The following is a 70,266-nucleotide window of genomic DNA, read 5'->3' as shown; positions in this document are numbered from 1 at the left end:
AGGACCCTCATGACTCACTTAAGCTTTTATATTTTTAGACCTTTGTATACTTCAAATTGCTTTCTGAGAGCTGTACAATTTCTAACGTTCATTTTCTTTGACCTGCATATCTTATTTGTCTGTTTCTCATAACCCTCAGAAACTCCAAATTTCTTTTAGTGTGAAGCCCGTCAGCAAGATAAACTGTACACATGAAACAGACTGAACAGGCAGCAGGGTGTCTGCTGTTGTTAAAGCTACAGTTAGCCTTCAGTGTCATCAGAGATCTGAGAAGGGTAAGTTTGATCAGGAAGTATCATTTGAATGGTTTTTGTGTCAATTAAAATGACAGATTTATTTAGACAGCTGTGCGAGCCTTATGTTCCCTGGGGACAGAAGCAGTGGTCTTTGGTTGTCAGACTAGAGCAACCTTTATTCTTCAGTTGACACACAGAGCAGTGGGGCCTTCGACTGTCAGACCCCGGTCTGAACTTTTCCTGGAGAGGAAGAACTTGGGAAAACTGACCTGACTTTGGCCAGGCAGAGTACGGCAGTCAACCCCCAAATGTCCACAGTTTGTGAAGGTTCCTGTGGCAGGGGAAGCATGGGGCAATTCTACCCAGTGGTTGGCATTACCACAGTCCAGACGATGTTGTTGGTGCAGCATCCCATCTGGTTTCTTTAGACACCTTAAAATTTTTTTGTTAGGAGGAGGTCCTTGTGTATTGTGGGAAGTTTTTTTTTTTTTAATTGAACATCTTAAATGCCAAATAAAGCAGATCTCTGAGGAGTTTGAAGACCAAGCATCTCTTAAGAATTCCTGATTTTAAGCTTAACTTTGGAAACATGTACAGGAGGCTAAATGAGGCTTATTCCTGTAAATCATCATAACTGTATATATATAGCTTTGCTCATATTAAAGAATTTGATTGTTCATAAGGTGACTATTAACTTGCATGTCTTAATTTTCTTTAATGGTTCAAAAGCTAGTAGCTTTTATAAGATTGGGATTTTAAGCTTTATTCCTTTAAGTTTGAGCCTTACAATTTAGGTTGAAGATTTAATTGAAGATCCTTTAGCAATAAAATAAGCCATAAATGTAGTAAACAGTTTTTTTCCCCCAGGGAGGGTGTTTCCCTGTGGAGACTCAAGTGTCCTGGAACTCACTCTATAGACCAGGTTGGTCTCTAACTCACAGAGAAACACTTGTCTCTGTCTCCCAAGTGCTGAGATTAAAGGTGTGCACTACCACTGCCTGGCATAGACCATGTTTTAATAGCATACCATTATAGATTATTTTGTATAACTCAGTTTATCGGAATAGCTAAACTTTGACAAAGTGGCAAAGACAAGGAAGCTAGACAAATATTACTGTGAATCTGAGTAGACTTTAAGAATTAAAAACTTTATTTATCAAATATACCTTATTTATCAAACATATGTTGTTATTTATCTAAATTTTCTGTAGAAGCTGGTGTTGAAAAGTTAGTAAAGACATAAGTAGTTAGGTGTAAATCTCTAAGTCAGCTTTTGTTAATCTGAGTAGACTGCTATAACCTTAAAATTTTATCATCATATGGAATATATTTTAAATTAGACTTGAATCATATACATAGAATATTGAAGCAAATGTAATTTTTAATATCACTCAAATCCATGCCAAATCAAAATATTTTAGAGACTTATTGTTTTTTTAGCCTATTTGGGAGATTCAATGATACTAAGGGCTCAGTAGAACTGAGAAGTTTCATAATTGTTCTTTTATACCAAGTGGTCATCTTAAGATGGTGAAGTCACATGGCATGCACCCTTTAACCTTGGTAAAATGACTTCTAGCCATGTGGTTGCTTCCATTTTGATGAGGTCATCAGTCAAGATAGGGGGCAGTTACATGATTGTTATTTAAAACATTAATTCTTTTAAATAAGAGTTGAATCTAAGTTACATATACAGTATGCTATAGTAAATTAAGATTATCTATGTGTGATGGTTTGAAAGAAAATGGACCCCAAATTAAGAGGTATTATTAGGAAGTGTGGCTTTGTTGGAGAAGGTGTAGTCTTGTTGCATGAAGTGTGTCACTGTGGAGGCAGACTTTGAGGTCTCATATATGCTCAAGCCACCCCCAGTGTCTCTGTTCACTTCCTGTTGCCTTCAGATAAAAATGTGAAAACTTTCAGCTCCTTCTCCAACACTGTTATGGTTTTGGTTCCTGTCCCTTTAAGAGACAAGCCACACCCACTCCCTCCCCCTTCCGCTGAGGCAGGCTGATCTTCAGCTTCCGGCCTGAGCTCACTCTTTTCCATCTTCCTCTCGGAGAGGCAGCTTCGCCTCTGCCTCTCTCCCCACATCTCTGCTTTCCCCCTCTCTCTCTCCCTCTCTCTTCCCCCCTTTTCCTTCTTCCTCTTTCCTTCTCCCCCCTTTGGCCCCTTTACCCCACTGTGGAACACCCCCTTCCCTAATAAACAACCTTTCCACGCACGTGGTCAAGTCCTGGGTTCCTCCCTCCGACTCCACTCCGTGGTAAACACAAGCCGCAGGAAGAAACACAACATTGGTGCCCAAACACTAGCCTCCATCTCACCCCCTTCTCTCTCTCTCTCTCTCTCTCTCTCTCTCTCCTTTAATAAAGCTTTATGCCTATTTTTTGTGTCTGTGCCGTTAAGCTGCCGCCGCCATCTGCCACAGCCATTTGCAGCTGCCTGTTCACGTGTGCTCACCTGCCGCCCTGGTCACATGTGTTTCGCGAGTCTCTGCGCAGCTACACCAGCCCACTGGGATGGCAGCTACGCACAGCTGCCCAGCTACTATCTTTTTAAGAACAAAAAACACCATGTCTGCCTACAAGCTGCCTTGCTTCCCACTCTGATGATAATGGACTAAATCTCTGAACTGTAAGCCAACCCAATTATATGTCTTCCTTTATGAGCGTTTCCAATGTCATGTTGTCTCTTCAGAGCAATAGAAACCCTAACTAAGACAAAAGTTGGTACCAGGGACTGGGCTATTGCTGTGATATTCCTGACCATGTCTTTGTTTAGAGGAATTTGGACTTTGGTACTTTGAGTTAAGAAAGCAGTAGAATGCTTTAAGCACTACTTAATGGACCATACTAGTAGGATCATGGAAGATAATGGTGCTGAGAATGATTTGAACTGTGGGGGGCTAGTTCAAGAGTTTTTAGAGGATAAGGAGTTTAATATGTTGCCTAGAGATCATCCTTGTGATATTTTGGTGAAGAAAGTGGCTACTTTTAGCCCTTGTCTTAAGAGCCTGTCTGAAACTAAAGTGAAAAGAGTTGGATTAACTCCATGGGCAGAAGAACTCTCAAAACAGCCTAGTACAGACTTTGTTGTGTGCTTACTTGTGTTCATGCTCATAAAGATTTATAATGAAAAGGAGTGAGCTGAGCAAGGACAAATAAAAATGTAAAATTTGAGAAGAAAAGGGGCACCAGGAAATGGAATGGAACTAAATCCTCTCCTCAAGGAGATAAACAGGTTAAGGAATGGAATGAAGGTTGTGGTGACCTCAGGGCAAGATCCCACACAGCTAAGTTTTCCACTAATGAAAAGGTATTAATGAAAAGTTTAGAGCTGGGTGTGGTGGTGCACGCCTTTAAACCCAACACGCTGTTGGCAGAAGCTGGTGGATCTCTAAATTTGAGGCCAGCCTGGTTTACAGAGTGAGTTCCAGAACAACCAAACCTAGGCAGTGAAGGAAACCATTGAAAACAGAAAGCTGGTGAAGATGTAGTTGAACAAGGGGGCCATGTTCCAGCCCCAGCAAGCAGCAGAACTTGGCAGCTTCAGCCACATGCCTCTGTCTTTAGAGTTTAGGATAGAAGAAAGGGGTTATGGAATTTGCCTCTGTGACTAAGTCATTGAGGCCAGGCATATGTCAGTGATATCCCCAAATGGAGGCCCAGAGAGGCCATTGTGTGAAACTATGAAGTTGAAGCCTGGATTGCCTTGGAGACCCCAAGATGTTAGAGATGTCAGAGTTGGGGGATACTTGCCGAGGACAGCCTGCTAACAGAATGGAACCAGGTCAAGAGAAAGAAGTGTATTGCAGTCAACAAGGCTGAATGGAGTTGGCGATCTGAAGAGTGTATTGACATCAGACATGGAGACACAGAGTTTGGAGTTTGACCAGCTAGTTTTTAGTCTTTCTTTGGTCCAGTATTTCCTCACTATGCTCCCTTCTCTACATTTAAGAGACAGGCCATGCCCACTTCCCCTACCCTCCTGAGGCAAACAGATCTTCCTTCCTGCTTGCAACCTGAGTCTCTTTGTTTTCCATTCCCCCTCCAAGAGGCAGCTTCTGCCTCCCTCCATTCTCCCCTTCCCCCTTCTGTTTCTCTCTCTCTGCCTCTCTTTTTTCTCCCCTTCTCCCTTCCCCCTCCATAACCCACTAAATAAATATCCAACCTCACTCTGCATGTCATGCCTGTCTGTCTGTCTCTCTCCCACCGCCCAGGACCAGCCGCCTTTGGAGACCTGTGGTGTGGTCTCATGTACCATCCCTGCCTGGCTGCTCTGGGGCCCTCTGCCTGTCCCCACTCGGGGACCTGTGGCATTGTCTCATGGCCCACTGCCCACTGCAGCCACTTGGGATCCACAGCATTTTTAAATTTTTCCATTACACTGTGCCATTATATGTTGGAAGTATGTGATCTGCTTTTTGATTTTTACAGGGGATTACAGTTAAGAGGCTGCATGACTCTCAGAAGAAACTTTTAACTTTAGACTTTTAAATAAGTTTGAGACTGTTATAGACTATTGAGACTTTCAAAGTTGGACTGAATACATTTTTTTTTTTTTGCATTATGATATGGCTACAAGACTTTGAGGCCAGGGAGTGGAATGTAGTGGTTTGAAAGAAAATGGCCCACAAAGGGAATGGCACTATTAGGAGGTGTGACTTTGGTGGAGTAGGTACGGCCTTGTTGGAGGAAGTGTGTCACTATGGAGGTGGGCTTTGAGGTCTCATTTATGCTCAAGCCACACCCAATATCTCAGTTCACTTTCTGTTGCTTGCCAATCAAGATGTAGGATTCAGCCCTGGCACCATGTCTAAAGGATGCCACCATGTCCCACCATGGTGAAAATGGACTAAATGTCTGAAAGTGTTAGGTCACCCCATTAAATGGTTTCCTTTCTTGGGTGTCTCTCCACAGCAATAGAAATTCTAACTAAGATTTTTAACCACCATCCCTCATGCTATTAAGTTTTAAATTAACTTTTTGTTATAGATTTTACAGATCTTTAACTATACCCAATAAACTTACAAATCTTGAGGCACAAATAACAGTCTTATAAATCTTTTTTTTTTTTTTCGAGACAGGGTTTCTCTGTAGCTTTGAAGCCTATCCTGGAACTAGCTCTTGTAGACCAGGCTGGTCTTGAACTCACAGAGATCCGCCTGCCTCTGCCTCCCGAGTGCTGGGATTAAAGGTGTGCGCCACCACCGCCAGGCTCAGTCTTATAAATCTTGAGATAAGATTTATACTTTAACAAAAGTTTTAGAGAGTTAAACCCAAACCAAAGAGTATGCGATGAGTGGTGATAATCCCCTCCAGGAGTGGACGAGCCTTTTGTTTTGTTTTGTTTTACTTTATCTGTTATGTAGTCAGGTAGCCTGCATGACATGGGACAGAGATTTTGGAGGAAACCTTTAAACAAGCATACTTGGGTCTAGAGGAGGGAGAACCATAATTCAACTCCAGAGCCAGTTTTTTATTGAAGTAGAACAGCATAAAACAATATTTTAATGTTAGCCACGCCTCAAAAACACCTGAATTCCTGTAAAACTCAATCCAGTGGCCACAGGGTGGGAACATAGTAAACTGAGCACAAAGAAGGCAGAGATGATCAACTTTTGGATGTTTAGATATAAGATACTTGGAATCATTTCTTTGTGCAGTTGTTACACTTTGTGAGAATTTGGAAGTCAAGTATGTCAACATTTGGCTTTTGATATGTACTGAGGCCAAGCTGTAGTAATGAAATCTGAGTCTGAGGAGGAAGAGAGGAAGGGTCGCACAACAAGATTCCCCTGGAGGCGGAGGGATATCATAAGCCGTGAGAGTGAGTAGAAGCAGCAGGACTTCCAGGGGGAAGCTGAGGGACCGGAGGGACATCATAGAGACCTAGAGACCCTAAGAGAGCTTTGGGACTTAACAGGTAGCTCCTGGGGGTGGGGAGAGTGAGGAAGGGGTCACAGTAGCCCAGATATGGGCCTCAGGCAGCTGCACAATGGGACTGTAGGAAGGATTGTACTTTCAGGATAGGAAAGGGTTAACTAGAGAAAGTTGCTGACAAGGAGGGAGAAGGGAGATGACAGGGCCATAAAGTTATTGCAGTTCCTGGAATAGCAGCGGTGAGGAGGAGGTGGGGCTTTGGTGAGTTTCTGGAACTCAGGTCACAGGCTGAAAAGGAAGGCTTGAGGACAATCTATTGGCCAGTCTTTCTGGCCTTGGTGAAACCTAAGTGGATGGAGGAGCTGGGGGAATGGTAGACTTGGGCGATTGTTGGGAAGGCTGTAGTGATGGGATGCGGGCCACTTCCCGCCGCCCCTGCTCCAGACCACTGGCTAGCTTATGCCCCAAAATAACAACACACAAATTGTATTCTTTTAAACACTGCCTGGCCCATTAATTTCAGCCTCTTACTCACACCTTGACTAACCCATATCGAATAATCTGAATAACACCACGAGTGGTATCTTACCGGGAAAGACATTTAGCATGTCTGACCTGGCGGCTGGCTTCATCGCATCTCTCTCACTTAGGAGAGGCGGGGCATCTGACTGAGCCATCTACCTCACTTCCTTCTTCCTGTTCTGTCTACTCCACCCACCTAAGGGCTGGCCAAGGCAGTTTCTTTATTAAAACAGAAGACCCTCCCACATCAGAAGGCAACTAACAATGAGGAGGAGTAGGATGGGGATATCAGCCATATCAAAGATGGAGTTTCAGTTTCAGAAGCAGAAGAATGGGGAGAAGCTGGAGACTTAAGAGCAAAGAGGACATGGGATGGCGAGCAGAAGGCATTCAGGGAGGACTTGGAGCAGAGAAAGGGAGAAGCAAAGACATAAAGGGATCTCTTTTCATTTTCTTGTGTGCTCACAAAAGTTGTAAAGATTCTGATGTGAGATTCCCCTCTGTATCCTGTGAATATGTTTTATTACCATTGGTTAATAAAGAGGTTGCTTTGGCCTATGGTAGGGCAGAATAGAGCGAGGCAAGAAAACTAAACTGAATGCAGGGAGAAAGAAGGCAGAGTCTGAGAGATGCCATGTAGCTGCCTAAGGAGAAGGATGCCAGAACCTTACCAGTCTGGGTGACTGGGAAATAAGCATACAGTCTCCACTTGCAAGATCCTGAATAATGTTAGGATCTAGAGAGCCATGGGGCAACCAACTAGATTGACTGTCTAGTGGGTATTGAGGCCAAGCCTGGGTACTATAGTGGATAAGTTCAGAAGACTTCATGTCTGAGAGTTTTGGCCACTTGAGAATCTTGAGGAGATATCCCAAAGGGGAGTCAGTCAGAATAGGGGAGTTGGAACCCATCACCAGTGATAGTCAATAGGTCAAGGTTGAGAGACTGGGAATTCCTGTGAATCTCCAAAGGCCAATAACAAGATCTCTGGGTAAGAGGGCTCATCACCAAGAGAAGGAGAGAAGAGACACAGTTGTCCCTTGAAGAAATTCAGGACCTGTTGACAAGATTTTCAGAGGCAGGGGTGGGATGAGGTGGGGTGGGGGAGGGGGCTCTGGATTCTGGCAGTGCAACCCCCAAGAGTGAAAGAGGAAGCTCTCTACCAAACCAGACCAGATGGAATGTCTAGACAGCAGCCAGTCCACAGAAGTTCGCTATAACCATTGAAGGTCATATAGGGGAACAGTCTCTCCAATCCCACAGGTGTAGCTCGAATTCTAGTTGGTCTTAATACAAAACCCCAGAGTCAGATATAGGGATTAATGCTAAAGATCAGAGAAGCAGAGAGGCCAGCCACTGAAGAGTTCTTTTATCTCTACCAATGCTCAGACTGAAGTGGCGATCTTGTCCTCAGACTGCATCTCCAGACTCCATCTGTCTCCACTAAACCTCAGACTACAACTGTCTCCACCGGATCTGAGGCTGCACTGAGCTCCTGTCTCCTTCTGCCTTATATTCATTCCTCTCTCTGCCTAGCCATAACACTTCTGTCTCTACCTCCCCAGTGCTGGGATTAAAGGCTTGTGATTCCAAGTGTTGGGATCACCTTTGTGTGAGCTCTGTTTCTCTTTTAGACAGATTCAATCTTGTGTAGCCCAGGGTGGCTTTTTTTTTTTTTATTTTTTTCCGAGACAGGGTTTCCCTGTAGTTTCTAGAGCCTGTCCTGGATCTAGCTCTTGTAGACCAGGCTGGCCTCGAACTCAGAGATCCGCCTGCCTCTGCCTCCCGAGTGCTGGGATTAAAGGCGCCCAGGGTGGCTTTGAACTAATGGAGATTCCTCTGCCTCTGTCTTCCGAGTCCTGGGATTAAAGGTTTGTGCTACTACTCCCTGTCTTTTAGTGGCTTAACTCTGCACCCTGATCTTCAGGCAAGCTTTATTTTTTTAAAACAAGCAAAATATTACTACATTTCCCTTTTTGTCTAAAATAAAAAAGGCTATAACTAACTTAAAAAATATATACAATAAATGAAATAACTATATACAATATATGCAGGCAATAAATGTCTAGTCCATTTGCACTTGACAAATTTAGAGAAAATACTCCATTATCTATTCTATCTTGGTGAGTTCAAAGTGTAAATAATTCACTTTCTATTCTAAATTGCATTACCAATTTAAAATTATCTTTTTATGTTTCTCAACCTTATATAATTTACATTTCTTTAGTGAATTTCTTTTCTCAGTCTGGTAAACAAGGAAAACTATTAATGTAACTATCTAGTCTTCAACTTCCTCAGAGAACCAAGGAGGAAATAACATTAACTGGGTAAGCAGAAAGTGGGAGCTAGTGACTTCTAAAAGAATGTGAGAAATGACAAAAACATCTGGAAGCCTAGACAGTCACCCAAAGTTCCTCTGCAGTGTTGGGGCATCCATCTTCAGCCTACAGGCCTAGGATATTAGGTAGACTTTTCTATGAAGCAGGATTTTTGAAGGATTGTCCCGTCTTGTCTCGACAAGGTTTAGTAGTCACTCTCTTTTGTGTCCTGCTTGTCTAGTTTGGACAACTTACCATCAGCAGTAGAGGCAAGAGCACTTTCTTGCCCAGTGACTTACTTTTGCCACAAAGAAAGTAAACTCCATGTGGAGTTTCTTTGATGCCCATCATTTTCTCTGAAGTAGATTGGTGCTCCCAGGAGCAGAAATTTCTCATTGTCATAAAAAAGAATCTATGTTATTAAAACATCCTAAATGTCATATTCTGCATATCTCTGAAGTGTTTGAAGATGACCTGTTTGTTTAAAATATGTATCTGTTTCACCTCGAAAACATACCTAATATGACTGACTACAAGTTCAAGTTCAATTGTAATAGGTGACTAACCACTAATCTGCATTTCCTTATTATCCTAAACAGTTGGTAATGATAACTTTCAAGGGCTAAAATTTTGCATTACATTGTTTATTGAGCTGTATAGGTATAATACTTTGAAAAAGAATAGAAATGCATGTATAGTATGTTCTAACAAAATTAACATTGAATTTGTATCAATATACAAAATTTGTATACAATATACAAAAGTCCAGCCCAGCATAAAATATTTAAAAGTTGTAAATATTTATTTACTTATTGTATATACAGTGTTCTGCCTACATGTATGCCTGCAGGCCAGAAGAGGGCACCAGATTTCATTGCAGAGGGTTGTGAGCCACCATGTGGTTGCTGGGAATTGAATTCAGGACCTGTAGAAGAGCAACCAGTGCTCTTAACCACTGAGCCATCTCTCCAGCTCCATTAGTTGTTTTTTTAAAGTAGGTTTAATAATCTACCCTTTTATCCTATCATATCTAGATCCCCCTTTTTTCTTTTCAAAACAAGACCCCTGAATCTAATCTCCGTTGTTTAGCCTTTTTACTGATCATTACCAATAACAACTTATAACCAATCTCCTTAAACAATGACAAATATCCATAACCTAATGAAAGACCAAAAACCACCCACCCCAACTCTTGGTAATGTGGACATCATGTTCTTAAATTTACTTCCTGATGTCTGGCATCTTTAGGGGATCCTGATAGGAAAAATTTGGGTTAATTGTCAAATCCTGGGAGAGGTAGCTTTATCATTTGTTGTGGAATCTCTGCATAATGGGAAAGTGCAGGGCTTGTCTCAAGTCCTGGGGAGAGTAGTCTGTGAGGTTGGATCATCTCAGCTAACCACCTAGAAATTGTTCTGAGCAGTTTGTAGTCCAAAGAAATTTGTAGATGGTGTTTTTCATCTTGGTGGTGTTATTATAGTCCTGGTGGAATCACTGTTGTGGGCCCATCCTCCTTTTGGAGATTTCAAAGGTCACTGTTAGGCATGGTCATGGTTCATTGCAGAAAACTGATAGAAACTCAAACCTGAAATCATGTACAGGAAGGTTTATGAAGCCTTTTTCTAGAATTAGTTAGTACTCTATATGACCATTAATATTATGATAAAAAGTTTAACATATATATATTTAATATATATATATATATATAGATCTTAAATTTTTGAGTAAATATTATACCTTAAGAAAAGCTGTTAAAGAGTCATATAAACCCAAAGGATTATGAGATTAGTGCCGATAAAATACTCATTAAATCTTTTTTCTTCTGTCCCTCATTAGGTGGCTCTTCTGACATAAGACAGAGATCTTGGATTTTACTTTAACAAGCATGCTTGGGTTTAGAGAAGGATAGAGCCACACTCCAACTCCAATGCCATCTTTAATCTTTAATTGGACTGGGACTACAAAAAGACTATTTGCATTATTTGTCTGTAGAGAACAGCAAAAATAAGCATTTGAGAAGATTTATGAATTTTTTCCTGTTGGAAATGTGATATACCAATGGGCCAATTTACTCTTTTTCTTGGGACATTTTTTTTCTGGATGACTTTTCTTTTTTCTTCAGATGTCTCATTTGTCAGTGGTCTTTGGATTCCTTAGCAGAATGCCTTTTTTCTCCTGAAAAGACAAAAATAAAACCCTTCCCCAACCCTGATTTTGGGGAGGTTCTTTTTTGGCAAGTTATATCTGATAAAATGAAAAGCATTTGTTAGTTTTATAGGTTAGTTTAGATTAAATGGCCATGCTGCTTGATGAACTATCATCTCTTCTAATTAAGAGATCTCTCTCTTGTTCAAATCTTTATCAATTTTGATGGTATCCATAGCTTTCCTTTTCCTGTGGAAACAAAAACAAAGCCCCGTCCCCAACATAAAACATGTCCTTGTTTCCATTCTGAGGTCTACACATCTTTAAAGTATACAGGCTCATTTAATTCTGTAGTTTTTTCTACTATCCAATGTATCTCTACAGCTGTTGTTCCTTTCTCATTAGCTTTCAGAAAATTATAGTTAATAAAGCATTATGCAATCTATTTCTGTGGATCTTTATTTTTTATTTTTATTTAACATATCCTTTACAGTTCAATTTGATCTTTCTATAATTGTGTGCCCTGTAGGATTGTATGATATACCTGTAATATGCTTTATAGTATAATAAGCAAAAAATACTGTTTCATTTTCTTAGAGACATATGTTTGAGCATTGTCTGTCTTTATTTGTACAGGTATACCCATGATGGTCATAACTTCTAGCAAATGTGTGATTATACAATCAGCTTTTTCCAAACTCAAAGCAGTTTCCCATTGAAAACCTGAATAGGTATCAATGGTGTGGCGTACATATTTTAGTTTTCCAATTCTACAAATAGAACACATCCATCAATTCTTTCCTCTAGTGTCAGTTGGGCTACTTCCTGCAGGTAATGGTGCTTGGTTGTATAAAGAACAAGTAGAACATTTCCTTTTATTTTCCTTGGCTTGTTGCCATGTAATGGAAAAGTCTTTTTTTTTCTTAACCTTTGTTATCGGCATGATGTTTGTTTTTAATGAAATGATGAGGTCTCTCAGACAATAATTGATCAATCAATAAATGATCAATTTCTGCATTACCTTGTGCTAAAGGGCCTGGCAGACCCATATGGGTTCAGATGTGTGTTATGTATATGGGATGATTCCTATTCCTGATTATTTCTTGTAACTGAAAAAAAAATAAAGTCAATTTTGTATCATCTGGTATAAATTCAGTGGTTTCAATATGCAAAACAACTCTTTCTGCATATTGTGGATCAGTGACTATGTTGAGAGATTCCATAAAACCCATTAGTACTATGAGAATAGCATGGACTTTTGGACAGAATCATAATGGCTTAGATTCATCCAGTTTATTTAAATTTCTTGATTTTTAACCTGCCTTTTCTGATTTATTTGCATCAGTATAGAATGTAGGGGCTCCAGATATTGGTGTTTCCCATACACTGTGAGGAAGGATCTAGCTAGCCCTCTTTATAAGTTGAATTCTCTTGCTTTTGGGCTATTTGCTGTTAATCTCTCATTAATTCACTTTCTGCTCATGGTTTGTCAGTTTCATCTTTAGTGAATGGTACTACAGTTTCTCTTGGGTCTATTTCTGCTAACTGATGAAGTCTCAATTTTCCTTTTAGAATTAACTCAGAGACATTTTCCACATAAGTTTTTAATTCTTTACTCGGTTTATATGGTAAAAAGATCAGTTCTAAGATAATATGTTCCCTCTGCATTAAAATTCCTTTAGGAGAATGTTTGGAGGGTAATATGACCAGAATGTGTCTTCTGAAATTTCTCTTCCACCAAAGCCAATTCTCTCTCAGTTTCAGCTGATACTTTCCTGGGACTATTTAAGTCCTTGTCACTATCTAAGGTTTTGACAAAATTACTCACTTCTTCAGGGCCTATTCCAATCTTGGACCATAGACAGGAAATGTCTCCTAGTAATATTTGAATGTAATTAAGAGTGTGTAATTTATCTCTCCTAATTCCCACCTTTTAGGGTCTTATTTTTGTAAACTTATTTTATAGCCCAAATAATTAATAGAATCTCATCTTTGAATTTTTCAGGAGAAATTTTTAAAACCCAACAAGGCAAAATTTTCTTTACTTCTTCAAATATTCTTTCTAAAGTATCCACATTTGAATCCGATAGTAAAATGCCATCCATATAATGGTAAACTATAGATTCAGGAAAATTGCTTATGTATCATTACCAACAGCCTTCAAACAAACTATTGGCACAGAGTGGAGCTATTTAACATTCCCTGTGGGAGAATCTTTCATTAATATCTTGTCAGGCTAAGAATTATTATAAGTAGGCACTGTGAAGGCAAATTTTTCTCTGTCTTTTTCTTATAAAGGTGTAGTGAAGAAACAATCTTTTAAATCAATAACTATAAGAGGTCATTCTTTAGACAATAGAGAAGGCAAAGGAACCCAGACTGTGGAGAGCCTGTTGACAAATCATGTAATTAGCAGCCCTTTTCTTTCTTTCTTTCTTTCTTTCTTTCTTTCTTTCTTTCTTTCTTTCTTTCTTTCTTCCTTCCTTCCTTCCTTCCTTCCTTCCTTCTTTCTTTCTTTCTTTCTTTCTTTCTTTCCCCCCCCCCTCTCTCTCTCTCTTTTTCTTTTTGGCAGGGTTTCTCTGTAGCTTTGGGTCTCGTCCTAGAACTAGCTCTTGTAGACCAGGCTGACCTCAAACTCACAGAGCTCCACCTGTCTCTGCCTCCCAAATACTGGAATTAAAGGCATGTGCCACCTCCGCCCAGCTGATAACAACTCTTTAATCTGTTAGCATTCTCCTTTTTCCAGGTTTCTTTTTAAATAACAAATACAGGAAAATTCCAAGGGCTGGCTGATTCCTTAATATGCTGAGCATTTAGTTGTTCCTATACCAGCTGTTCTAAATTCTGCAGTTTCTCTGTTGCTAAAGGCCATTGTGCAACCCATACAGTTTTTTTTGTCAACCATTTTAAAAGTATGGCTGCTGGTGCCTTTAAAATATAAGCATCTGTTGTGTCCTGTTCTTGAACAACCTGAATGACTGGTTTTTGTAATACCTTCTAATAGTTTTTCCAGAAACATGTTAATTTATGGTTTATTCCTAAAATTGAAGGAATGTTAATCTGAGTATTCCATTGCTGTAACAAATCATGTCCCCACAAATTCATTGCAATGTTAGCCACATATGGCTTTAATTTTTCTCTATGTTCTTCTGGCCTGTATATGGGTCTCTGTCATTTGACCCATCTCATGCTCTGTTTTACTGAGATAAAGTTCCAGTCCCTAAAAGTTGAATATTTACCTCCTGAAGAGGCCAATTTGGATGCCAAGATTCTGGTGCAATTTTTTTACATCCGCACCTGTGTCTACCAGACTTCCCATGACAATGCCATTTATTCATATGTTTAATTTTGATCTTTGTTCATTTACAGAAGGGGACTAAATCCTTGCTTTTTATGGTTCTTCCTGATTCTTTGTTCTCTCTTCTATAATTGTTTTATTATCCAGAGCAAGGCCTACCAGCGTCATGTTTGCCATACCTGGTAGAGCCCTTCGGGATTTCCAAGCATTGTCACACAAAACAATTTATCTCACTACTCAGTTTCAACTCCAGTAGCTGGCACCAAAGGATTCTTTTGAGACAGTAGTTAAAACACAGACACAAAAGTATTGCTTATATATGAATGTAGACTTTCAAGAGATCACTGGTGGTTTGATCAAGTTCATGGAAATATACTGAGCATGGACGTGAAGGATTCTAGAGTTGGAAGAAAGAAGTGAAGGAGAAAGTTAACTTATTAGATTTTGCTGAAGAGACTGATTTTTTGTAATTAGATTTTTTTGTAATAGAAGTGTGGAGAAAAATAGGATCATAGAAGTCAGGGAATTTCATAAAATAAATGACAGCTCTTGAAAAGGGAGGGGCTATAGGAACCAATATCATCAGAGACCTACTATCTAGAACACTCTGTTGGCCCACATCTTGACATGTTTGTGGAAACCTGGGCTAACCTGTTGGGACACACTGCAGGACAGATGGGAATGGACTGTTGAAGAAAAAAATCAGTCAATTACCAGAAGCTTAGTGTGTTCCTTGGGAAACAGTGTTTGAGATCTGCTTGGGCCATAGAGGCAAACTGCCACCCAGACTGAACTTCTGGGCCTGCCAACCTCGACTGTCTTCGTACTGATGCTGCCAGCATCCTTGGTCTCTCTTGCGCTGTTGCTGCACTGTTTGGAAAAAAATGCTCACGCTCTTGGATCCTAGATAGACTTGATTAATCGGTTACTCTTGGGTGGCTGTGACCAAAATACCTGGGAGAAATGTTTTCCTCATTGATTCAGAGTTTTCTCCCAGTTGTTTGTGTGTGTTGGGGGGAGGGGTGGCAGAACATCTCACATAACGGTGTCAAATGAAGAGACTAGAGCAGTAACAGGAAGGGGTCAGGGCAGCTAAGGCTCCCAAGGATACATCCTCAGTGACTTACTTTCTCCTACCAAGCCCTATCTCCCAGTAGCCCAGTATCCTGTTCAAAATTTGAATCCATTGTTTGATTAAATCCTTCATTAGGTCAGAGCCCTTGTGATCTAATCGCTTTTGGAAAGATACTGACAGACACAATGAAAGGGAGCTTTGCTAATCAGGGCATTGCCCAACCTAATCGAGTTGAAAATCAAGAGTAATCTATAGACATGGGTTTAATCCCCTCCCTTGCCCAACTAACATTTCCTGAAGTCATTACCTGCAAAATGTATTTGTAGCAGGGTTGTTGCTGTCTCTGCAGATTTACTTTTCCAATCCTGAGCTTGCTGATTGCTAACCACCTGACAGACTCGTGTCCACAGCAGGGTCATTCTTGTCTGATGGCAGCTGCTTGGTCAAGGTGTCCGAGAGAGGATCATTCTGCTTATTCTGTGAATCCAGTTCTCCAAGGAGCCCTGATTCCTATATAATAGAGAATGGATCTAGAAGTCAAGGTCTCAGCACTAAAGTGTATTTCATGCCTATTGGCAAGTAGCTGCTTCTAGGTTTTCACCGGACAGAGGTAGGAAGTACACATATGTATGCCAGCTTACACATTCATACATACACAGCTGTACTTAACCATGTTTGTGTCTGGACCTGTCTTTAGGCAAACTTTAGCAAATACCTTGAGGTTCATTCCTAACCCCATTTAATCCAGTGTCTCTGGGTCCATTCTTGCCTTTCCTCTTTACCCTGCTTATAGCATCTTTTTTTAAGGCATGAGTGTCATTAGCTTCTACACAAGTACTTATTTTTCAACCCTACTATGGGTACAATTTCAAAATTGCTAATCTAACTGCTGAGAAAAATGTATTAACAAGAGTTCAATGTTGGCAGGCAATTTGTTTTGTGTTTAGTCTGCAGCTTTCTGTCAAAACACTGCTCCCAAAGTTACTCATTCTGTTCCTATTTTCCTTGCTCCTTTTAGTGTGGTTATGATTCATCTGTAGCGTGCACCGTCTGTCTTAGTTCGCATTCTATTTGTGAGCACCTCTCAGTGCCTGCTAATAGCCAAAATTTTGCATGTGATAGAATTCATTCCCTGTGGTGGGACCCTGGGGAGGTGACTAGGGTCTAAAAATTCACTCAATTTGTAACAAAACTCCTTTTAGGAGGTTTGCTTGGTTTTTGTTTGTTTGTTTGTTTTTGTTGGGGTTTTTGGTAACTCCTTTAGGTTGTAGTAAGTGCTATAATGTATCCCATCACCACATATCTATATAAAACACTCCTATTATTTCCGAACTATCCTACACTGTTCTATAGTCAGTCCCTATGACCAAACTCAATCCCAGGAGCCACTGATCCACTGCCCATCTCTACATTCTTTTGCAAGAGTGTCATATTAAAGAAAAATTGTCAGTATGGAAATCTTTTGTGCCTTTTAAAAATTTGAAATCATTTAGATCCACCCATGCAGTTTTGTGCATTGGCCCTTTGTTTATCATGGGTTAGTGTTCCTTCCATAGATGTAATACAATTTCTTTAAGTGTTTACATATTGATGGATGTGAGACCTGGTTCTCCATTTTATTCTCATGAATAACGTTTCTTTGTACATTCACAGACGTTGTCATTTCTCTTGACATGAGTGGGGTGCTAGTTCATATGGCATTTCTCTTGGGTACGCATGAGTGGGGTGCTAGTTCATATGGCATTTCTCTTGGGTACGCATGAGTGGGGTGCTAGTTCATATGGCATGTCTCCAGAGATGCAGAGGTGGGTCAGTGGGTGAGGACGTGACCGCTGTTTTAGAGGGCTGGGGATCAGACCCCAGCACCCATGCTGTGTGGCTCACACTCACCTGGAACTCCTAGTTACAGGGACCTGATGTCCTCTTCTGGCCCCACGGGTGCTGTATTCGTATACACACACACACACACACACACACACACTCACACACACACATACATATATTAAAAATAAAATGAGTCTTTTTTAAAAAAAACCTAATTCCCAGTCTTCCAATGAGGCTGTGTTCTTTAGTGTTCTGACCAGTGTTTATGAGAGCTCCATTCTCATCAGCATTTACTCTTGTCCACCTTCCAAATTTTAGCCATTGTAATATGTATATAGTGGTATTTCATTATTTTTTTTTTTTTTTTTGAAGACCAGTGTGTCGTCTTTCTTAGTGACAAAGCTACCGGAGTGATGTTGATTTCTGCTCTCAGTTTGATTATTTCCTGCCATCTAGTTCTCCTGGGTGAGTTTGCTTTTTTTTTTTGTTCTAGAGTTTTCAAATTTTCTATTAATTCACTAGTGTGGGATTTTTCCAATTTCTTTATGTAGGCATTTAGTGCTATGAACTTTCCTCTTAACATTGCTTTCATAAGTTTGGGTATGTTGTGTGGTCATTTTCATTGAGTTTTAGGAAGTCTTTAATTTCTTCCTTGATGATTCAGGTGAGCATTGTTTAATTTCCATGTGTTTGTGGGCTTTCTGGAATTAGTGTTGCTGTTGAATTCTAATTTTAAGCCATGTGATCCAATAAGATACATGGGGTTATACATTTTTTTTTTTAATCTGTTGAGGTTTGCTTTGTTACCTAGTATGTGGTCAGTTTTTGAGAAGGTTCCATGAGGTCCTGAGAAGAAGGTATATTCTTTTATGTTTAGATGGCATGTTCTATAGGTGTCTGTTAAGTCCATTTGACTCATAACTTCTGTTAGTTCCCTTATTTTTCTGCTAATTTTCTGTCTGACAGACCTGTCCAGTGGTGAGAGTGGGGTGTTGAATCTCCCACTATTAGTGTGTGGGGTTTAATGTGTGATTTAAGCTTTAGTAGTGCTTTAGTTTTGGTTTAGTGATTTTAGTTTTTGTTGGTGGTGATGTTATTGTGTGTGTTATTTGCTGCAGTGAGATCATCTATTGTCTGTGTTTTGTGGATGTAGCTAACTTTCTTGGATTGAAGTTTTCCTTCTACTACTTTGTATAGTTCTGGATTTGTGGCTAGGTATTAGTTAAATCTGGTTCTGTCATGGAATAAGTAGTTTTCTCTGTCTATGGTGACTGAAAGTTTTGCTGGGTATAGTAGTCTTGGCTGGCATTCGTGGTCTCTTAAAATCTGCATAACCCTTGATCAGGACCTTCTGGCTTTCATTGTCTCCATTGAGAAGTCAGGTGTAATTCTAATAGATCTACCTTTATATGTTACTTGGCCTTTTTTCTTTGCAGCTCTTAATATTCTTTCTCTACTCTGTATGTTTAGTGTTTTGATTATTATGTGGTGAGGGGAATTTTTTTTTATCATGTCTATCTGGTGTCCTGTAAGCTTCTTGTATCTTTATATGTATATCTTTCTTTAGGTTGGGAAAGTTTTCTTCTATGATTTAGCTGAATATATTTTCTATGCTTTTGAGCTGGACTTCTTCTCCTTCTTCTATCCCTATTATTCTTAGGTTTGGTCTTTTCATGGTGTTCCATATTTCCTAGATGTTTTGTGTTAAGCTTTTGTTATATTTAGTGTTTTCTTTGACTGATGAGTCTGTTTCCTCTATTGTATCTTCAGTGCTTGAGATTCTCTCTTTTATCTCTTGTGTTCTGCTGTTTATGCTTGCATTTGTGGTTCCTGATCATTCTCTCATTTTATCTGTTTCCAGAGTTCCCTCTGTTTGTGTTTTCTTTATTGCCTCTGTTTTGGTTTTCAAGTCTCGAATAGTTTCTTCCATATGTTTGATTGCTTTTTCTTGATTTTCTTTAAGGGATTTGTTGATTTCTTCCATTTTTTGTTTGTCTTTCCCTCCATTTCTTTGAGGTAATTTTTCATTTTCTCTTTAAAGGCCTCAAATATTCTCCCAAAGTCAACTTTTAGGTCATTTTCTTCTGCTTCATCTATATTTGGGTGTTTAAGTCTTGTTGTAGACCGACGAGTTTTTGTTGGTTTTGTGTTGCTCTTTGTGGTGTTGAGTGTGTTCTTACCTTGACTACCCATCTTTTCCTCTGATTGGTGTAGTTAGGACTGTGTCTCTGGTAATGAATCTTCCAGGTTCCAGTAGATCCAAGGCTCAGATGTGTATGCTCCTTATGGTGCAGTCAAGGCCATGGTACCAGTCACCCCAGAGGTCACTTGATGTTTCTGGAGGTTGCTGCCTCAGGCCTGCTCTGGTGGAGGTCACTGGCTCAGACCTGTATCTGCAGATGTCTCTGGCTTGGGCCTGCTCCCACAGAGTCCCTGGCTTGGGCCCAATCCGCAGAGGTCTCTGGTTCAGGCCTGCTCTCTCAGTGGTAATTCCCTTGTACCTGCTCTGGTAGAGGTCACTGCACCAGCAGCAGAGGTTGCTGCCTCAGGCCTGTTCTGTTAGAGGTTTCTGACTCAGGACTGTTCTGTCAGAGGTTTCTGGCTCAGGACTGTTCCCACAGATCCCAATATTTTCTCAAGCATCTAAATAAGTTGTTTAATGAAATGAATTCATTTTAAACAATGTAATACAGAAACAGAGATTCATATAGGCATATACTTAGAAATTACAAAGTGGGCATAAATTTTAACGTAGCCCAAACTGCTGGTATGGCCTGATTCTAAAACATTCACATAATGCCCCCTATTCATGGCCGTGATTCATAGGTGTTCTGAGATATGAACCAGAATTTATGGAATGTCTTATTGTAAGTCTGTAACCTAAGAAACTTAAGCAAGTTGTCTCTGTGTGACAGGACTTTAAACTGATTTAAGGTGACAAAGGAACAGTTCTGGGTATGGTCATGTAAACTTTAACCCCAGCACTTGGGAGACTGAGGAAGGCAGATCTCTGTAAGTTTGAGGTCAGCCTGGTCTACATGGAGAGTTCCAGGCCAGCCAGTGCTACACAGGGAGATGATGTCTCAAAACAAACAAACAAATAACTAAATAAAAAGAAAGGAATAAAAGAAAGGTGCAAATTATGTTCATATGTAAGCACTAAAAGCATTAGATTTTTATATTTAAATTATCCTACAAGTCGTTGGGTGTTTTGACTACAATTACAACTGTTTATAACTGAGATGGGGTCTGGGTTTAAAGTGGCTGAGAAATTCTTCTCATGGTTTTATGCTATCATCTGCAATATGGAAAGTCTTTAGAGTCCAAAGATAGAATCAGGACTGACCTGCTGGTCTGCTAACCACAGCTCAATTATTGCTACAAACCTCTGACAGAGGGTATGCTAGGATGATATCACAAATGACAGTCCTTGTATGTATGGGAAGGAGCCAAGGATGTGAACTTTCACACCAGCCAAAACAATCTATGTCCCCGTCTCTTTCTCTACAGTCAACCTGGCTTTCCCTCAGCTGCCAGCAGCTCTTCCTCTAGCCCTTCACAGGAGGTCTCCTTGAGAGACTTAAATCTGTAATTTTCAAAGATGTAGGCAGAGGCCCTCCAGTCTTATAAGGTGGGGGCATCCTCCAGCTGAAACCCAAGGACAAAAGGCTCCACAGGTCTGCTGCTTCCCTTAGGACACCAACGTCCTTGATGTCCTGCTTTCCACACTCCTCAGCTTCAAGCTAAAGTGACTGAAGCCCCAGTGTTCTACAACAGGACGCAATATCTCCATCTGGTTTGCTTTCCGTGGTGTTTTAGTTCCTTGGGTCTGGAATTTTCCTTGTTTCTTTATTCCACTCAGGAGTCTGATCCCAGAGAACAGGGTAAGAAACTGCCCCTTTGCTGGCCAGGCCTCCTCTGAGTTCACGTAGCCCCTATGTATGTCCTTCTCTGTTGCAGACAGCTGCTCAACCTATAGTGACCCAGTGAAGCCATCCTTTGCCCCAGCACTCTGCATATGCATTTATGCCATTTCCAGATTCTCTCTTACTGTCTTTTTAATATTTAATTTCCTGATGGTTACTGTAGACAGACTTTCTTTCCTGCTGCCAGCTCCAAATAATGACACAGACTTCTTATTAATTAAAAAAGCTTGACCTTAGCTTAGGCTTGTCTCAATGAGATATTATAACTTAAATTAACTCATTTATATTAATCTATGTTCTATCACATGGCATGACCTTTCTTTCATCTTGCACCTCCTGTTTCCTTCCCATCTGGCTGGTAACTCCACCCTTCTTCCCAGAGTCCTCTCTGTCCCTTGAAGCCCCACCTAACCTTTTCCTAGCTATTGGCTGTTCAGTTTTTTATCATACCAATCACAGCAAAATATTTTCACACAGTGTACAAATATCCCACAACATTTCCCCCTTTTGGTCTAAATTAAAAGGAAAGGTTTTAACTCTACTACAGTAAAATTATATAAGAATAATTATCAGTATGAGTTACATTCACAGTGCTCAGTCCATTAGTATTGGTCAAATTTGGAGAAATTACTTTATTATATATCTTATCTTGATGAGCCCAAAGTTTTATACCTAAACCATTTTCTATTATAACTTGTATTACCATCCTAAAATACTTTTTTAGACCTTAAAACATCTTCTTAGATAAACAACTTAGGCTTTTATGTTTCTCAGCCTTAAAAACTTTACATCTCTTATGTATGCCTCTTTTCTGAATTTGGTAACAAGGAAATCTGTAACTATAACTATCTGGTCTTCGACCCCATCAAAGTCCCAAGAAGGCTATAATACCACATAAGTAAACAGAAGTGCAGAACAAGTAACTTCAAAAAACTACAAAAATGACAGAAACAGCAGACTTCCTGAACATTCACCTAAGGTTCCTCTGCAATGTTGGGGCACCCATCTTCAGCCTACAGGCCTAAAATATCCGACAGACCTTTTGAGAAGCAGGAAACTTTCGAAGGACTGTCCAGTCCTGTCTTGTCAAAGTTCAGCATTTGCCTTCCTTTGTGTCCCACTTGTCCAATTTGGATGGCATAGTGTCAGTAGTCAAGGCAAGGCTATTTCTTGTCCAGTGGTTAGCTTTGCCACAATAAAAGCAAACTTTTATATGGAGGTGCTTTGATGCCCATAATCCTTTTTTTAAAAAGTAAATTGGTGCTTACAGGAACAAACATGTCTTACTGTCATGAAAAATCTTAGTTTTTTTTAAAAAAAAAAACAAAATCTTAAATTCCATATTCTGTAGATCTCTGAGGTGTTTGGAGATCATCTGACTATCTGTCTATCTAAAATATATCTCTGTTTGGCCTTGAAAACATATCTAACATGACCACAAATTTGATTGCTGGATGACTAACTACGAACCTGTATTTCTTAATTATCCTAAAGAGTTTGTAATAATAACTTTCAAGGACTAGAAATTTACATTACACTGTTAAATGAGCTACATAGGTACAAAACCTTAAACAAAAGTAGAAAAATATTATACATATATATTTAGTATAACAAAAATAGCCTTAAATTTGAATCCATATACAAAAATATTCTAAACAAGAGTAGAAGCAGATATAGTGTATTTTCTAACAAAGTAACTTTAAATTTGTGTCATTATGCAAAAATTCATGCCAATGTAAGATGTTTGAGATTAATATCTGTTTTTGAGTTTAAAGTAGATCAACAATCTACACTATTATCCTACCATTCCTATGTCTCCCCTTTTTCTTTTCAGAAAGAGATCCCTCATGTCTGCAGCCAAGATCCTCAGAAGGTTTCCTCTGATCAAATCTGATCCTTATTGATTTTGAAGAGAACCGTAACATTTTGTTTCCTGTGAAAACAAAGGCATAACCTCTCCCCCAATGCAACATATTTTCTGACTTCCATTTTGAAGTTAGTTTTCATAATCCAATGTATCTTAACGGCTATTGGTGTTTGAACATTAACATTTAAAAAATTCAAAGTCAACAAAGCACCACACAGAATACAGACACCCCATGCATTTCCATCTTTAAGTGGCTTATTTTTTATATTACTTTACTTCCTCTTTAAAGACTCTATTATTTTTAAAATATTTTTTCTGTGACTGTCTATATCCATTTTCTTTTCTTTATTCGGCATCTAAGCACATTTTTAAACATATCGAACCTTTTTGGAGGTATTCTGTGTCTGGACCTGGCTTTACTAAGCACCTGCAGCATTCTCTGTCCATGTGAGACAAATCTTAAACCACCATGTCAGCTGCCATGTGGCTCTGCTTAGCGCAAAATGCTGGTGCATGCAACTCCATCTTCTGAGCCCTGGCCCGCCTGAGAGACTGCAGGACTAGGAATCCCCATCCAGCTCCTTGCCCAGAACTTTTCTTAGCTTTCTCGGGCCCTGTGTTTGGATATTTTAGCCTCCAAGTTGGCCACCATATGCCTTCCGGCCTCACAGTTCTGGTGAGAATTTAGCTCCAGTTTCACCGAGGGCCCGTCACGCACAAGGATTTGCTTCTCTCTGCTTTTTGGACTCTCTCTTTGTCTTTTGCATTTTGGGTTCTGATGTGCCCACACACATGTTTCCTTTGATGAAACAGACACATATTTCAATTGTTCCTCATAAGAGTGTTGTATCCAAACGCTGCTCTCCCACGGAGCCAAGGTGAGTTCGGGGATCTAAACTGAAACCCAGTCCACGCACAGACATTCTGCAGCTCCGTGGCTCTCTATCTGCTTTCGTGAATTATGCCCTCCGGAGTCAGGTAAACTATAAAGTGGTGACTGACGAGGGAGAAGAGAGGCTTTCCTGGGCCTGTTCTCATGTGACTCATCTCATAATTGGGATTCACGGGGGGCACAGATTAAAGGAGACAGCAATCCAGAGGAGGACAGACTCATAGGTTTGACTCAGAACAACAGTTTTTAAAGTTTTTTTGTTTTTTGTTTTAGAAAAACCAGTTTACTGAGGTGCAATTGAGGTACATTAATCTGCAGTATTTAAAATGTGTGTAGATAGACAACATTAATATATTTCAGTATTGTGCACGCTGGTGAAACCCAGCACCGCAATCAGGATAACAAACCCATCATCCCTCAAAAGTTCCTTTGGAACTTCTCCCTCTTGACTCTCATACCTGCTGGTGACCCCCAAAGACACACTAATCTGTTGACTTTCTTTCTTTCTTTCGTTTTTTTTTTCCTCCAAAGTCACCTGTTTGTTTTTGAGATTATGTAGCACAAATGCCAAACTTCTGTCTAACATCATAGGCAACCCTCCTGCTCCTGTCTCAAACCAAAATGACTCAGAGTCCACACTCACCGTTTTCCCTAAAATGACACGTTGTTTGGAGAAACTTTTCAGTTTCAGATACATTTGCACAAAATAACCCCCAGATCCTCCTATATACATTTTATTATTGTTTTGTTTTTCGAGACAGGGTTTCTCTGTAGCCCCGGAACTTGCTTTGTAGACCAGGCTGGCCTAGAACTCACAGAGATCCACCTGCCTCTGCTTCCTGAGTGCTGGGATTAAAGGCGTGAGCCACCGCCGCCCGCCTTACTTTTCCTTTATCTTTTCTTTTTAATGGAGGTCACAGGGCATCACAGCAGGCCAAAAATATAGTTGAGGTTGTTTGAACCTTCTAGACTTGATGAGATTGACTCCCAACCACCTTGCATTGAATAGCACAACTCAGTAATGCCGCTTCACTGACGGTTGGTGAAGCATGCAAGCATCAAAGACACTTACTTTGGAGATGACAGCAATGACAGCAGTGGCCTCTGCTGTGCTCTGAGTAATGACCTTCTCAATAGCCTTGCCCTTGGACACACATCAGGTATACTCTGTGTGTGGCCCTTAGGCTTGTTTTGTTGTTTTGTTTTTGTGATCTTGGAAGACAAACCTTGAAGTTCTTTTTTTTAAAAAAAAATCCATTGTTTAGGTTTTTGTTCGTCAGAGACAGGGTTTCAGCTCAGATGGCTGTTTTTAAACAGCTGTCCAGCAAGGATGATCTTAGAATGACCTTGAGCTTCTGGTCCTTCGGGCTCCACTTGTCAAGTCCTGGCATTACAGGTTTGTGCTGTGGCCCAGAAGATCAAACCGTACATCTCTTGTTAATCTGATCCTGGCATTTTTCTTTGATTTCCCTCACTCTCCTGGAGAAAAGTTTAGCATATTCTGAAGTCTTCTCTTTGCTTCTCTTTGTGACTTGCTTCTTCGTAGAGTACGTCAGTGTTTGTGTTACAGGACATGAGGAATGACAAGACGTTGAATCTTGGGTGCTTTGATATTGGACTTCTTAGCTTCTTTGTTTAAGAACTTTCTGACAACGGATCAGTGGACATCATCTTCTTTAGAGAAAATGAAAAGCTTTCAGATTCCTTCAGACTCTTTTCAGAGCTCGCTGGGGCCCCAGCTGCTGTATCTGTCAGCCCCAAAATATCCTTCTCTTCTCTTATTCCAAGTTGAGAACACTCAGCAACATCCACACTGCATCTGCAAAGAGACTCGTATTTCCTTCCTCTGGTTCTCCTTGGTCTAGGACAAGAATGCCCCTTACTCAACAGCAGGTGCCCTCTGCCATGGTTCAAGACCCCTTGCTTCATGAGGAAACCTTGTCTGTCATTTCCATTCCTGCTTTGGACCACACAGCCCTCTGGTCTTCGCCCAGAGTACCTATCGGCAGTTACTTCTGTGGCCATGCTTCTCACACAAAGTGTGGCGTTTGTGTTTGTCGTCCACTTCAGTGAGCTCCTCACAGCCAGGGGCTGAGGAGGAGATACTCGGCATCATCTTGACACAGCCAATGTGTCAAGAACCTAGAAGGTTCGCTGACAAAGAGCTTAGTTTTATTATTCTGAGTGGTGGTGGTGATGGGGCCACAGAGCCGGTGTGGAGGTGAGGGGAAAACGCGGTGAAGTTGCTTTTCTTGTTCCAAGGCTCAAGCTTAGGTCATCATGCGGGTTCTCCGGCCCTTAGTTGATTATTTTCTTAGTGTGTTCTTTTTTGTTTGTTGTTTGTTTGTTTGAAATAAGAGTGTGCGCTTGAGATCCTCCTGAATTCGTGTCTCCAGTGCTGGGAATCCAAACATAAACCCCCGCACCTGGCAATTCTCATTTATTTTTATTTTTATTTTTTACTTTTTGGCAGTTCTCCAACTTTATTTGAGATTCAGTAGGTTAGTTCTCATCCACATTGACTGTAGATTTTTGAATGTGGTAACAGGCACGTAAGTTACCAATGTGTAGAGTTTGTTTGGTGAGTCCTCATCCTCATTACGCTTTCTGGACAAATGTACCCGGATACGGTATGGAACATTCCTTATTCCTTTGGCCCAGACGGCTTTGTTGAGCCTGCTATCAATCGGCACATCTGGAGTCCCCATCTCCTTCATGGCAAATTTCTGGATTTCCTTGAATGGCCTAGGAGCACGCTTCTGGAAGCCCACGCCATGGATGCGCTTGTGAATGTTGATGGTGTATTCTCGAGTCACCACCTCGTTGATGGCAGAATGGCCTTTCTTCTTCTCGCCACCCTTCTTTACGAGAGCCATTCTGCCGGGCCCCCAGCAATTCTCATCTTTGAGAAGGAAAACGAGTGTCTTACTCTTTAGTGAGCCAGTCTCCATGGCTTAATCTATTGAAATCATCACTCAGTTCGAAACTGTGTGTTCTTAAGGAGGTGGGCGGGAGACAGTAAGTCAGTAGAAGGTTTGAGGCCTCGATAGATAGGCAGGTGCAATCCAGCGTCTACCACTTCAGGCCTCCTTAATAAGCCCCTTAATCCCTGGCCTTTGCTAACTTCATCTCTAAAGGGGAATAAAGTATCTCTTGGAGGTGTTTCCACGAGGGTTAGAGTCAATACAAACAGACTGTATTAGATCCTAATAAATGGGTGCTGTTTGTGGTGAGTTCTTGGTGCACACAATGAGTAAGATGCCCAGGATTTCTGTGCCCTATAATCAAACTGCCACGAAATTCCTCAGTCCAGGTAACAATTGCTTATTCGGATGAAGGAGCAGCAACTGTCAGAGAACCAATGTTGATATTGCCAAACTGCCAGAATTAAATTCGTACCATCTTTCCATTGACGCTCCAGTGAACCATGACTTCTGAATGTCATTTAGGTGGCTTGGCAGGGGTTGGTGAGGGATCTAAATTGGCTAATAATACAGAACCAACATGCACAGGGGAAAAACCAGTTCTTAAAAACACCCTTCCTTCCTTATTGCTAGCTTCCTTGTTTTTTTCTCTGGCTTCCTTTTTTTTTTCTTTATCTGGCTCAATGCATTCCAACACAACGACTAATATATCTGTCGTATAGTTAGTTTTGCTTTTTATTTCCAAGAATATGCTTTCATGTCTTCATGACATAACGTTCCCTGGTTTCCTTGAGAAAAAACGACTATGTTCTTTCAATCACATCCACCAACTGCTTAGGCCAAAGTTTTCTTTTAAAAAAATATTTTATATGTATGGGCTTTTGCCTGAACGTATGTCTGGGTACCACATGTGTGCTGGAAGAAGGGAAGGTGTCTGATCGCCTGGATCTTACACTTGCTAGTGTGAGAACCTATGTGAGTGCTGAGAACCAAACCCAGGTCCTCTGGAAGAGCAGCCGCTAACCACTTAACCACTAAGCCATTTCTCCAGCCCCGTGGGTTCAAGTTTTCAAAAGTTCAGTGGAAGGCAGTGTTTGCTCAGAAAGCAAGGACTCAGGTCATCTGGTTCTGACCCAGCACCATTTTTACACCTAAATGAAGTGGCTGATGGCGGTTTCCTTATTTCTGCCGTGCATCGACTCTCACCTTGGTTGTGGGTGAGCTTTATTCACCAGGACAATCCAGCCGGCAGACCTAATGTGACAGCACCCTGTAGTGCTGACGGACCGTTGCCGGACTAAGGACCAGCTCCCGCGGGACTGGTGAGCTGCGTGCGCAGCACCACCGTTGCCTAGGAAGCCAGCGTCTCCGTTGCCAGGGGAACGGGCACCGCGCTTTCCGGCACGGTCGCGGCGCAAAGCGGCTGTCATGGCGGAAGCGGTCTGGAGCACTGACACCGGCGAGGCCGTGTATCGCTCCCGGGACCCCGTGCGCAACCTGCGCCTCCGGTAGTCACGCCACCCCAGCTCCTGGGCCCCCTAACTTAATGCTCTCAGACAATTCCATCCTAAGCTTTTGGGTTTTCGGAGGCCCCCACTTCCGCTTGCAATTCCAACTACTTCCTCTGCCATCTCCGCACATCTAACTACCAAGACCTTTTCCCACTGAAAGCTTCCAAGCACACCTTCCAGACCTCACTCCTGCCCAAGCCCCTTCAAGTTCTGGTCACTTTCAAACTCCTCAGGCCCTTGTGTCCCAACACGCCCTCTCACTGACTTCTCCGGCGCCCCTAACCCACCTCCTCCCCGCCGTGCTCTGCATGCAGCCGCCTTGGCTTCTCCCTCTGAGCTTCCGGTTTTCCTATCCTTGCTGTGTTTATCTCCTGGCTGTGTGTCTTTGATACGCGTATTTTGGACTTCTCTTTTTCTTGACAGAGTTCATCTGAAAAGAATCACATCAAGCAACTTTCTTCATTACCAGCCTGCTGCCCAGATGGGGAAGGACCTCATAGACTTGGCCACTTTTAGGCCTCCTCAAGTTGCTAGTGGGTGTTTTTGGTGATGATGAGAATTGAGAAAAGGGCGCGGGCAGTAGAGGGGAGGTACAGAGGAGAACCGAAGCCTCAGAGAGGTTGAGCTGGTTGCCCCGTGCCACATAGCTGGGGCATGTGGGAGCGTTTGATCTTTTTTACATTTTTATATGTACGCATGCCCATGCCATGGTGCAAGAGTGAAGCTCAGAGGACAATCTTTGGGAGTCAGTTCAGTTATCTCTTTTCACCCCATGAGTCCTGAGGCTTGAAATCAGGTTGGCCACGGGCCTCTTTACCCACTGAGCCATCCCACCCACCCCAAGTGTGACTTTTGTGGGGGAGGGGGCTTCCAAGAGAAATGTGTAAATACACTTAAAACATTTTAAAACAGGCGTCTGCATGTACATGTGATTTTCCTTGCCTTGGAGACCAAAAGAGAGGACAGAATGCTTATATTGGGCCAGTAATCTTTCGTGCTGTCGTTATTTCTCCTTCTATTCAGAAATATTCTTAGGCAAAAAGGATAGACTGGTGGCTCACAAAGTATGCATCTTTCCAAAGGCGCACGGAGCCAGGACTGTACTAAATACGGTTCTTTAAAGTATCATTTGTTTGCCTTCCCTGTCCTCTCCTGAGTCAGTGTTTACCGATGCTTCTGTGGTGGCCTCAGGGATATGAGAGAAAAGCACTAGGCTCCTTATCTAGCAAATGCAGGAAGGGTTGGCCTCCAGCTCGGAACTAAATTTCAGTTCCGAATACTGGATTCAATAAAGTATTTCCTGGAAGGCAGGACTGCCTTTTATTCAAATTAGAGCAGTGATTAAGATGCCTCAGGTCCTAATCTTGGCTTCTACTATTAGCCAAAGTATGTCCATCACCTCCATTCTTTGTCTAGACCCAGTTCTTAATGAGTCACTGAACTCCAGTGGGGTTTGCAGGGTCAGTGTGCATAGGGACTTTGAAGGCAAGCCTGGTGACATACACATGTAATGTCAGCGCCTCCTGGCTGAGGCAGGAGGATCTGGACTCAGAGGCAAGACTGGGCTGCACAGTGAGACACTGTCCCAAACAACAATAATGGATTTTTAAAAACCCAAATGAAGCAAGAATAGGAACGCTGGTTATAATCAACCACAGAGGAAGGCGTGTTGCCCGGCTGACTCATTCTGTTGTGTTTGGAGGTGGACACCGCCCTGATGAGGAAGAGGAGGAAGAGGTGGTGATTGGGTGGCAGGAGAAACTCTTTAGCCAGGTGAGCCAGTATTACCTGTCCTCAGTCTCCCTCCACCCGCCTGCCTCCCCCTTGGCTGGTGACTCATGCTGCCAAACTGATTTCCAGAAAAGGTTGTGGGGGTTCATACTTTCCCGTTTTGTTTATTTGGATATTGTTCTATAACGGCTGTAATGTTAGTAAACTGCTCGGTTTAGTGTTCTGGATCAGGCTCCCCATCTCTGGACTCTGCAGCATCTCTAGCAGCAGAGCTGAATTACATTGTCCACTTGGTTTCTTCTAACTCTAACATGCTTAGATCCCCTGCCCATCATTATTAAAACAAGTGGTGGTTGGTTATCAAAACATGTCGACCAGCTCTGGAGAAGTGATTTGGTTTGGTAGCTATAGAAGCCAAAGTCTGAGGTAGTCCCTGCCAATCTGTTTCTTTGGGGTGACTTCAGTTTGAAGTAGATCTGTATCAAAATGAATCCGCGTGTCAGAGTCCATTGGATCATCAGTACCGCCAAGAGGTCCTGAAACTGGAGAATTCTGGTGGCAGGAGAAACCGGCGCATCTTCACCTACACTGACTCTGATAGATACACCGACTTGGAAGAGGTACTGTTTCCTTTGAGGTACCATCGCTTCCTTCTTTGTCTCCCCTAGTTTTCTAGTCTTGCTGGTACTATGTGGTTAAGTGGGAAACCCAGTAAGGAAAACCTGTGATTCTAGACACTGCTGTGAGCTGATGGCAGCCAGGCTGAAGTGGGCAGAGTCTGCAGGTAGTGTGGCTGTTACACTCTTCGCCCTCCTGGAGGGCCGTGGGGGTCAGGGAGGTCAGGCAGAATCTAGAACTATCTATTTCAAATTCAGTCAAAACCAGGCAAGTGGCAGTGGTGGCGCACGCCTTTAATTGCAGCACTGGGAAGGCAGAGGCAGGTGGATCACTGTAGTTAGAGGCCAGCCTGGTCTACAGAGCGAGTTCCAGGACAGCCAGGGCTACACAAAGAAACCCTGTCTGAAAAAACAATTAATTATTAAATTCAAGACTCAGGAGTTTGCCGTGATAAGAGGAATTTGCCTAGGGGTGGGGAATGCCTGTGTTTCTGCAGGCACCAGTGAGCCCTCTGTAGGCTTGTTTTACATTCTCTTCCGCCATTAGCTATGACTTCTCAGGAAGATCGGAAGTTCCTTGAAGGTGGAACTGTATTTTCTGATATTTGTGTTTCTGATCCCCTAGAGCTCTGCCAGGTGTTTCTTTTGAAAGATTTAGACTGCTTTCTTCAGGAGAGCTGTGAGCCGGCAGAATCTAAATTCTAGGGCATTTTGGAAAAGCAAATAAAAATACAGGTGGTGCTAGCTTTCCCAAGTGCGAACTTCCTCCAAAGCCCGTATCCTGTCTGGCATTTTTGACCACCTAGTTAGTTAGCATCGCTGTTTACCGGGCACACTTACCCAACCTTTTTGTTGGCATGTGTCCAGAGAATGCAGGCTGATGTTACTATTAGCATAAACGGCTCATTTCTAGAATCCTAAGGAAAACCATGGTGCAGTAGATGTCCTTGGATTGTGCCGTCCCCCCTTCCTCCACACGGGTAACTGTGAGGTTCTGTCGGTTGGGTTTGCACGGGTAACTGTGAGGTTCTATCTGTTGGGTTTGCACCCTGGAGGAAGGGTCAAAAGGAAGGCTTCCTCTCAGGTGTTTTTACCCACGTGGCCCCGTTCTCTTTTCCCAGTACTGCCAGAGAGTAACGACTGCAGCCAGCGAGGTGCCATCGTTCCTGGTTGAGCGGATGGCGAACGTCAGGCGGCGCCGCCAGGACAGGCGAGGGCCGTGAGTGCAAGCGGGGACGGGGCTCTCTGTGGTGTCTCGGGCTAAGGTTCCCGTGGGGCTCTCTGTGGTGTCTCGGGCTAAGGTTCCCGTGGGGCTCTCTGTGGTGTCTCGGGCTAAGGTTCCCGTGCGTTCTACTGACTGCTACTTCCCACCCAGTTAGAGGCCCAGTGGGAAGGGGTTCCCTTATGATCTCCTTCAGGCGCTTTGGGGCGTATCAGGGAAGTGACCCTTTCCCGTGATTCCCTCCCAGGGAGGGCAGCAAACTCAAGTCTCGCATCATCACCTGGGAGCCCTCTGAAGACTTCATCAGGAACAGCCACGCCATTAACACCCCCCTTCAGACCATGTACATTATGGCAGACCTGGGGCCCTATGGAAAGTAAGTGACACTTAGCCCTGCCAGCTCCGGTCCTCCCCCTTTTTTCCTGTCACTCACCAGCAGCTTCCTGTTACAGCCATCTGGGACCTTTGTAGCAGAGGGTCTTTTTCTCTTTTGCTGTACTTAGAATGTTACCATGAAAGCTCCTACCATGTCCTCTGTCCCATCCCCGAGGTGACTGACCACCTCTCTCTCTCTCTCCACGGTGACGCCAAACCTTGATGCCGGTTTCCTGGTTCCTAGGCTTGGCTATAAGGCGTATGAACATATCCTCTGCATTCTGAAGGTGGACAGCAATGGGGTGATCACTGTGAAGCCAGACTTCACCGGCATCAAAGGACCCTACAGGTGGGAAGGAGAAACACCCAGGAAATATGGAGCCAAAGGATACGCAGTTGAGTGAGACAGATTCATGCATTGCCGAGTATAGGGGCTGGCTAGGACAGGGGAAGGGGACTCAGCCAGATCAGGTCCAGTCTCCTCATCTGTCTGAGAGGACAGCACTGTAAGAGACCAAACTCTCCCAGCCTGTCCCCTTTCCAGGTGAGAGGACTGAGTGCTGTCGGGTGTCCCATGTCTGTGAGGTAGAATGGATCCAGAACTGGTCTGGCACCCTTTCTGCTTTGCCACTATTTCCCTCTCTTGGTCATCCTCACTGCCATCTTCATCATATACTTCAAGTGAGCGGCGTCTCCAGCCATGTTGACTCCCTGGGCAGGGTCTGGAAGGCCACTCCTCTCGCCGACAGAAATGATCCTTTTTGTGGCTTTGACCTTACAGAATCGAGACTGAGGGAGAAAAGCAGGAACACACTTCCGCTTGGAAGTACACAATCGACAACGTGTCCTCACTCGCACTGCCAGAGGAGGAGGAGCGGGAGCAGCGTGTGTTCAAGGATGTAAGCACTGGTTTACGTGAAACCACGTCCGGGTGGCTACTGAGGGGCAGCCCACCACATCCAGAAAACACAGCCGACATAGCAGGCAGCTTTGACCATATGGGAGCATAATACCAGTGACCATGTACCTGAGTATTGATTGTGCTCTGGGCCAGGCGTATCCCAAGCATTCCATTTAGCTCTTCCCACCCTGGGAGGTGAGCGTTAGTAACACTTTATAAACAAGGACCCTGAAGTTAAGGACCCAAGTAATAGAGCTTGTCCACTTGAGAGCCAGGTTTGCTCCCAGACTGGCCAACTTCAGTGCCTCTGGGTGTCAATGTTAGTTATTAGCAGGGATGTGTTGTTGGGACCCGCTGACCTGTTCTTACGTAATCAAAAAGGGGAGTGAGGATTGAGGAAAGGAATAGACAAGAGGCCGAAGATAGAGTTGGAAGGGCTTCCGGTGAATACTGTAACAGCCCCAAGACTATCACTCATTGTCCTTATATACCCCAATCAAAAGTGGTGGGCACAAGACTTCCTTCCCATGATATAAGGAATAAACCATTGTAATTACCTTCTTACTTCTCAAAACACCTAGTAACCTCTCCCTAAGACAAACATCCCATTGTTTGGCCTTTGAGGAGCAAGACATTCAGTAACCATATCTTTGACCCAACATCCTGTTTGGCCTTGAGGAGGAAGAATAAGTTTAAACTCTCTGACCGTGAGCCAAGATGGAATGGATTCCCACAATGTGTGTGTGTGTGTGTGACTGTCTCACACTAGCTCAGACTACCCAGGAACTCTCTAGGTAGCCCAGGTTGGCCTTGAGTTGGCAGCAACCCTCTTGCCTTAGCCTCAACAATGTTGGGATGGCTGGCACAAACTTGGTGGTATCTAGCTTGTTTGTCAAAACCAAACCCTGGCCTGGCTCCGTCTGCATTTTGAGGATTGGTTCACTTTGTTTCCTCAGCTTTATGGCCGCCACAAGGAGTACCTCAGCAGCCTTGTGGGAACAGACTTTGAGATGGTGAGTAGCTCAGCTTCCTGCAGTGCTGTGAGCTGCTAGGCGGCATCTGGCTGTGGAGGCCCTTATGGTACCTCTCTCAGAAGGCTCTGCAGATGCATTCCACGACTCTGCACATGGATGAGGCCCTGCATGCCTAGAACGGGGTCTGAAAGGGAACACACACACTGTGTGGGCCTCTCTTAGAACGGGCTGGGTGCTGGTGGTCAATGGGCATTGGGCAACAAGAAGAATATATCAGGTATTTTGACTTGTTCCCCAGGTTTAGGTGGGTTTTGGTTTTTATCAGTGGTAATGCATCCATGTATTAATTTACAATTAATTAAAAATATATAGAAATAAAAAAATGTCTTCCTCATCGTTCATGTAGATATTGTTGTAGAGCAACTCAGACAGGGAAAGAGATGTCATTTCTGCTGATCAAGTCTTTTGGATCTTAGACAATGAAACCTAAAACAGTTTAGGTCAGTCACCTGGGTCCTGTCTGGGTTTCCCTCTCACCAGGGATTCCATTTCTAGATCTCAAACAAGGCTAGAACTGCTCACTGGCTTCCCATTCTCTGTCTCTAGGAAAGTAACTCATACTGTTTTTATATTACCTAGGCAACAAATTCTAATGTAAAAAAAGTCAAGACAGATAACACAAACACTTAAAAAAGAAAACTTGGTGGCCTGAAGAGCTCAGGGTTACCTTCTCTGCCGTCTCAGTACTGTGCTGTGACTCTGTAAGTCTGGAACTAGGAAGGGTTCTGTGGAGAAGTGTCAGAGCAGGAGGACATGCAGTAATGTGGCCGAGGCGGGAAGGCTTTCTGCAGGTTTGGGGACAGGGCTGGAGGGGCGGGGGAGCAACTTGATTCCCTCTGGTCCCAACACCTTCCTGTTTCTCTCCGCTGTAGACTGTCCCGGGTGCCCTCCGGCTCTTTGTAAATGGAGAGGTAGGTAAGTGTCTTGTCTTGGAGCCAGACAAGGGTCCGTTGGAACCTTGAGTGCCCTACTCACCTGGACTCAGTCTGGGCTGAGTGATGAGGTGTTTCTGGAAGCAGAGAACCCTGGTCCCCCGAGGGCTCATTTGCAGAGCGCATGGCCCCTTCAAGACCTGACCGAGAAGAGCAGTGAGAGAACGGGCTGCATTCTACTCTGTTTTCTCTCTTAAGTTTCAGCCCAAGGCTATGAGTATGACCACCTCTACATCCACTTCTTTGTGGAGCTGCCAGCTACTAGTAAGTACATTTTCTTGCATTTCTTCTTTTCTATCTTTTCTGACAGTTTTAGGGGCATTCCTTCCACTCCCACAGGACCAGTTCAAGGTCATAGGTCACTCCCACCTTGCCCGTTCTAAAGGTTGCTCTGATCCTTCACCATATTAACCCCCCTGACGCAGCTGACCCAGCTCACTTTCTTCACGAAACATCTCTCTTGGCCCGGCGCCATAATCCCCCCTTCTCACCAAGAGCTCTTTGGGCTCTTTGGTGGATTCCTTCTCGTCTCCTCATCCTAAACTGTGAGCACAGCAAGACTAAACCTGACCTTGGTCTCTAGTCTCCCGAGGCAATTAGATCCATCCCATAGCTTAAATCCCACCCACGTCTGTTGCCCTGCCCTTAAAGACATGAGTGTTAGCTCCAGGAGAGACAATCCTGGTCACTAACATATCCTCAAAACAGATCCGCTTAGAGCACTCAGTCAGTGGTAGTAAATGGCTAACGCATTGTGTGAAAGAGTGAATGAATGAATAAATGTGTAAAAGAACTCTGTCCTCTCTCAATGGCTTCCTGGCCTTTCTAGTGAGCTTATTGTGTCTTTGGCTTTCAGACTGGTCAAGCCCATCATTCCCGCAGTTCTCAGCAGTGACCCAGACCTGTGCCACCAAATCGCTGGGAATGGTATGGAGGCTGAGAGGGTGTACCTGGGAGGGAATGACAGCTCCAGGTGGCATTTGAAGCTTCACGAGGCCAACCCCCTGTGTAGTGTGTGGAGGAATCATAATTGGGGCTGTTTCTATGTTTGCCTGCAGGGCTGCCCCAGCTGTCTTGATCTCTCAGAGAATGACAGCAGCTTGTATGGCTGTCCCTTTGCCTGTTGGCTTCCTACGAGGCTGGCAGTTTCTCTTTCCCCTGTGTGAAGGTGACCTTGGCTTTGGACACAAAGAGAACCAACTCCAAGAGAGGCTTTGTCCACCCTGTGACACCGAACATAAATGACTCTCCTCTTTTTTAGGACAAGGTGGCCTATTTCTCCTACCCGTTCACATTCGAAGCCTTCTTTCTCCACGAGGATGAATCGGCTGGTGAGTGGCTGCGGCCCCCAGCCTGACTTCTCTCCCAGGGTCCCCTCTTCACAACGGTCTCTGTGACCAGACTGTGCCACCTACTTTCCAGACGCCCTCCCAGAGTGGCCCGTGCTCTACTGTAAGGTCCTCTCCCTGGACTTCTGGCAGAGGTACCGTGTGGAAGGCTATGGGGCTGCGGTGCTGCCAGCCACCCCAGGTAAGCTCTGTCCCTGCCCTTCCCTATGCCCTCGGCACTAGAAACAAGACTAGCACTTCCACAAGACCCCCATGCTCCCGAGGAGAAGTAGAGGTGATTAGGGATCAGGGGCTCTGACTTGAAAGATTGCTTGTAGCTTGGCAGGATCTCTCCCGTCTCCTGAGAGAACTGTGAAGCTGACCTCCTGAAGTCCAGCAGCCTGACGGTTGTCATGTGCCCCAGTCCTCTAGTTAGACCACAGTCTTGACAAAGAAGCTGCACGGTCAGTGCGCTCTGGGCCTGCAGGTACCGAATGAGGCAGCGATCCTTCTGAAGTAGAAGTGCAGGCCTGCTGATGTGTGCCAGGCAGTGTGCTAATCTCATCTAGTTCTCCCAGATCCTCTGTGAGGTGTATGTGTAATTGCTTCTGCATTTTACTAGGTCCAAAGAGAAAGAGGCTCTTGGAGGTTGGCAAGCTTGTCTTGAGCACACAGTGATTCCTGGAATAGCTGGGATTAGGAGTTCTGTCTTACTGTCTTCCGGTCAGGCCGTCACCCACCATGATAACCTTTACATAGGTCAAGTCATCACCAACCCAGGTCACTGCTGGGAAGTCAGGCATGGAACCTGGCCCTTTCCCCTCTTGCTTACACAGGATCACACACCCTGACCATCTCCACATGGAGGCCCATGGAGCTGGGCCTTGTGGCAGAGCTAAGGAGGTTCTTCATAGGTGGTTCCTTGGAGCTGGAGGACCCCACCTACGTGAGGATCCCGGGAACCTTCAAGGTGACTTATCTTTGGGGAGACTGCAGGCTGAGTATTTCTGTTCCTGTGGTGTCAGGTCTGAGGCCCCTCCCTTCGTTGTTCATTGCACTCATGTTTTATAGCCCCTCCTTCCTGTGGCTTGCGCTGCAGGTCCCGCCCTATGATATCTGTACTAGGAGATGCTTGGGAAATATAGTGTATTTAGAGATTCCTTTACCCCCATTACATAACTGGCCCCTTCCAACACTGAAGGCCTTGGTCAGCAGATGCAGGGTGGAGTTTCTAGAAACATATAAACCTCATTCTCAAATGAGGGTAGAATGTTCCTGGAGTTACGAGAGGGGAGCCTGGTGTTACTCTTGTGCTGGGGTCAGGTTGACAGAATGAAGCTTCCTCAGTGATGCTACCCATCCCAAGGCTAGGAATAGGAATGGCAGCAAAGCCTCCAGTCTAAAGTCTGCACAAACTGATCGCATCTCTGCTGTCTGTCCAGGGGGAACGGCTGAGCCGCTTTGGATTCCGCACTGAGACGACGGGTACTGTCACCTTCCGCTTGCACTGCCTGCAGCAGTCCAGGTGAGTGACACTGTCCCCCCCCCCCCGCCCCGCCCCTTGTCCTTGATGGTTGGTGAGCAGTCTTGACTATCTATTGGGCCTCCCTGCAGGGCTTTCATGGAATCGAACTCCCTCCGGAAACAGATGCGGAGCGTGTTGGACCGCCTGGAAGGGTTCAGCCAGCAGAGTTCCACGCACAATGTACTAGGTAGGTTCCTCCTTCCCCAAATTGGACACCCGGATCCACTTTCTTCTCCACACCACTGTAGGTGACAATATTTCCCTCCCTTACAGAAGCCTTCCGTCGAGCCCGGCGCCGCATGCAGGAGGCGCGAGAGAGCCTCCCCCAGGACCTTGTGAGCCCCTCAGGAACACTAGCCTAGCTCTCTGCAACCCTGGCTGTGGAGCAAGAGGACAAGGTGAAGGATGTCTGCATCCAGTGCCCTCTCACTTCGTCTTGCTTTTTAGAGGCCACATTGGTCTACCAAACTGGAGGATCTAGAAATTTCCAGTTGGTTCCTCTATGTAGCCTTCAGCAGGACTTTTTTTGCTGTGGGAGTAAAGCCGGAGACTCTGGGGCCTCATGTGACTTCCTCTTCATGTTTCAGCTACCAAACATGGGCATCATAACAAGGCAGGCTGTGTAGTCTGAGACTTGCTTGGTGTTGAGCCCAGTGTTAGCCTGTCCTCAACCCTGTGTCTTTTCTGGTTTGTCACATCATCTCAGTGGCTTCACAGCCCTTAAAAATAGAGTTTGGTGGCCAGGAGTAATGGCACTGCCTTTAATACCAGCACTTGGGAGGCAGAGGCAAGTGGATCTCTGTGAGTTCGAGGCCAGCCTGGTCTACATAGTAAGTTCCAAGACAGCTAGAGCAGTACAGTGAGACCCTGTCTCAAAAAACAAACAATAACAACAAGAAGATGGAATTTAGCATCATCCAAGGAGGAAGATGCATGAGGGAGCTCAGTCTCTCCCTTCTCCCAAGAAGAGTGGAGGCTAAGAGGCCTTAGCTTCCTGAGTCAATCTCTGTCCCCTCCACTCAGGCAGCTTCTTCCTACAGTGTAGGGCTGGCTGGGCTGAGGACATGGCCTAGGGCAGTTCCCTGCCCTTCCTGCTAGCTGCATAGGGTCTTTCATTGTGTTTGTTTTTCATATAAAAAGTATTTATATTGACTGATCTTCTGTGGACTGTCATTCTTTCTACTCTGAGGCCCAAACTCTTCTACCTTCCCTCCACTGGGAGTCCCAGGCTGCATCTTAGTAGCTCTTGTCTTCGATACTCGGGGCAAAGCTTGGAACCAAGGCCACGCTCTCCCCAGCCCAACACAGAGACAGCAGGCCCTGTCCTCAGCATCGTTTTATTGCTAGAAGTAAAGAGTGCTGCCCTTTCTGCAGGGCCAGAGGAAGGTTGTGGCGTGGCTAAGATCCGGGACTGTGTGGTCTTCAGTCATGCTCCAGGGCAGAGACAGGAGAAAGTGCTGGTACCCCTCCCACAGTCCCTTGCTGGAACCTCAGAGCCTCGTAGCTTCACTCACAGGCTCTTATACCTGGCGCTGATTCATAACCTACTACCTAGAGGTTGCCAAGGTTAACGGGCGCATTGCCTTTGCATCCTTGGCACTCAGCCAATGAAGCCAGCTCTGAGCCGTAGCCAGCGAAAGCTCCACAGGAAATGGGTCTGGGGGAGAAAGCAGCCTCGTGATCTCCTCCTCACCCTCGTCTCCAAGACTTGAGGGCTTGGCATGGAATCCTGAGGGAACAGCAGAAATAAACGAGGGGACTTTGTTGGATATCCAGGCAGAGATATTTTACAACATTCATGATTAAACTAAGGGCAATTGAACACTTCTAATTTTCCTTGTCCCCCTACGAAGTCCTAGACCCCAGAACTGACTATCAGCCCAAAAGCTAGCATTCCTGGAAGCCATTAGGAAAGAGTACCATATTCCTATGTACAAGCTCTATTGTCTGCCTAGCGGATGGGATGTCTTAGGGAGAGATGTGAACGCCTGGCCCGTTGCAGGTCTCCCCTTACCTGCTGAAGCCTCATCTGCCTCTCCAGGCTGACAGGTTCAACTTGGGAACACGGCTACAGCTCACAAAGCCTCTTGGGTAGATGTTAGCCCTGAAGATATCCTTCGCAACAGTGGTAATACCAGTATTGTCGCATATAATCCGAGATAAAGAAACTCGTCTCAGGGCTTTGCGCTGTTTTCTGGTGAACACTCCCCGTTTCTCCCACCAGAACCTGTAGGTCAAGAGATGCATGAGAAAGTTGAGATGCATGGCACAGTGAGCACCTTTCACGTGCTTGGCACATTCTATGTCATTCCTTCCACGTGGTCCTCCTGCCAGTTTCTGCCCAGTGAACTACACAGAAGTAAGCAGGCGGCAATCGAGGTGGCCAAGGAAGGATTTGAACACACGCACACGCACACGCACATCCACTTAAGGAGTCAGGTTCAGATTTAGTTCTTTCTGTCCATGCCTCCTGGGATCTTGCTCCTTAGAGGCCACATTGGTCTACCAAACTGGATGATCTAGAAATTTCCACCCAGAACAATGGGGCTACCTAGTCACTCTTTTGGCCTAAGGAGGCTCCAGTTCAGTCTATGTCAGCCTTGCCTCGGTCAGCATTTCTTTCCCATGGGGGAACCCCCGGGTCTTCTTTAATGATTTATATATGCAATGGTGCTTTGCCTGCATGTCTGTGTGAAGGTGTCGGATCCCCTGAGTTGTCATATGGGTGCTGGGAATTGAACCCTGGTCTTCTTCAGTGCTCTTAACCACTGAACCATTTCTCCAGCCCCGAGAAAGAAAGCTTTCTCCCTCATTCAGTCAGACTGCGCTGTCTCCTCTACTCCAGGTGCCGGGGCTCACTTACCTGTCCCCATCTCTGGCTCTTCTGAACTGATTCTCAAAAAGACAAGCCAGGAGAGGCCCCACTCGGGCTCCGGGCAGAAGAGGCTCCGCAATGGCCCCCATCCAGATGTCAATGTTGTCAGGTGTCCCATACAGTCTCAGGAACTTCCTTGCCAAAGCCTGATTTCTTAGCACCTGGCTAAGCTGGGCCAAGTTTCGGGGCTGGGAAAGCCCACAGAAGCGCCGCCAGGCGTTGTATCCTGCAGGAGAGCCAGGAAGCAGCTGTCAGTCTTCCATAGTTTTTGCTGCTCCCCACAAATCCTCCAGAGTGTGTTCTGTGATCAATACTGAATGGATCCAGAAGATCACCATCCCCTTTAGACTGTAGGGGACAGTCACGTTTTGTGTGTATCAGACTGAAGAGTGTGTCCTCATGTAAAAATCCCACAAACACAAATTTGCTATTGTGTACATGTTTACATACGTGTGTGGGCACACATGCATATAGAGGTCAAAGGTCAACATTAGGTGTCATTTCTCAGATACTGTCTATCTTTTTTTTTTTTTTAAATTGGCCTAGAACTCATCAAGTAACATAGGCTGGCTGGCCAGGGAACTCCAAGCATCTGCCTGTCTCCTGCCTCCCAAGCCCTGGGATTACAAAAAGCATGCCATCCAAGCCTGACTTGTTTTTTAAAAAGTGGTTTACAGGCAATGAATTGGCTCTTCATGTTTGCAAGGCAAGCACTCTACCGACCCGGCCCCACAGATCTGACATTTCATGATATTATTAAATGTCATACATATTTTATAGGCATGATACTCGAAACTTTTTTTTAAAAAAATCAGGTTTGAAGACTAAGTAAACAACTGGCTAAGTAAGAAAACAAACCACAAGCGACAAACATAGATACAAACACACAGCAGAAACGGACCACACACCGAAAGAGTCCATGAATATGAAAGATCCCAATGGGAAGCAGTGGTCCCCAGGGCTGGGGCAGGGCTGAGGGGCGACCTTTGCGACAGAGTTTCTTCTGAAGGGAATGAAGATGTCTAAATATTAGGTCACGGCCACTGTTTCTCGGCCTTTTGGCTAAGCACGTGGTGGCTGCTACACATCTCTAAATGTGCAGCTGTCTCTTTACAGAACTCGCGTGGGAGACCTGGACAGCAGGTGAACCTCCACAAAGCTGTTTCAAAACGTTCCCCAAACCGTCCGTGCTGATTTCTCAGCCCTCAGGATCCTACACCAGGGCTGGACTCCAGGTGAGCCTTCGCTTTGCCGGACTCGAAGAGACAGCAGCCCATGGCATCCAAACACTGCCTTCTAGCCAGCAAAGGCAAACAATGCCACGCTTCCTCACCACTAAGCACTGCTGTGTGTCTCTCAAGCGCTCCCAGGTACTCCTTTGTGGAGTACCCTGAGGTATGCAGAGTTAAATCCAGCCAGCTTCCATCGGTCCCAGGTTGGTTAGTACTGAGTGGGACTCGGAGGAGGCAGAACCATTCCAGATTTGCTCCTGACTGGGGAAGGGGCTAGAGGAGACTGCCAACGCCAGTGTCAGGATAGTACTTCTGAGATGGCCTGCAGGGAACAACTGTTTGTGGGACTAGGAAGAGTAGGAGTCTGAGTGGTTAGCAGTGCCAGTCTTCCAGCAGGGGGCGCCCACAGCTCCTTAGCTGTCGGGAGCGCCAAATTTAGGAAAGCTGGGGAGGTGACTCTGATTGCCACACAAATATGAGGACCTGAATTGGATCTCCAGAACCCACTTAAAAAAATCTGGATGTGGTCACGCACACTTATAATCCTAGTCCTGGAGAGGTAGAGATAAGGAGGTTCGGGGCTGAGCACCCAGCACAGCCTACATGGTGAGTTCCAGGTCAGTGAGAGACCCTGCCTAAAAAAGGCAGGGTAGAAACAGCTGAGGAATAGCACCTGAGACTGGCCTCCAGCTTCCACGTGAGCTCCACAAACACACACACACACACACACACGGAGGGAAAGGAAAGAATCCTGACTGCTCTGGTGCCTGCCGTGTACCGTAGTGAAGCAGAGCAGGCAGTAGGAAATCCCCAACCCCTTTACCCAGGAGTGAGCATCAGGGACACCTGAGGCCTCGGGTTCTATCTAAACAGGGAGGTTGGAGTTGGAAGGAAAAAAGGCAAGCCAGAGCTGAAACATCTTCGTGGTGATGGATGGGGCCAAACAACAGGAAGAATGAAGACATTTTGAAATCAGATTTTTTACTTCATATTCCTGTGACTTGGAGCACATACTGGCCGCCTCTAACTTACTCCCCCATCTGGAACAGCTGCTGCGGAAGGCCATTGGAAATAGGAAATGACATCAACGAAGTAAGCGCCTGCTCTCTTCACCTCCTAGTCCTCTGACCTAACCCTGAGGTGGGCCTAAACCTGGAACCCCATGGCAGATGGGGATGACTAGGGAGTTGGCAGCAAGGGATTGTGCGGGGCATCAGCATGAGCCTATCCCGCTCTGCACCGCTGCTCTTATTGTTCCTGTCCGAATAGGACTGCTCTGAGCTCCCCAAACGGCCCCCGTCTGAGGTGCCGCCTCACCAGGAAGTCCGTGGTCCCGACTGCGCTGCATGTTCAGAGCCGCCAGGTCCAGCCCGATCCTCCTCACTTGCCGGAACAGCTTGTCCCGGAGTTCATCTACTACCATGGAATCTTGCCGGTTTAGCTTAGCTGGGGTGGCCATGAGACCGCGGAGGATAGGGTCGATGCCACCTGGTGGGGAAAGAGAGAGGTACTGATTTGACTAACCTCTCAGAAGCTCCCAGGTTGCGGGGGGGGGGGGGGGGGGGGGGGGGGGGGGGGGGGGGGCATCCCATGATGCCAAGCTAGCAAGTGGGAGCCCTTACAGGTTCATGATTTACCACTCTGATGCCAGTCTGTCCCCCTTAGAAGTCCCCCCTTATCAGGCCTCATGATATGGACGATAAAGATATAATGATGAGCCGGGCGGTGGTGGTGCACGCCTTTAATCCCAGCACTCGGGAGGCAGAGGCAGGCGGATCTCTGTGAGTTCGAGACCAGCCTGGTCTACAAGAGCTAGTTCCAGGACAGGCTCCAAAGCTACAGAGAAACCCTGTCTCGAAAAACCAATATATATATATATATATATATATATATATATATATATATATATATATATATATGATCTTAGCCACTTAGGGGGCTGAGGCAGGAGAGTAGTTATTTTAAGGCCAGCCTAGGCTACTTTTAATAAAACCCTTTATAAAAATTTAAAAGTAGGGGCTGGAGAGATGGATCAAAGGTTAAGAGCACTGCCTGTTCTTCCAGAGGTCCTGAGTTCAATTCCCAGCAACCACATGGTGACTCACAACCATCTGTAATGAGCCCTCTTCTGGCCTGCAGGCACAAATGCAGGCAGAACACTATACATAATAAAAAAAATTTAAAACAAACTTAAAGTAAAAGGTATGGGGTATAGCTTAATGTTAGAGCACTTTCATAGCATGCACAAGGCCCTAGGTTTAATTCCCAGTGAGTGAGAGATGACGGTCGGGGGAGTCCTCCCTTAGGACACGAGAGACCCATTGATGGCTGGTTTCTTTCTACTCTCCTGGGAAGGCATTTGTAGAGGCCCGACCAGCATTCAGCAGTCCATATAAGGAAGGGGTGCTTGGGCCCTCACCACCCTTGCTTTTGTATGATCCAGTCACCTTCATGTACGATTCGCCAGCTGGCAAAGAACACGGAGCTAAGTGGAACATGGGAGTTGGATCGTGAGGCCCGATACTGGTGGTCCAAGCGGAACATGAAGGGCTGTAGCATGGTGTGGCCAAAACGGAAGGCCAGGGTGAAAACATTGGCTACACGTGGGTCCACGTTGGAGCAATACCCTCTGTAGGGACCCAAGGTTCTTCTGATCCGGGCCTTGCCCAGCACCAGAGGCAGAAAGTCTCGGTAGGTGATGATCTGGAAGAGATATCATGGGGGAGTGTTGCCTGGGCAACCCATAGCATCCCCCTTTTCTCTGGATAGACTCCTGCTTTCCAAAAGGCTTCTTGAGCACAGTAGTGACTGCTGCCATTGTGTGGGGCATGGCAACACAGCCTCCCATTGGAGGATGAGCTATTGAAACCCAAGAGAATGCCACAGATAGAGTTACAGTTAACGGCAGAACCAGGGTCAGAGATGTGCCCCAAGCATCCAGACCCAGCAGCCTTGAGGTACAGCCTCAAAGCCATGTCCAGGAAGGTTGGGAGCCACTCTCTCAGATGCGTGCTGGCCTCTGGGCCCCCTACCTGGACCATGGCACCCACGATCTTCCGGGCCTCATTGTAGAGCTTGTCTCCACTCCAGCGGGGGTTCAGGCGCCTCAGTTCCGTGGCCAGCCGATTGTGTTCTCTCACAAAGAGAGTGTGCAAGGACGCCAGCTTGGGGGTTTCACTTGACCGGGTGTCACCTTGAAAACCCCCAGAGGTCGGGATTATCAGAGGGTTTCTCAGTAAGGGCGGACTGAGGTCTGGGACCCAGGGACCAGGTGAGGCAAACTTCCATCTCAACTGTACCATGTGACTCCTTACCAACCAACACCTTCCTCTCCAGAGCAGACAGCATGGTGGGCTCCTGGGGCCCTAAGGGGCTGGTCCAGGTTAGGAGTAAGGCAGATGCACTGAGCAGACACTGGTCTCCTTGCCTGCTGATTCACTTCTACAGGGAGACCAGATCCACAACCCTGACCACACACAGTGGGAGACAGCCCTGGGAATCTTGACCTTGGGACTACATGCCACCTGTCTGCATCTGTCTACCTGTTCCTATACTTAAATGTGACGTCATGCTGCCCTTCCATGGAAGCAGGGGAGCAGGTGGGCGGGACCCATTTTTAGTACCCAGACCCTCCCCATAGGCAGGCCAAGACAGCAAGTTCAGCCACTTCCTGGCTTCTCACCCGGCCCTCCTACAGAAGGTTTTGTTTAGACTGAGCTCCTGAAGACCTCTGATGAAGGTAATCATTGCCTCCCCCGACCCCGGAATACACAGTGGCACAATCCTTACAGAATGAGTTTTAGTTAAACAGTGGGACAGAGCAGCAGAGCAGAGGTGTGGGAGCTACACTGACTTCGTCCCAGTACAGGCTCTGCCCTGCGAATGCTGCTCTCTTGAACATGGGCATCTTTCCTGGGTCTCAGCCTCACATCTGTAAGTTGAGGATGATACTCCCTGCCTTTCAGGCTGATGTGAGGTTCAGGGATTGTCCACCCAGAAGTGATTACTGTCATTACCACAAACCCCACAGGAAGGCAGGGTAAGGACTGTGGACAGAATGCACACTATATGTCTGCAGGAAGGGACCACATAAATGCATAACTATGCAATAAGAAGGGAGGCACTGGATAAGAAAACAACCTAAAGAAGAAAAATTGAGGTACAGGGAACAGTTACTTTCAGGTAACTGAAGAGACGGTCCCTTTCTGTCACAGGGGAAGAAGTCAGCCTTATGTCTTCTCTTAGCTCCCAATAGCATGACTAGGAGCAATGGGCAGACACTGAATCAAAATGAAAGGGGCCATTCCTATAGTCGGCTGGAGTGCCGTTCAGGTGGTGAGCCCCTCATCACTGGAGACATCGAAGCAGGGATGTCTAACCATGCCCAGGGGATGGGCAAAGGGACCCATTCCCACCTATCAGCTTTCCCAGAGGCTGCACAGATCTACTAATGGTCCCCTGAGGTCCCAAAAGGTGTTTCCTCATGACACCCCATCCTTCCCCTCCATTCTGGGAAGACTCAAACTGCCCCCCACATACACAGAGACCCACCTGCCAGGAAGCAGGGGATGCGCACAGCACGGTTGGTGAGGAGACAGGGGTCCTCATGCAGGTTGTCGAAGGGCATTAGGGCTCGGCCGTTGTCCTGGAAACGCTGGTTGGTGGCCAGCAGTCCCCAGTAGTTGGTCCGATTGCGGAGCCTCAGGGCGAGGGAGACCTCGCTGCCATACACCATGCTGGCATCCACGAAGGATGTGAGGGCGTTGATCTGGTTGCGAACTTTGTTCTTGTTTTGGGGGCACGCCGGCGCAGAGCGGAAGAAAGGGATGCAGTCACGCTGGTTCTTGATGCGGGGGTCATTGGGCGGAATCTAGAGTGGAGAGCACTCAGTGACCCTGGGCCTTCTCTATCAGGCTCACTAATCTGGGGGATCCCCACTCACTTTTGACATTGCTCAAAACTTCCCTACTTCAGGGAGTCCTCCAGGATTCACCCAGACTCAAACCTGGGGCTTTGTGCCTGCTAGGCCAGGGCTCTACTCCTGAGATGAACCCCCAACCCTGGACGAAGCCTTTGAAGTGATGAAGAGCTTCCTCTAGCTGGAGGAGAGATAGACTGAGCCTCTGCGAGACAAGTTCCTAAGCATGTAGTTAAGCAATACTCAAGGGAGGCAGCTGTCGTGCTTGCTCTACAAGCCAAATGCTAACACTGTGCTATGAGGACCAGAAGAGGGTGTGCCCCTGCACCAAAGCTGGAGGAAGGGGTTTGCTGACGCACAGGCCCCTGTGAGTGAGTGCCTCCCTACCTACTGCAAGCCAGCCAGTAAACCTGTAGGCGAGTGTGTGTGTGTGTGTGTGTGTGTGTGTGTGTGTGTGTGAGAGAGAGAGAGAGAGAGAGAGAGAGAGAGAGAGAGAGAGAGAGAGAGAGAGCGCTCCCCACCTCCCAGAGGAAACTCTGCTCCTTCCAGCCTGGAGGAGGACCCTGCTCATAGCCCAACCCCAGGAGTTGGCAAGAACTGCAGGGATCTTAGTCCAGGAACAGCAGAAGACCCGAATAGTCTCCAAAAACAGGAGCCCAGAGGCCTTCTCCGCTGGACTTAGACCCATGGGTTAAGGCCTGTCTCCGACATGTCTCCTCCATGAAGCTCCAATGGAGCCCAGCCTCCCCCACCCCTCCAACACACACAGCGGGGGCATCTGTGTTTCTTGGTGTCTGGATGGGGCTCATTTCTCCCAGATTCCTCCATCCCTCTTTCTGGGCTGGAGGCTACTGCAGGGACCTAGAAGGTTGGCCGAGGAGGGTACCTTGATGGGGAAGCAAGGAGGCAGCTGGGCACAGGTCTTCTCACAGTCTACACCCACAGTGAAGGCCACTCTGGCCGGCGACTCTGGGGAGAAGTCCAAATCGTGGTCGATAAACTGGCCCCATTGCATGAACATGAGGGACCGGCCCTGGTCTGAGGCCAGCTTCTTGTTGGGGAAGCGCACAATCTGATTGGAGACAGCCCGGACCTGGTGGGGAAGTACAGTCAGCCTGAGTCTGGGCTCGTGAATCAGGCCAGGTGCTGAGATCAACCCAGGACTCAGGGAATGCCAGGCCCCTGCTAGAGCTGACAGTTTCCCACCAACCCCTTCCTCTCCTGTTCTTAGACACGCAGCCCCCTCTTGTGGTGGTTGTCATTTCCAGAAGGACAATCTACCGCTTGGCCCCAGGGCTTCTGGTGGCACATGCCTATAGGCCCAGGATTTGTGAGAATGAGGCAGGAGGATTGTAAATTCAGTGAGTTACCTGTCAATCTGAGCTACCTAGAAAGATCCTGTCTCAACAGATGAGGGGGATCTGGTCCAGACCAGCAGGCCAGCCTCTCCAGCCCTCCCAGAGAGATGAGATCAGGGTGTAGACAGATAGGTTAAAGGGCTGATGATCTTTAGATACAGGACTAAGGTGATAGATTATAGACAGCTGGACAGACAGACAGACGGATCAGCTGGAGAAAATGTAACATTAATATTAAGGCAGGTAGTAAACTGTTATATATTAATACATCAATAGAAAGTTGACAAGTGTAAAATTGCAGATCATAGATTCACAAGTGCATAGAACTTTATATTCAGCAGGAAACTTTGATCTGAACATGGAGTCTTACACCGATAATTCCAGCCCTAGGGAGCAGAAGTAGGAAGATTGCTCTGAGTTGAGACCAGCCTGGATTACATCCTAAACTCAGTCCAGGACAGGCTATAGAGTAAGACCTCATTTCAAAACATAAAACAAAGGACACTGGGAGATGGTTTAGTGGGTAAGAATGATTGCTATGACCTGAATTCAAATCCCCAGAGCCTACACAGAAGCCAAGCATGGCTACATGGGCCTGTAGTCCTTACATTGAGGGCTGAGACAGGCTAATCCCAGTAGCTCACTAGCCAATCAACTGACATAAAACAGCAAGCTTCAGGCTGGGTGGGAGATCTCGTTTCAAGTGTGTGTGTGTGTGTGTGTGTGTGTGTTTACATATGTATATGTATTTAAATTCATATATTTTTATGGAGTGGGTAATCAAAAAGGAAGACACCCAGCATCTTCCTCTGGCCTCCGCATGCCTGTGTAAACCTGTACACACAGAGATACGAGAGAGAGAGAGAGAGAGAGAGAGAGAGAGAGAGAGAGAGAGAGAGAGAGAGAGAGAGAGAGAGAGAGTCCATATAGGTAGCTAGGTAGCACAGGTGCCACAGATCAAGGTCTGTACGGCTGTTTATGCCAAGGACTTCACTTCCGTTCCCACGAGCTGAGATTTTTCTACTTGCAGGTGGAGAAACTGAGACTCAGGAAGTAAGTCACTCAGCAGGTCAGTGGAACAGCCTAGATTTGTACCTGATGACCCAGGACTGCGTTTCACCCTCTGCATTTCAAAGACATCAAGCATTTTCCAGGCCCTCCGCTCCAACTCACAAGAGGAAGGAGGAAGCCATTGCGCCTCTTGCCGGGGGTCCAGCCGAAAGGGAGCGACCTGTTGTCTTCATACTCAGCTGGCAACCAGCGGGCCAGGGCCTGGTTGGAGGCTCCCAGCCAGGGTCTCCTCCTGCGGCAGCGAATGGGTGGGAGTTAGTGGGGGCAGGGCCCGAGAGAGTGGCGAGCAGAGGCAGGACCCCGAGGGTGGCCAGCAGAGGCAGGGCCCCGAGGGTGGGCAGCAGAGGCAGGGCCCCGAGGGTGGCCAGCAGAGGCAGGGCCCCGAGGGTGGGCAGCAGAGGCAGGGCCCCGAGGGTGGCCAGCAGAGGCAGGGCCCCGAGGGTGGGCAGCAGAGGCAGGGCCCCGAGGGTGGGCAGCAGAGGCAGGGCCCCGAGGGTGGGCAGCAGAGGCAGGGCCCCGAGGGTGGGCAGCAGAGGCAGGGCCCCGACACACACTTGTTGTTGCATCTCCCTGTGATGGTGCGGTACTTGTTGCTGCACCGCTCCACCTGGTCCTGGAGCGCACAGCCGCTGGCCTGGGACAGCAGGTGCAACTGCGGTTCTGTGAGCACATCTGGGGAGGAGGGGGCAGGGTTCTGAGTCCAGACCTCTAGTTCTTCCCTGGGCTGCTCAGTCCCATCCGTTTGTCACCCCTAACATCCCCTAAGCTTTTCACCCTGCCACTCCCAGGCTTGGGCAGGCCTTGGGGGACTCAAGGGGAAACACGGTACCAGTGACGTTGAAGGGTCTGGATCCCGGGGACTGCAGCTTCTCTTCTAGTAGCCCTAAGGCCACGTGCATGTAATCAGCAGCCTGAACAACTCTTCTGGTGGCTGCTACTGGCTGCTTGAAGTAAGCCAGGAGGTCCATGGGGCTGGCCGAGCCGCTGCGAAGGCGCTGCTTGATGCTGTCACAAAGAGACAGAGAAAGAGGACTTTGCCAAGAGCCCGTCCTCCCTCACTGACCCTCCCAGGCCGGTAAAGTCCCAGGCCCAGGCCCACCTCTTCTGTGTCCAGTTATAGGCAGCATCCACCAGCAACTTGGCCTCTGCTATGCAATCGCGAAGGACTGAATTCTCCACTTGACTGGGGGAAGCTGTTCAAAAGCGTGGGGGACTCAGTGTTCAAGGGAGCTGCGGACTCCCCAGATTTAAGCACTTTTCCCTCCACACCAAGCTTCTGCCTTGGTATCTAAGGGCCTCTTACCTGGGGCAGTGCCCTCAGAGGGTTGGGTGAGGATGAATGTGGCTAGGGCCCCTATCAGGGCCAGTAGCAACTGCATCATGCAACCAGAATCCCTGCTGCAGCTGAGCAGGGAAGCAATGCCACAGACGCCAGGAGGGAGTCTCCCCTTCCTTTCTCCCCCAGGGGACCGGAGATGGTTTCTTTCCTCTTACTCTTCTCTGGAAGGAGCTAAGAACTTTATATCCCATCCTGGTGGGGTAGAGGGGGCAGGTCTTTGCCCCCAGAAGCCCAGCCCCCCGAGGCGGAGCTCTAGAACCTTGCTCTGGCTTTCAAGGGAGCTGTGTGATTGACAGTCTTCATTTTACTTCACTCCTCCTCAGGATGGGGACACCGCCCCTCTTAGTTCCCCACACCTCCTTTGTTCCATACCCATCTCAACCTTTGGGTCCACGGATGCATTTCTCCCACAATCCAAAGCAGTGCTGGGGTTAGAGATGGCACCCAGTGAACAATGGATGACCAACGTGCTGACAAGGCTTGGCCCCATCGTTAACTGTGGCCTGGGGAAGTCGCTCCTCATTCCCAGACCTCATTCACATCCCTAAAATAAGTGGATGTTTGGAAAGGCTCCTTTCTCCTGCCACCAAGGCAGCAACGGGATCTGGACTTGCTGTTGTCTCCCCCATTCTCAGCACAAGGCTTCGTTCAGTAGGTATTCGTTACATGTTTATAGACTGAATGAGCGGTCAATGATTCAGCTCTCTCTCTCATCCCTTACCTCTCTAGGGCTCTCAGCTCTCTCCAAGGTGCCAGAGAAATATCTCAGGGGACACCTGGAGTCACAGTGTGGTGTCACAGGTAAAACTCACGCTGCACAGAGCTCAAGGCCCACTGTGGGTTTGGGAGAGCCCTGGTCTCTCCTCGATGCACAGCCATGATGGGTTTACCATGTGCTACTAAGGGCTTGACAAAAAGAGCCTGCTGCACCAGGCCAGACTGACCTGGGTCTCAGTCTGGCTTTTCACTGGCAGGGAGATCTTGGGTGGACTCCCATTCCCTCGTCCTCAGTGGAGAATTCAACTCAGTTCTTCGGCCCCTGTTCCTTCATTCCTCCACGCTTTTCCTCCTGACAGGCCCTTCGCTCGAGGAGCCTGGTGACTCCATCCCCATGCGCCTGGAAAGCTAGGGTTCATCTCTGAACTAGGCTCCAAAGCCACTGCCCCCGCGCCCATATCCTGGCCCCTTCAGGAGGCCACATCCACTCCTTCGTCAGTGCAGACCCTGTACCATCTAGACCTCAGGAGATTCTTCCCAGGCTCCTCAGCCCCTGCCCCACCTCAACCTGCACAATGTCTTCCCTACCCCTCCTCCCCCAGCAGTGCCCCCTCCACAGCCAACCCGCCTCAACAGTTGCTCCTGAAACAGGTACTTTGGCAACTCCTTTCACAAGCTCCAGTTGACAGGGCCTCCCCTATCTTAACTTCCATCTTCAACAGAGGCCCCAGCCTGTGTGCTAAGGGATAAAAAGTTGCAGGGAAGGACAGAAGTCCACCAGGTCCCCTGATGACACCCTGATAGACCTGTTTCCAAACATGTGAGCCCAGAACAGTGATCCCAAGAGGCTTTAAACACAGCCAAACATCCCTCCCTTCAAGATGCGCCAGACTGGAACTGAGTGTTCCAGGTTGTGACAGCGGTCTGCTCTCCCCCACGGGAGCCACTGGTGCTTCAGCAGCAGACAGTTAGGCGAGAGTGGCCATAGCCATGGGTTGCAGGGGCCTTGGGGATAAGCTAGAGACAGAGCCCTGAGCTCTAGACCCAGCCCCACCTGCTACATTTGTGATATTTAAATAGCTTAAACATTTGGGCTTATTGACTGCTCAGTATAATGATGAGGTAATTGATCAGCAGGGATCCCACAAGGTGCGGCACACAATGCCTGTCTACGCTCTATGTGCTACCATATAGTACGCGAGCTTCGGGCAAGGGGCTGGAGGTTGAAACACACAAAGACACACACAGAGACAGAGACATGGACCTCTAGTCACTGGTAAGAAGCCCTTCATTCAATAGCACCACGGAGGCTTATATACCCAACAGTCAAGTGGGCCAACAGGTGAAAGAAAACCTTATCCTCTGATCCTCAAGGCCAAGGCAACACGTGCTCATGAAGCAGAGCTGGTAAACAACTTTGACACAGCTTTCAGTAACTCAAATCAGAAGGAAAGTAAAGATCTCTAGCAGGGAAGAGCAGCTGGAGGCCTGGACTCCAAATGGTCCCAACAACAAGGGACCCTGCAAGCTTGATCATGGAAGACAAGTTCTGGAGGCATTGCTAAGGCTGGTCCTTGGGTCTGTATCGGTAAAAGTTCATGCAGGAGACTGAAGGACAAGCATGGCCTGTCATGTGGTTTCCCTAAACCCTGAAGCTAAGTCCTTCCTTCATCTTACATTCAGCTGCCCTCCTATGGGACCCTGTCCATAGGCCCCAACCATGCTAATCTTCTATTTATAACCCCTGCCCACCCTTTGACCACTTTCAGAGCCTCCACTTTTACGTTGCTCCCTCCAGGAGGCATATAATCATAAGGGACCGAAAGAGGGAAGGAACCAGACAAAGAGTGTAGGCAAGGGTCATGGGTCCCCATGCCTTTCCCCATGGGCCTTTTCTCATGGGGCTTTTTCCCATGAGACCTTATTTTCCTTATTGCTAAGTTTTGTTCAGTGGTCATCAAGTCTATCAGACACTAGGACCTTCTTCAGTATTCTCCTCTATACATTAAAATAATTTGAGTGATACGCATTAAATGGAACAATAATGGCTTGAAATGTATGGACGTTTTCTTTCATTGATCTTTGTGTACATAATCATGCCAGTAAAATATATATGTGTATACCCCCACACACATACACAAACACATATACACATATATACACATGCATATATACACATATACACACATGCATACATACATATGCACACATACACACACATAAATATGCACATGTATACACACAAATAAATATACACACATATACAAATACATACACATACATAAATAAATATGCACATGTATACACACACACATACACACTAGCTGGATTTGTGGTGGCACATACCTGTAATCTCAGCACTTAGAAGGTGGAGGCAGGAGTATCTGGAGTTCATCAGCCTCAGCGTCACAGAGTTTTGAGGTCAGGCTAAAATGCATGAAACTGTGTGTGGAAATAAACAAACACATGCATACACTCATACATACATGCTAATTGTATAATACAATGGATTAATGCATTTTAATTAGGTTAATGTGTCTTAAATTAAGAGGAGATATAAACATACACCTAGTTTTTTTTTTTTGTTTTGGTGTTTGGGACAGAATCTCATGAAGCCCAGGATGGCTTGAAATTCATCCTCCTGCCTCCACCTCTCAAATCATGATATTACAGGCATGTGCCACCACTCCTGGCTTATAATAGCAGTTTTAGTATTTAATATATCATTGCATTTTCTCAATCTGCTCTTTAAAGTCAGCAGTTATGACAGGTGTGGTGCACACACCTGTCATCCAGCACACGGGAGGGAGGCTGATGGAGTTCAAGACCCTCCGAGCTTCACAGGAATATCTTAGCAACAAACACAAGAGAAGAAGTGGCTCAATCTTGAGTCTATAAATAGTAAAATATTTCACATGTAAAGTAAAATATACTTAATGATACCGTTTGCAGAGCTGGAGAAATGGTTCAGTGGTTATGAGTTTGCACTGCTCTTCCAGGGGACCTGAGTTCAGTTCCCAGCACCCACAGTTGACAGCTCAGAACTGCCTATAACTCCAGCTCCAGATTCAATGCCTTCTTCTGGATTCCTGCACCTGTGCTCATACACACACCCACACAGAGACCTGTGCATGTATATGTCTATGTATGCATATATAGACATATGGATATATGAAATTAAAATTAATAAAAATAAATCTTTAAAAAAAAATACAGTTTTCAACTGGGTGATGGTGGCACACACCTTTAATCCCAGTACTCCAGAGGCAGAGGCAGGTGGATCTCTGTGAGTCTGAGACCAACCCAGTCTACAGAGCAAGTTCCAGGACAGCCAAGGCTGCACAGAGAAACCTTATCTCAAAACCACCCCAAAGATACACTTTTCACACACTGTTTTAAACTTAAATATTAATTAAAATGCTAGTCTTCATATAGAACAGCAGAATTAAAAGAAAATCAAATTCCATCTCTTTAACTTTGAGTGCAGTGCTATCATCATTGATAGCAACTATTTTTTGTCTTGTTTGAGGTGGGTTTTCATGCATCCCAAGCTAGCCTTGAACTTGCTCTGTAGGCACAGATGACATTGAACTTCAGCTTCCCCTAGCTATTCTCGCTCAGAGCTGCAGTCACAGACATACACCACCATATCCAGTTTCTGTGGCACCAGAGAATGAGCCCAGGGCCTTACGCATGCTGGGCAAGCCCTCTTTCAGCTGAGCTACGTCCCCAAACAAATGAGATGTTTAAATGCAAGGGTACACAGCTTAGTCCTTACTCTTGAAATAAATGCCTGCAGCTGAGACAGCCATTGTATAACTGGGAATTTTCTAAATTACCCATAGTACTCATGAGCAATAAAAAAAAAAAAAACCCACTAACTCGAAGCTCACAGGGTTTATTAGAGTTGCGCCGTGTTTGCAGCAATTACTTACCACACGGTGCGACACAAACTGTATTTAGGGAGGAACTAGAGAGTGAATTGCAGAGTGATCGGGAGTCGCCACCCATGTGCTCACCCTGTGCAAGTTCGGAGAGCCTCCTACTTCCTGTTCAGGGGTCACCAGCTTGCTCTGCTTCTTCATTAGTGACAACACACCGCTATAGCTACATGTATTTGGGGGTCCCTGGTCTTTAAGCACCTGGGGAGGGGAAGGGGCCGTTCACAGGTTGTCCTACAAGTGCATAGTCCTAGGGGAAGAGCCGCTCGGAGGAGTCTGTGTACCTCCGGAGGAGTCTGTGTACCTCGTCTCTGGAGCAGCAGGAACCCCAGATGCCCCCACATCTCCTCAGACCCGCAGCGTCTCTGAAGCCTCCACCACCATTCCTCCCCAGCATCCACCACATCCGCCCTTAGCGGATACACCCTCCCTCCCCCACACACACCTCTGGGTCCTATGTGCTACCTTTAGACACAATTACTCATTTTACTCCAATTTCCTCCAGGGAACCTTCCAATGGCCATTTCCTGCTTGCCCTCAAATACACCTCAGATGTCCCTCTTTGATCTATGGGGCGCCACACAATGATGTTTCTCATGGCACATGTTAAACTTTACATATTCTAGATGGGTGGGAGAGGAGACCCCACACACGATCTTTCTGGTGAATATTCAGCACCCAGCATAGGGCTGGGCCAAGTCTCAGAAGGGAGCAGCGTTCTCCCTTAACCCCATAAATCCACCCTGGGAAGAAATACACATACCCTCCCTGATCTAGCTGGAACATCTCAAATCCTTTTTGTTCTCGGGTCCAGTTAGGTCACAGATCCGGGGTGGAGGGCAGGATCTGAGTCGTAAAGTAAAGAGAAGGTAGACAGCCCCCTAAGTGTGCGGCTACATGCTGAGGATACCAGTAGGGATACCCTGCAGGGTCAGGTGTTTGGGAAGCTTGACTCTCTCTGAGGCTGGTGTGAGCTCTTCCCTCAGCAAGTGGAGCCTGGAGCCTGCTTCTGAGCCTGAGTAGGTTTCCTCCCAGGCCTGCCAGGGACACAGGCTGGGGAGTCTCAAGGGCAAGCTCTTCTTTCTCTGAAAGGAAAATGGTCAAAACAAAAAGTTGAGGCCGCCCCACTCAGGACCTATCCAGAGGACCACACTTAGGGCAGGGATGAGACTCAAGGCCGTGTTCCAAGCCCAGCACTGAGGGGAAAAGTGAAGAAGAAGATAGAGAAGAAGGATGCGGAGGAAAAGGGCACTACATTTGGGTCACAGATTACAAGGCTTCTTGGAGTGCTCGGGAAGTGGGGCTCTGACCAGCCAGCCCCTCAGCTGCTTGCTGTACTCCCTGCACCCCCCCCCCAAATCTCAAGCTGTGAGAATATGAGGCCTTGAAGGAGCTGGTTCCAGTAACTGACATCAGCATCTGATCTCTCCTGTTGTCTCCTTCTGACCCCTCAGCAGCTCCTACACAAAGAGGCACACAGGGGAGGAGAGTCACACAATCTGACTCCTGCCCCGCTTGAAGGTTAACATGCTATTCCTCTGCTTTCTAAATACACTGGCTTTCAGCTTCATGGCAGATTCTACCCTCTTCCAGACAGGAGTCAGAAACTGTGAGGGCTCTTGTCCTCAGCTTGGCTGTCTCTCACTGAGTGCCCAGGTCCCTTCTATCCACAGGGAATCCTTGTCCTTCGCACCACCAGCCGTGACTCAGCAGGCTCAGGCCTTCCAGTCCTTAATCTCACAGCTCCTTTCCTAGCTTCCTAATGTTCTAATGAGTTGATTCTGCCCCTCCTGTTCCCTGTAGGTCTGTGAGAGCCACACACAGAAAAGGCTGCTGCTCACAGCCGCCTCATTCATAAGCATGCCTGGCAAGCCTGAATAGGATTTATAGAACTCATGTGATTGCTGTGACCGTGCCTACCATGGCTGTTGGGTCAGGAGATGGATTTGTGCCTGTACGTTTCAGGACCCAGTACCTTTGGTAAGGGTCGTTATTCTCCCTGGACCAGACTAGTTGTGGGTCAATGGATGCTGTAGCAGAGCAAGCCTTGCCAACCAACATCCAGGCCCTACACCACGAGGACAGCTTCCTTCTCAGGTCCCTTATGCCACAGCTCTGGAGACCCTTCCCTCCCATCCTCCCTGGGCAGTCTGAAACCTCAGGCTTCTGCAACCACTTTCATAAGAACCGTCTACCCGCCACGGTGGAACTGCTGGCCACAGCCCTGATTAAATCTCTTTATCGCCTCTGCTTCAACTGTCCCGGTAAGACAAGAAACACAGCAAGGCTCTGAACTTGGCAGACCCACTCTTGACCCTAGGGAATCTTTGGAAAGAGGATTGTTTATCCTAAACAAAACACTAAGATGTGCATGGAAAGGGGGCTTGCTTAAACCGTGGTAGCTCTGCTCTGTGCTAGAGGTGAGGAATGTGTGTGTGTGTGTGTGTGTGTATGTGTGTGTGTGTGTGTACCGTGTACTCCTGAAAGAGGCGGTTCTGAGTTCCCTGCCTTTACTTAGCAAGTCCTGAAAATGCAACTTAGAGCTCTGGAGGGCTGGCTTGGAAGTCCAACACTATGACCCCCTCTCCACTATATCCCTGCACCGCCTGTGTGGCTTTGAGCAGGAACTCGACCTCTCTGAACTGCTAGTCAAGTCAGAAAGAGGCAGAAAGTCTCAGAACTAACTCTGCAGCTGGCCTGGAGCTGGCCCTGCACTGCCTCCTGGATCAGGATCCTGTGGACTCACTGCTCAGCTGGTGGGGATAGAAGGGCCTGGAACAGGGGTCCGTGGGAACATGGGAGGGAAGCCTGCAGCCTTCTTTAACACTCCTGTGTAAACAGAGACTCCTCATTTGTCTCCCAGACACCCAGACCCAATAATCACACAGAAACCATACTAACTACAACACTGTTTGGTCAATAGCTTAGGAGTATTCCTAGCTAGCACTTACATCTTAAATTCATCCATTTCTATTAATCTGTGTATCACCATGAGGCTGTGGCCTACCAGTAAGATTATGCCATCCTTCTCCTTCGGCAGCTACATGGCAGGTCTCTGACTTTGCCTTCTTTCTCCCTGCCTTAGTTTCCCGTCTAGTTCTATTCTGCCCTGCCATAGACCAGAGCAGCTTCTTTATTAACCAATGGTGATAAAATATACTCACAGCATACAGGGGTGAATGCCACATCACCCCTGGGCTCACATGTATTTAATAGAGAACCAGCATAGGGCTAGGAAAACTCAGTTGGTAAAATGCTTGCTGCTCAAACATGAGGATCCAAGTTTGATCCCTAGGATACGCATAAGAAACAAGGCATCGAGGGCTGGACAAGTGGCATCTCAGTTAAGAGCATCTGTACCCACACCCACAATGAGCGGCTCACGGCCACTTGTAATTCCAATCCCAAGGAATTCGATGCCCTCTTCTGACCACCATGAGTCCCAAGACACCACTGATGCACATACATATGTGCAGGCACTCACTTTTTTTTTTTGGAAATAGGGTCTCTCTACAAAGCCCTGGCTATCCCAGAACTCACTCTGTAGACCAAACTGGCCTTAAACTCACAGAGATCCACCTACCTCTGTCTCCCAAGTAGTGGGGTTAAAGGTGTGTGCCACCAAGCCTGACTACATATGCATTGTTTTGTTTTGTTTTGTTTTGTTTTTTTAAGCAGGAAGAGGCAGAGCCTGTACTATCCCTAGGGTATGGTAGCCAGGGAACCTAGCCTGATCAGCAAGCCCCAGGGCCCAGTAAGAGAGTTTGTCTCAAAAAACAAGGCGGGGAAGCCCTAGCATCCTCGTCAGACAATTCACAACCATCTCCAAGTCCAGGAAGCTTAAGCCCTCTACTGGCCTCCATAGGTACTGTGCCCACACGCACAAACATACAGAGATTCATGATTCATAAAAATTTAAAGCAAGATTGACAGTGTCTAAGGCAAAATATCCAGGGTTGACCTCTAGCCTCCATACATATTGCACCCACATACACACATATGCACACACATACACACATATGCACCCACATACACACATATGCACCCACATACACACATATGCACACACATACACACATATGCACACATACACACATATGCACACACATACACACATATGCACACACATGCACACAAATACATATGCACACACGTGCATGCAGGTGCACACACACGGCCAACACATTTCCTTCATAAGAAAAGGCCCACGGTGATGCATTTTTGCATCTTAGCATCTCAAAATACCTAAAATCGTGACTGCCTGGGGCTTTAGGAATTCAGGCACTTGCCTGGGGCCCCTGAAAGAGTCAGAACGTAAAGCAACAGTTTAATCAGGAGAGGATGTAGGGACGGCAATCCAGCCTGATGTTCTCCCCAGGTGGTAAACTCTGGTCTTGAGTTTTTTTCTGGTCTTGAGTTTATCAGTTCCAGGAACACCTTGGTCTAATTCCCATGAAGGTTTTTGTTTGTTTGTTTGTTTTTTGTTTTTTGTTTTTTCTGAGACAGGAGTTCTCTGTGTAACAGCCCTGACTGTCCTGGAACTTGCTGTTGAGACCAGGCTGGCCTCAAACTCAGATCCTCCTGCTTCTGCCTCCCAAGTGCTGGGATTAAAGGTGTGCACCACCAAAGCCTGGCATCCCACGAGGGCTTCAAACAATCCCCACCATCACTACCACACTGAGTGACAGCATCAAATCTTAAAAGGTACTGGGCTGCTGCTTCCAGTGATAAAAGCCACAAGGGCACACACAACCAATGGGTAAGAAAACCTTGTAGCAAGAGGAGATCACACGGTACACTCGTTATTTTTCTCATCGTTGTGGGAAGGTGTTTGTCAGAAGGCTTATTCTTATGGCTCATGGTTTAAGGAAGTCGTAGCCCGTGGTGGCTAAGAAGGCAGGATGGATGAGACATGAAATAGCTGGCCATATTCCTCTGCCATAGGGAAGCAGAGGGGGAGGGGAAGGGAGGGAGAGAGGGAAGGAGGGAGAAAGAGAGGACTACTGGTCTCCTCCGTGATCTCAGATCCCATCCAGTCAAGCCAACAATGGGCACTATCCATCCCACAAGGCAGCCAGGCACACTGAATTCTGGTGAGACGCTAGCTCCTGTGAAGGACAAAGAGCCCTTTGCCCTTGATTCAACATGAGAGGAGGCTACGGCTTAGTGTTGGCAGCTCTGAATCTCAGCTGGGCATCCCAGAGCCTGCAGTGCCTAGGGGGGAAGGCCATCTGTGCAGCCGCCTTCCAGAATGACCCCCATCCCCCCACCTGACATCTCTCCAGCTCTTCTGTGATGGGACCTCGGGATGGAGAGTGTCCTGGGGGAGTGGTACAGGAACACACTACCTAGGCACTGAGGCAGAGGCTGAGCTGGCAGAATGCTGAGAGGATGGAGTGGTGTCTAACCTAGCACATAAAATCACCCCACACCCTTTCAGAGACAAACAGAAAGCTGAAAGTCCCAGCTACATGTCAAATCATACCCTCTCAGGGGAAACTAGAGTAGAGGCCCGACCCATAGAAGGGGTCACATTATACTGCGGGATTCAGATCCCCTTTAATATGTTCAATTAAATATAGAAATAAATCCAAATAAGTCATTTTTCTGTGGTCCAGGGAACTGAACCTAGGGCCTTGCACTCGACAGACAAGCATTCTACCACTAAATTTTTAAATTTTTATTTCAAAGTAGGTACTTGATAAGTCTAGGCTAGCCTTGAACTCACTCTACAGTTCAGGCAGACTTTGGATGTGCAATCCTCCTGCCTCAGATTTGGGGGATAAGGCTTACGCCATCAGGCCTAAGCCTTAATTCTTGGTGGGTTGGAGGATTGTTTGTTTTAAATGTCCAAGTACTGTCACATGACATCAGTGTCCAGATTTGTGGTTGAGTTTACACTATAGCTGGTCTCAAATAATCCAGACTTTCAAAAAAAAAAAAACTAGTATTCTTGGTACCTTTTGAATGAAGCACTGTTTCAATAGGGGCTCGAGTGAAGAGGAGTCATAGGGAAACTGAGTCTGAACCCTGGTTACATGGCAGAATGGTCGGGCTGCATTCATTCAGCAGGGACCCAGCATAGGCCATAAGGAACTGGGTTTTTTCTATTTGTATTCGATGTGTGTATTTATTTACTTTTGTGATCGTAGGAGAAAGAAGGATAAGAAAATCACACCTGTTCTTGTGCTATGGGTTGGAGAGATACCATGTGACCTGCTTAGCAAGTAACCTCTGCTCTTTGAAGAACAAACCTGAAAAGGCTTTGTTTTCACCAAACTAGGCCTCATCAACGACCCTACCCTGCTGAGTGACCCTTTTCCTCAGCAACATCTCAATCCAGTCCTGTCACTTGCCATCGCTTTTGTGTATGGCAACAATTGATGGTTTTAATCTGGTGTGTGCTGAGCTGTGTATTTAAGACACTCTTTCACATTTGCCCCAAGTCCTTGCATCACACCTCAGGATGGTGGTCCAGGTGCCTCAGGGTAGAGAGTGGGGAGGGGTCTGCTCTCTCGCTCTGCTTCCTCTGTCTTTGCAGCATCTGCTTGCCTATGTGGGTGCAGAATAGGGTAGAAAGGGGAAAATGATAATATACTTCCTTCAGGCTGAGTTCAGCCCCAACCCCACTCCAGCAAAGCCACCATCTCTTGGTTGGCAGAGCTTCTTTGTCAGCTGGAGCCATAGGGCAGGGCTCCATCTCCTGGTTCTCAGAAGGGCTGATCTGGGGGATCCTTCTTAAGTCCTATGGCTTGGGAGTTGGACTTGGGAGGTTCTCCTGCTCGACCTTCACCTCAGCAGTCAGTCATCCCCAGCTTTGTATTTGGACTGGCTCCAAGTCCATCAGGGGCTCCAAGCCCCTCTTCCCCTGCTCATCCTCCCTTCCCACAATGCTCCTGGTTTTCACCATCCAGTTCTTATTCTCTTCTGATTTTCTCAGTTCTCTTAGTGTCATGTGTGACACATATATAGTAGACCATACACACACACTCAACACGCATATACACACTCATACACACATTCACACTCTGGCCCATTGTTAGAATCTTCCAAATAGTGCCACCATGCCTTGAACACTTGAGCCGAGTGTGGGAGGTGTGTATTCATAATCAAAACATGAGCAGCACACACACAAACACACACACACACATACACACACACACACACACACAGAGAGAGAGAGAGAGAGAGAGAGAGAGAGAGAGAGAGAGAGAGAGAGAGAGAACACATACATTAGCCAGGGAGTATCTTATCTGACATTGTTCAGGATTGCCAAGGTGTGGTGATAATAAGAAAGCATTTTTGTAGTTTTATTGTTGATGATGAATTATCCAGAGAAAACGACTCCCATATGACCTGCCCAGGGACAGCCTGCCCTGTCTTTGTTGTGCCCCTGCATCGGTCACGAGCACCTCCAGGGCAGGAGTCATTATCTTCGACTGCCCCAATGGCTTCCTCTCTAGCTGCAGTGTCATTGGATGGTGCCATTTAAGAGATGTTCTCATTGCTTTCATGGCAGCAGTGCTGGGAGGCTCTCCTACGTTTATCTCTTCATCCTAACTCCCTCAGCGCTTGCTCTGGGTACCTATTGGGTGTTTTGCCATGGATACCACTACATGTATCTGCTTGGAGTACCTTGGCTCTTCAGGCATCTGACCAAGGGTAGAATGGTCTCTCTTAACTTCCAGGAACTTTCCCTAAGAACTCACAGTAATGTGTGTGTGTGTGTGTGTGTGTGTGTGTGTGTGTGTGTGTGTGTGTGTGTGTGTGTAATAGAACTCAATGAGTAAATGGAAGATGTTCAAAATAAACACTTGTTCAATGAATGAATACAAGACACGTGCATCCGGGCGTAGCTCATGATGGATGGAGTGGATGATACCAATTAAGCCATGCTAGTCTTATTGCTTTTGTGGTAGACAATATTGGAGATACCAACCCACTTCCATCATCACTCTCTCAGAATAACCCTCACCCACAACCCTTGAAGGGGGACAATATCATGATACTTATATTACAAGGACCTAAACATTCCCCAGCCAGTGGGGTACATGGCCCAACCTCATTGTGCTGGATACTTTTATTTCAACATGACGCAAGCTATAGTCATCTGAGAGAATGGAAGCTTAATAGAGAAAATGTCTTCATATAATTGGCCTGCAGGCAAGCCTGTGAGGCATTTTTTTAAATTAGTAAATTGATGGGGGAAGGCCCAATCCATTGTGAGTGGGGCCACTCCTAGGTGGGTGGTCCTAGGTTCCATAAGAAAGCAAGCTGAACAAGTCATGAGGAGCAAGCCAGTAAGCAGCCTTCCTCCGTGACCTCTGCATCAGCACCTGCCTCTAGGTTCCTGTCCTGCTTACGTTGCTGTCCTGACTTCCTTCCTTCAGTGATGTGGAAGTGGAAGCCAAATAAACCCTTTCTTCCCCAAGTTGCTTTTGGTCATGGGGTTCCATCAAAGCAATAGTAACCCTAACTAAAACACTCACCCAATAAAATTATCCTGCTATCATTAGAAGCCTGATAGACTCAATTAGGCAGTTACAGAAAGTAAAAATCAAGTGTCACAGTTTGGAATAATGACTCTCATTTTTGTCATAGGTAAGATGGTTACACAAGCACGGAGGGATGAAGGGAGAAAGGGGGGAGCGATGTGGGATCATTCCTATGGTTTCGTAGTCCCACCATAGACTATATTTTACATCTAGAAGACCTTTAAATCCTTTTTGTTTCTTTTGTGGCATGTGTGTGTATACATGTTCATGTGTGTGCATATATACATGGGTATATATGCTAACACAAATGTATATGGAGGTCAGAGTTCATTATATCTTCCTCAGTTACTCTCCACATTATTTGATTTTTATTTTTTAGGACAATTCTCTCATCACACTTGAAGCTTACCACTTTGGTTAGCCTGGCCGGCCAGCAAGGCTCAGAGATCCCCTGTCTCTGCCTCTCCTTCACTGGTCCCACAGATGTATGTCACCACACCTGGCTGTTTCCCTGTGTTGAACTTGGATCTTCAATAGACTGAGCCTTCTTCATAGCCCACAGATCCTTAAAAACAAAAACAAAACCCACAAAACTCTCAATTTGGACTTGTCTGGGATGCAGCCTCCTTTGCAATGTAAGCCATAGCCCGTTTCTTCTCTTTAGCCTGACACCCTTCCACACTGATGTGGAGGAAAGAGAGAATAGGTGTGTGACAAAGGGAAGCCAAGCACACAGTGAACTGGGAAAGAATTAGCTCTAGATCGCTGTAAAGATGGCTTTGAGAACCATCAAAGAAGGAAGTGGGAGGGAGAAGGAAGAAGAGCTAGAAAGAGATCAATGAAGCAAGAATCAACAAAATAGCACACAGTATATCCCATGGATATAAATAGTACACAGTGTATCCTATGGATCAAAATAGCACCCAGTGTATCCTATGGATCAAAATAGTACACAGTGTATCCTATGGGTCACAGCGTATCCTATGGATCAAAATAGTACACAGTGTATCCTATGGGTCAAAATAGCACCCAGTGTATCCTATGGGTCAAAATAGTACATGGTGTATCCTATGGATCAAAATAGCACACAGTGTATCCTATGGATCAAATAGTACACATTGTATCCTATGGGTCAAAATACTGCATCAAGCCCCAAATGCAAATTTGTAAAAGAGAATGACAGAAAAAATAAATTATCGATCAAATTAATGGGTATTCTGTTCACAATTTGCAAGAAACTGTTGCCTCTGGAAATAGGCATGGATGGGAGACAAGAGCAAGTAGCCAGACTCTTACCAGACATAATCCTGCTTATTACGGGTTTCACCACCAAGGCATAGTGCACAGCCACCCTCACTGTGTCCCCATCCTCTTTGTGTCTCCTTTATATCACAGAGGAACTCCTGGCCACTTCAGATCATGATTCAACTGACAGAAGAAAAATGCCAACGGTGATCATAGCAGCAACGCTTCCTGGTTCTATGTCTTCATGGTATCCTCTTGTACACTCTTAGATCTTGACGGTTCTGTGACATTATTGAGAGTGTTGTTTGGTGAAGAGAGTTGAGGTGGGACATGCCGGGGACCATCCACATCCACAGCACTAGTTTGATGTGAAAGATCAGAGCTCCTAATTAAGGACTAGGAGTGCAAATCGTGTATCCCCAGCCCCCATGCTCTGGTCTCAGAGCAAAAGGACTGTTTAGAAGATGGGCGGTACACAGAAATGCTCTTCTAGGGAGATGCCATCAACACAGAAGAGAGGTGTCCATCAATCAGAGTAAGGACAAAGAGTTAGGGCTGATCTGGGACAAGCAAACATTTCTTGTCACTGTGGGAGTGTTAGAATTCTTGGTCACAAACTTTAACCACGGAGAGATCGCTTCTATTTTTCATCAAAAACTAAGTTGGGTCCCTGGGACTGAAGCAATTTAAAGGAGATGAGGTTTCTACAGGCTCACAGTTTCAGACCACAAAGTCCAATCTTGTGGGAACGGTGTGGTGGGTGAGGAAGCTTGGTCCATGTTCGCAGGACGGTGAGGTGTCAGGGACCCAAAGTAGCTGATAACACTGTATTGGTGCAGCAGAATCAGAGAGCTCTAGAAGTGGGGCTGTTATATGGTCTTCAAGGTATACACCAATAACACATGTCACACAGCTAGGTCCTAGATTCAAAAGCTCTATAACCTCCCAAAACAGTTACCTCTGTTACCAGCTTGGGTCCACGTATCCACACAGCTGAGCTGGTCCGAAACAGTTCAGACTTAAACCATAGCATTTACTAAATTTCAGAGCAGATCCTTTACAAAGAGAGACTGCATAAACATACCTAAGCTATGAACAGAGAGGATGTACTCTTCCAAGAAGGACAGGCCACAAAGCAAGGACCTTACCAATAGTTACTCTTTTATACAAACCAGCAGGTGCATCCCTAACCTCTTCAATGCTGCCTGCATCTCCTGGTTCCTGAGGGTGTAGATCATGGGGTTGAGCATGGGAGTCATGATCGTGTGACTGACAGACACAGCCTTGTCCATGGGGAAGGAGGTGAAGGGCCGGGCATACAGGTAAATGCTTGGAATGAAGATCATAGACACAACAATGACGTGGGTGGTGCAGGTGGAAGCCACTTTCCTCCTCGCCTCTCCTGAGTGGGACCTCAGCATCACCAGGATGACCAAGTAGGAGATGAGAAGGAGGAGGAACCAGATGACATCCAGCATACCACTGTTGAAGATCATGAGGAGCTCCAGCAGGGAGGTGTCCGTGCAGGCAAGTCTCAGCACTTGGGGGACATCACAATAGAAGTTATCCAGCACATTGGGACCACAGAAGGGCAGTGGGAGCATCAGAGAGAGCTGGACAATGGAATGGGCAAAGCCCACAATCCATGCAGTAACCACCAGTACCATACAGTGCTGGGTGTTCATGATGGTGACATAGTGGAGGGGCCGGGAGATAGCCACGAGGCGATCATAGGCCATCACTGAGAGGAAGAAGACCATGGCCCCACCCAGGAAGTGGAAGAAAAAGAGCTGGGTCATGCAGCCTTGGTAGGAGATGGTCTTCTTTTCAGAGAGGAAGTCCATCAGCATCTTGGGGGCAGTGACTGAGGAGAAGCAGAGGTCTAAGACAGCGAGATTGCGGAGCAGGAAGTACATAGGTGTGTGGAGCCTGGCATCCGAGGTCACTGTGACTATGATGAGAAGGTTTCCCACCACAGTTGTGCAGTAGACAAACAAGAACACCAGAAACAGGAAGAACTGAAGCTCCCAGCTCTCTGAGAACCCCAGGAAGATGAACTCTGACACCCATGTGAGGTTCCCTGGGTCCATGGTGTCTGTGCGTATGCTTAAATGGAATGGCTGACAGATACAAATACATGAAGTAGCTCTTTGCCCTTTCAGTATGCCAGGACTCAGACTGAGTTGTTCAAGTCCATAAGATGCAAATCTTCTGTGAAGAGTATGATACCACCTACCTTGTCTCTGGGAAATTGACTAGTAGGTTCTGGAATATACATTCCTGAATTATCTTAAAGCCGTCCAGAAAAATATGCAATTTTCCCTCCCAAGATCAACATAGTAATGGGAAGACCCTTAGAATGAGACCCTCTAGGATAAATTTAAGATATTCTTTTTTCCCCCAGAGTTAAGCAGAAGTAACTAACTTGGGATCTCAGCTCTGAGTGTGCAGCTGGGAACAAGAAAGGCTTTCTGTCCTGAGTTTTCTCATGGGTTGAATAGGACGACACATTTGAAATCCCTCTGAGTGGTGCCGGAGATAAGCCATAACCCTTACCCTCTGGGTATCTCAGTGTGATTCTCGCTCCCATCCCAGTCTTTAGATTTTTGTGCTTGTTTTCACACAGCATTTATGATGTCAAAATATTAACAGGCTTTTCTGTGTCTATGTTTTTACTGTACAAGTCACAAGATCCTGAGAACGTAGATTTGGATCTCAAAATTCATTTGTTCCCAGCAGAGGGCCTCCTGATCATAGGCAGTATTATTCAGGAGCTGATGCTCCTTTTGGGGTGGGTGAATAATTATAGAACACTTGGGTCCTTGTGAGGAACCCCTGGACACAATGAATATTTGACATGGAGTTGCTTCTCCTCCCCAACACAGGAGCCTTCTGCTTGGTGATGCTCCACGGGGCAGGTGTGTAGCTGATAGTAAAATGGAGACCGAGAGGTCCAGGTAGTTAAGAGATAGATTATGCATTGTTGGGAGGGGCGCTCGAAGCTCTTCTGAAAAGATATTAGTTTTTAAAGATGTTATAAAATGTGAGAAAAAGGGAGGAGTTGGATGCAAAGAGATGGGAATGGATGAAGTAAGATTACAAAGAAGGGAGACAAGTTAGAGATCAGGAAAAAGATTGGAAAGAGGCAGAAAGAGTGGGCGGGGTGGACTCAGTTAGACGAGCTGGTGCATAGAGGGACAGAAACGGAGACAGAGACAGAGAGACCGACCAGGTGAGGGCTCCTAGCGCCGCTGTTCCACCTCAGTCTTTTCTCATCTCTCCTCTCTGGCCGACTGCCACCTATTAGCTCTGGAGACCATTCACTTCTCATCCTTCACTTCCGTGTGCTTACACGCCCGACCCCGTTTCACACAGATGCCTTCTGGGTGGTGAGACCTTCCTGAATGGTTTCTCATTACAGTCTTCGGTGACTGTCTAGTGCCCACAGCCTAAACCTCGTAGAGGCTGTGCATGACACTCTGGGCTAGAACAGCATGTTTACACACACACACACACACACACACACACACACACACACATGACGCCCTTTCAGTATTTCTTACAAGACGATAGATGCCACCCCCATTCACCTTTGCGGTCATGTGGCTAAGGACCCCTTTGCTGTCTGAAGAATGTACAGTTTCTGCAGGTGCTGTCTTTTTGTGTATTTCCATATCATTAATAGTAATTCCCGTTTAAAATAAAAACCTGTGTGAGAGAATAAATTCTTCACCTTTAGACTTCCCAAAGCAGTTTACAAACAACCCCTTCATGGCACTGAGAGCTTTCCCTGCTGCCTCTATTAACGACATTTTCAATCCTGTAACATTGTGAACCCAGCAGCAACCAGAGCAACTCTGACTCAGAAGCTGTTTCAGCTGTTAGCTAACTTCGTGAATTAGCAGTCAACAATGTAAGCTTGCTAAGCACGGCTCTGTAGAGAATTTGGAACTGATCTCCCTGAAAAATATGCTTGGTTTTCAGCCTCCTCCCACTGACGCCTAGGACCCATTCTACGCTCAGCTGTTCTCAGTTCTCACCTGGGTATCTGATGTCCACGGCACATCATCCACCCAGCTGGACCGGCAGACTCTGCTCCCTGCAGTCTCTCCTGGCACTTAGACTGGTTTTCAGGTCTGTCGTTCATTCGCTCCCACGTATTGGCAGGCATTCGCAAGGTTTTTTCAATAGCTGACCCGTGTGCCGGAGAGCAAACAAACCCCTTCCTCTCACCTTGACTTCAACCCAGCATGGCAGTCCATGGCTTTCTGTCTTTTTGGAGGTTCTTTGCTGAGGCTTCAGCTTTCCAGTCCTTAGCCATCCCTCAAGTGAGCTACATGTGTGGGACCCTAGAGGAACAGGGAATATCCCAGGGGAAACCTATTGGACAGGGCTCAGGAGGCAGGGCTCGACTCATTACTACCAAGGCCTGAGCAGCAATATGGGACTTGTTTAAAAAAAAGTTTCTGTATGTCTCAAAGCAATGCTCTCTGAGAGCATTTGGGTCCTTGGGGACCCAAAGCACAAGAAACATTGATAATATTAGAGATTCACACGAGGTAATATTTGCTGACCAAGTTCTGAAGGGCAAGAGGGTCTTCAAGAGAAGTAGACCGTCTGGGAATTGAGAAGACTATGTCTTAGTCGCTCTTAACCTTGACAGAACTGCCTCCATGCTATGAATTTTCTTATTTGAAATTGTTTAATTTTTACTTTTTAAATTTTAATTATATATTTTTACCATTTACGTTTGTGTTAGTGCATGCACCCAGGCTTGCACATGCGGGCTGACATGCACACACACACACACACACACACACATACACACACACACACACCACACATACACACACACCACTGTGTGCATACAGAGATTGAGGAAAACTTTCAGGAATCAGCCTTCTCCTTCCATTATATGGCTTGGTCAGGTTTTTCAGCAATTGCCTTCACCTGATGAGCCCTCTCACTGGGCCAACATTGTTTAATG

At 46.1% G+C, this 70,266-nt stretch overlaps 4 protein-coding genes across 5 annotated transcripts; 1 reads left to right on the top strand and 3 right to left on the bottom strand.

The window, feature by feature from the left end:
• Positions 1-26,471: 26,471 nt before the first annotated feature.
• On the bottom strand, positions 26,472-26,870 carry LOC119811426 (60S ribosomal protein L31-like). The gene has a single exon (XM_038325367.1). The coding sequence runs from the start codon at positions 26,862-26,864 to the stop codon at positions 26,472-26,474; it is 393 nt and encodes a 130-aa protein (XP_038181295.1). The 5' UTR covers positions 26,865-26,870.
• Positions 26,871-28,323: 1,453 nt separating this feature from the next.
• On the top strand, positions 28,324-39,246 carry Mks1 (MKS transition zone complex subunit 1). 2 transcript variants are annotated; one of them, XM_038328625.2, is made up of 18 exons: positions 28,324-28,420; positions 28,847-28,956; positions 30,126-30,196; positions 30,658-30,774; positions 31,893-31,990; positions 32,241-32,369; positions 32,613-32,717; positions 33,150-33,267; positions 34,226-34,282; positions 35,176-35,218; positions 35,434-35,499; positions 36,092-36,162; positions 36,497-36,566; positions 36,658-36,765; positions 37,400-37,533; positions 38,006-38,088; positions 38,178-38,275; positions 38,362-39,246. In XM_038328625.2, the coding sequence occupies exons 1-18, from the start codon at positions 28,341-28,343 to the stop codon at positions 38,448-38,450; spliced, it is 1,647 nt and encodes a 548-aa protein (XP_038184553.1). In that variant the 5' UTR covers positions 28,324-28,340; the 3' UTR covers positions 38,451-39,246. The 2 variants fall into 2 exon arrangements, with proteins under 2 accessions (XP_038184553.1, XP_038184552.1); XM_038328624.1 differs by having other exon boundaries at positions 30,619-30,774.
• Positions 39,247-40,113: 867 nt separating this feature from the next.
• Positions 40,114-50,924, bottom strand: Epx (eosinophil peroxidase). The gene is made up of 12 exons (XM_038328128.1): positions 50,846-50,924; positions 50,642-50,735; positions 50,372-50,547; positions 50,097-50,214; positions 49,645-49,774; positions 48,000-48,206; positions 46,747-47,065; positions 45,228-45,388; positions 44,643-44,898; positions 43,513-43,683; positions 40,952-41,189; positions 40,114-40,315 (listed from the first exon to the last, which is right to left on the bottom strand). The coding sequence occupies exons 1-12, from the start codon at positions 50,922-50,924 to the stop codon at positions 40,114-40,116; spliced, it is 2,151 nt and encodes a 716-aa protein (XP_038184056.1).
• Positions 50,925-66,433: 15,509 nt separating this feature from the next.
• Positions 66,434-67,369, bottom strand: LOC119812937 (olfactory receptor 4D2-like). The gene has a single exon (XM_038327976.1). It carries the CDS (start codon positions 67,367-67,369, stop codon positions 66,434-66,436), a length of 936 nt encoding a protein of 311 aa, XP_038183904.1.
• Positions 67,370-70,266: the final 2,897 nt, after the last annotated feature.

Source organism: Arvicola amphibius, chromosome 4 (genome assembly GCF_903992535.2).
Source record: "Arvicola amphibius chromosome 4, mArvAmp1.2, whole genome shotgun sequence".
In the NCBI taxonomy this organism is placed as follows: domain Eukaryota; kingdom Metazoa; phylum Chordata; class Mammalia; order Rodentia; family Cricetidae; genus Arvicola; species Arvicola amphibius.
The sequence above is the reverse complement of the archived record's forward strand: the minus strand, read 5'-3'. Positions and strand labels throughout refer to the sequence as shown.

What these genes read in the sequence shown, in the direction of transcription:
- LOC119811426 (XM_038325367.1), bottom strand. Translation starts at nt 26,864, where the DNA reads ATGGCTCTCGTAAAGAAGGGTGGCGAGAAGAAGAAAGGCCATTCTGCC.
- Mks1 (XM_038328624.1), top strand. Translation starts at nt 28,341, where the DNA reads ATGGCGGAAGCGGTCTGGAGCACTGACACCGGCGAGGCCGTGTATCGC. An exon ending in TGTGGAGCTGCCAGCTACTA is followed by an intron (nt 35,500 to 36,091) that starts GTAAGTACATTT and finishes TTTGGCTTTCAG; the next exon opens with ACTGGTCAAGCCCATCATTC. An exon ending in GGTGCTGCCAGCCACCCCAG is followed by an intron (nt 36,766 to 37,399) that starts GTAAGCTCTGTC and finishes TTGCTTACACAG; the next exon opens with GATCACACACCCTGACCATC.
- Epx (XM_038328128.1), bottom strand. Translation starts at nt 50,924, where the DNA reads ATGATGCAGTTGCTACTGGCCCTGATAGGGGCCCTAGCCACATTCATC. An exon ending in CATCCCCTGCTTCCTGGCAG is followed by an intron (nt 45,389 to 46,746) that starts GTGGGTCTCTGT and finishes GGGGTTTTCAAG; the next exon opens with GTGACACCCGGTCAAGTGAA. An exon ending in AGAGCCAGAGATGGGGACAG is followed by an intron (nt 40,316 to 40,951) that starts GTAAGTGAGCCC and finishes CTTGACCTACAG; the next exon opens with GTTCTGGTGGGAGAAACGGG.
- LOC119812937 (XM_038327976.1), bottom strand. Translation starts at nt 67,369, where the DNA reads ATGGACCCAGGGAACCTCACATGGGTGTCAGAGTTCATCTTCCTGGGG.